We start from the raw sequence: 72,089 nt of genomic DNA, 5'->3' as shown, positions 1-72,089 counted from the left end.
ACCATGTACTACAATATAGAGAAAATTTTCCCATTGAGATGTATTTTACATCCTATTTTTCCTTCCTTTTAAATCAAGAGGAGTAGAAGCCATGGCCTTGCTTCCCTGAATATAAGTAGATTTAGTGTTGTTCAGGAGCTTCTCCATTTCATACACCGAAACTTGTATTCCTTTAGTGAGAAACTCTTCAATGGGGCTTTTGTATTTCTTACAATCATAATGTTCTTCATATCTTCACCTCCTTGAAATTATTTCTTGAGAGCCGATCCAACATTCTGTCCTATTTTCGTGCCAGATTAACCAGACTATTTTCCCTTTTGTTTGAAAACCAAACTAAAATGATTGAGTAAAACTAGTTGTCAAACTTTCATTGTTAAGAGTAAAGAATAGAGTAGGTGTAAACCTTAATAACAAACTATAGCATGTATTGTGGAATAGTGTCAAAAATTGATTCCTTTCCTCTGGTAATGGGAGATACACAATCAATAGCTAATGAATGCTACTTATTAGGGGATCCACCTTTTCCCACGCCTCATAACCCTACAATCCTATCAAATTTATTTCCTTTTCCCTTCATTTCTTTCAGATCATTAAAAACAAAAGGACATTCTTCATAAATTATAGAGAGAACACAAATTAATGGCCTTAAGAGGCAGCAAGCAGACCACTTGCGAGGTTTTTAAGAATTAAAGCTAACAAATGCAATGAAAGATGTATCTTATTTGGAATCTTTTAAAAAATAGTCTGGAGCAAATAAAAAATCAGATTACATTAAATTATATAAATATGGCCAACTCTTTATATATTCACTTCATATGAACTAAGAAACTGAGCGATGTAAATTCTAGCATTAAAAGTATCTAGCATGATACAGTGCTATATCTCCAAAGCATGAAAATATTGAGGGTTTTAATGAACGATGCAGCCTATCACTTTAAAAAAAAAGTATATGCTACCAGATCAGGTAACGACATGGACTTACCTCACCTCAAAGAGCTCCCGCACGTGGTGCACATGTAGACAAACCCTCCTTCGGCCGACGGCAAAATGACGACTTGTTTTTCCCTTTTTTTCTTATGATGAACCTGAGTTGGTCAAAATTTCAACCAACTCGGGCATAAATGAGTTATGTGAACCCAAGTTGGTCAAAATTTTGACCAACTCAGGCATAAAAACAAAAAAAAAATTATTCATCAAGCATTTTAAGAGCATTGGTCGAAAATAAAGGTCAAAATTTGATCTAAAATGTACTAGTGAAATCAGTGAAAGAATGATGAAATCCAAGTAGACATGAATCAATTGAATGAGTAAAATCTCTATAGAAAAAAAAGGAAAAAGAGTAATTGAATATACAGAAGAAGGAGAATCATCCAAGCAAGGAGCTCAAAAGAATCAAAGACCTACTTGCAATCACTATGGTAAGATAGGTCATACATCAAAAAAATGTTGGAGCAATAGAAAAAGAAAAATTCAATGGAAAATGCTACAATTGCAATCAGCATGATCATAAGGCTAATGAATGCAAAGAGAAACCTAGATTTGAAGGCAAATGTCACAAATGTAAGAAACATGGACACAAGTCATCAAAATGAAAAACCAACATATTGAATCTAGTAGAGCAAATTGTGAAAGAAATATTTGGTTGGGACTACAACACCTAGTGTAGATATCATTACTGTGGAGAATTTGGACACATTGGAATAAATTGTGTAAAACATCATATGAGGAAAAGAGATACCGCTAAAAGATGTTTCACTTGTATAGAACTTGGTCATCTTGCCAAGAACTCTATGGATACTGGTAGAATAGAATATGAGAAGAAGGCAAAGCCTAATAACATTCAAAAATAGATGAGACAACAATGGGTTCCAAAGTCTACTGAGAATACAAGTCCAAGCAATGGTTATCAAGTCACTCAAGAATTGGTTGACTCTACCATTTCTACTTAAAGTTATCAAGAGAGATGTGGAACTAGGCTATCAAAGAAGGTGTCCAAATTAGTTCCAATTGAAAATTCAAAAGATCCATATCTATATTCAAGATACAAAGGGATCACCAAGAAAAAAAAAAGGGGGTACCAACTACTACCGAGTTACTTTCCTTACCGAGTGAGGTTAGGTCACAAACTCTACCAAGCGAGGTTGGGAGTAACTAAATTTTATATGATTACTGAATAATGGAAGACTCTACCAATTGATCAATGCAAGTGAAGTGGATGTCAGTCTATCAACATGATGTCAATCAATCTACCTCTTGTACTGAGCATTTATGGAAAAAATTGATAAAATGAATGGAATCAAAGTCATTTTTCCCATGAAATTTTTGAGAGCTATTGTGAAGTGCAATCTTCAGAGCATGCAAGTGATTTGAACAAATTGTTAGCAAAAAATTTCAAATTCTCTCAAACCCTACTGAGTGAAGATGGCATCCAGTAGCAACAAGGCAAGGCAAGGTTCAAAAATGCTTGTTCGTGGTGAATGGAAGGCACCAAACTTCAAGCTCACCCCTGTAATCGTAGAAGACATAGATCCAAGTGGAGCATAGTCACAAATCCCTCCCAAGGTACTATTGATCAATGATATCCAAACTCACTTTAAATGTGTTATTACAGAAATTGGCACTTTAGAAATCAATGATGCCCTAGAAAAACTATGTGTAAATGGAGTTCTGAAACCCGAACATGAACACCTGGAAACTAAAGGATTAACTCACATCCCTCACATGCCCCATGAATTTGAAGTAAAATGGATTAGTTTTATCCTTAGTCAAGTGCATAATGGGCAGCTGTGGTTGGAACAACCAGTATTGATCACAAAGAAGATGATTCATCAAATTACTAGTCTCCCAATGTTTCCCAAAGCTAAGATGACCAAAACCCTAGGTTAGGTAGAACTTGAAAAGAAAACCCTAGCAGAATGGGATGGTAGAGGCATGAAAATAAGTAGTGCCACTAATGTGGAATTGAAATTTGGCATCCATATCATTGCACACAAGATTTAGAACTCGAGCAAGTTAAATAGTGTGTTGTGTGAACCTATTGACCTTGCATACAAGGTAGTGAAGAACAATCTATCTTTTGACCTTGTCGAGCTACTGTTGAAATAGTTCAAAAAGAACATGGAAAGCATCAAGAGATCAAAGAATAACCTGTGTATGTTTCACTCCTTATTAACATGCTTATTATTTTATGTTCAGAAATTTTTCCCTTCAAAAGGCTCTATTGTGTGGAGAAAAGATGTGCTAATGTTGTATCAGATCAATGAGTTTATTGCTAACATGGGTGAAAACTATAATAGTATTATGGCTAACTATTTTGATGCATTTAAGGAGAAAATGAATAATAGATACCAAATTCCCAAGAAACTTGTTGAAGATTATAAGGATGATGTGTGTTTCATGGTGGATAGTGACAAAGTATACATTCATGCAATTAGGCCTAGAATAGCATGGGTGAAACCTCTTGGATATGAGGTCAATATTGATGAAACTAAAGACATCATTGAGGCATTTGTTAATGAACCAGTTGAACCTAAGGTTTCATATTTTGGCACCTATGATGAAGCTAAAGCTAGGATAGAACTGGACATCAAGCTCCCTTAGGCAGTTAACAAAGAAAAGAAAAGAATTGCTAAATTGAAAACAAATTCTACACTCTTGTTGATCAAGGGAAAAGGTGAGAATGAAGGGGTAGAGTATGAAGAAGAATAAAAGGAAGAGGAACCACTAAATAAAAAGGGCAAGGTAATTATTACCAAGCCAACCAAGCCATCCACTGTTGTGTTTACCTGGAGATCAAGGAAGAAAGATGACAAGGAAGGAGGAGAAATTATATTTAGGAAACCTCCACCCACCTTCCAAGATAAACTAAAAGAACTATAGGAAGGAGCAGGAATAACAAATTTTAAGGCATTAAAGTATGAAACTAGGACTAAGGAAGAAAAGAAGCAAATTGAAGACCTGGTGATGGACAAAATGGGTAAGTGGAAATACTCACCAAACCAACTTACTTCTCAACTCCCTAACATTTTATTGGATAAGATCAAGCCAAGATGAGAATTTTCCATACAAACAATGAAAAAAATCTATGGGCAAACCCTGAGACAATTTTTACCAAGCTTAATAGACAAAGAGATTGTGGAATCCCTAAAGAAAAATGAAGAAAAATTAACTCTTAAATTCAATACTTTTCTAGTTCTCATGAAAGACATTGAGCATGTTGTAAGGAATGTAACAAATACATGGAAAAATGTTTATCTTTTACATAAACTGAGTGATTTTCCTATTGATGTAAAAAATGATGATGATGACAATAATAAAGAAGAGAAAGATGGAGAAGAAAATGTAGAAGAAGCAACTCATTTTGATAACATTGATGATAAAAAGGAATAGGAGCAAGAGGCTCCTGAGGAAGAAAAGAAAGAAGATGAGGAAACTGATCTAGTCAAGATTGCTATAGTAGTTATTGCCTCACTTGCTCACTCTCCAAGAAAGTTATTAAAAACATCAAGCACGAAGACAACCTCAACAAGATTGATTGTGACTACCAGTGTGAATACAAACATCCAATCACTCCTTGCTCTAATTCATCTACTAAGTTGCAGACTCTTCCCTCTACTACTGAGTTGGCTACAACAATTTTGAATACATCAGTTTTGAGCACAATAGTTTTGGACACATCTGTGATTGCCACATCAATTTTGGATTCTTTAGGTATTTTTATTAGTATTCCTTTAATAAGTACATTATTAGTTTTTATAGCTAGTCCTAGCATGTCTATAATTATTTCTATTCTAAACACACAAGCAATAAGTGCAATGACAGTTGAGACCAAGCCTCAACCGAGCACAAATTATTTGAGCAAAGGAAAAGAGATGGAGGAAGAAATAGATCTAGATGAGGAAATTATAATCCCTAATTAGAATGTCTCCAAGCTTAATCCAGACCAAATGTAGACATTTGGTGAACTCCTCCAGAAGAAAGACAAACAGTAGAGATTAAGAGAGGAAAGGAACAAAGAATTTAAAATTATTGAGGATGAAAAGAATATTTTGGTAGATGCTATAGGTGTAGACATTAATCCTTCATAGCCAATTTTGTATCAATTAGCAGAGGTAGTTCTAAAGTTCAATGAAGATAGTAGTGGGTAGGATAAGTTATTACAGAAGGCAAAGAAGAAATTTGAAAATAAAGTGTTGCAGCACATTGCTCAACAAAAAGCTGTCTATCAAGTAGAACTTTCTACAATTTTGGGCTCTCTGGAAACATCTTGTATAAATGTATCATCACTTTTTGGTAATCTATGTGATGTTTCTAATTTTACCAAGGAAATAAAGGAAATTTTTTCCAAGATAGATGAAGACCTTAAGGCAAGCACTCAACATGCATAGCTTGACCCTAGTTCAAGATTTGTACACTTCAAGAAGATAAGGTTTTTGATAGATATGCAAGCTGAACTACTTAGAGAAGAAGCAAGGATCAAATCTACATTAGTAGATATATAGAATATGATTCTTCCCAACATGGATGCACTACAGAAACACATTGTACATTCTAAAATTCTCATCCATGACAAAAAATTCTCCATAGCAAGGTCTTGCTAGAGGACTGGGACAAGACCTTGGCAATCATACTCAAGGTACATTTAGAATTTTTATCTCATCTTGGCATTAACATTTAAATAAATAGAATAAATCTTTGGCATTAATGTCAAAAAGGGGGAGAAAGATATATGTATAGGGGAGCATATATTGTGAATAAGAAGATATAATAAAGACGTATAGGAGGAGACAAATGGATAAATATGTAAAGAGTTATGGGGGAGAAAGATATTTATAGTAAGTATATGTTGCATATAGCAAGAAGATGTGTAGTATACTGTATGAAAGAACCTTACCATATACAAATATATATCTTACAAAATCAATTTTGAAAAATCTCAAAAATAGTATACTCTACTAAGCTAGTATCACAAGGTGATGGATAAAAGGTTTTTAGGAAACTTTTTGAATTTAGTTTTGGATGATAAGTGTTTTTGTCACTAATGCCAAAGGGGGAGATTGTTGACATATTAGTCAAGTTTAATATTAGTGACATACACTTATTCATATCATAAATAGCTACCAAGCTTATTGTATAGATAATAGTGTTTGCCATGTAGTTTAGTTGTTGCCAAGTTCTTTAGTTGAGCTACTGAGTCCTTTGGACAAATTCTAGTGTTTACCAAGTAGTTATAGTTACTGTGAAGATCAACAGTGTAAATCATGCATCTCAGTGTATGCCAAGTTTACTAGTGCAAACTGAGCTATGCAATGTTTACTGAGCTTGCAATTTATGAGATGCAAGTCCATTTTTAACCAAGTTACTCAATGTTAACCAAGTGGCTTAGTTTATACCGAGATTGAGGTGATATTTTTTACTAAGCTATGTAGTGGTAAAAAAGTGATTTAGTTTATATGATGAGTTTTACAGTATTCATTGAGTCACCAGTATAGATTGAGTTCAAGACTACTTGGAAGTGATCAGTACGGACCAAGCTTATACATCTACCAAGTGCATGATGATGCCGAGCATTGACAATGGATGTCAAGTATCAGAACCCCACCGAGTCAATCTTCAAGACCCGAGTGTTTTCATTTGGGCTAACTTTGGAATATCTGTGTAAACTTGTAATATGGTTGCCTTTGTAATTTGTATAATTGGATTGATATATATATCCAATGTGTGTGTGTATCAATGCAATAATCAGAAAAGAGTAGAGAGTATGAATTACAAAGGCTACAATAGTACAAGGAGCAGCAAAGATTCATCTATCACAGCAAGGTAATTTGTACACTTAAAGGAATCTCATCTAGCAAACTAAGTAACAGATCAAAGATCAGCTACTATTTCATCCTTACAGTGGATCAGTCAAATCCTTTTACAAGGTGGACCTAGCAGTCCTTATTTCTCCTAACAGGGCAGATCATCAAAAGTGATCAATGTAAGCCTTAACAAGCCAACTTTATACTGCAGTACTAAAGCTTGTGGGTATCATCCCCACCCCAGTTTTACTTTATATTTGGAAGGTTTCTGGGTTACCAAATCTTTTTGTCACAATGTTATGAATGCTTTCATGTTTTCAGTTTCTTATGCATACAATTAGATCAAATTATATGTGATGGATTAAATGCTAATTGGACTATTGGATTAAGAGTTGAGATTGTAGAAATTTTAGAAGTTATTGATTCACCCCTCCTCTCTCAGTAACTTAGCCTAGTTAAGAATATTTCCAACATAAAGGTGGCAAAATCATGAGCTCTACTCATGTAAGCAACTGATCTATTACTATGACCAAATGGTACTTTAGTTGAGATCTAACAATAGGAGGAGTGGAGATAGATCTTGCAGGTGTATGGATTTTTTATGTACTCCTAATTGGTGATAGAAACAATCTAGTCTTCTTTTTTCTAGGATTGGAAAATAAAAGCTCTTGGTATTGTAAATTACCTCTAGAAGATGCCCTTGTTTTAGCTTTGGGCATGAATCATAACAACTTTGGTTTGGAAACTAGATGTGAATGATGTAGAGTTGCCAAGTGCTTTGTGGAAAAGAGCCTCTTGGAGGCCTAGAATACTAAGAGCAACATTATCCTCTCAGAATCAACTTGAAATTATTCCCTTTTGACACCAGTAGACTTAAAATATTCTGATATGAGAGTCCCATGGGGCATACCAAAAACTATTGTGACAAAAGCTTGCTCCCTAGTCTAAGGGAATACTTCTTAGCCAGCCTCGTGTAACATGGAAACAATCTTGAAATTTTGGAACTTTACAACTTGAGATTGAGTCTCTGGAGAAAGTTGGCTTCCTTTACTATCAAGATGCACCTAACTAGTTCTTGAGAGGAAAAGGGAGAAGAGACACATAAAAAATAAATTCTACCTAATCAAATCTAGAGGGTGATGGACCAAATAGTATATGGGTCTACTTCTTTTCCAATGAATGCACTAGAACTTAATAGATTTCTCAATCTATACCATTATCTACACTTTTTCAATCTTTGTATCATAGATAAGCCAAAGATAACACAATCAGAGAAGGAATATAATGGATTCACTTAATCTAATCAGTCACCAAATATGAACATGATCATATGATATTTCAACTATCAAAATACATTTGAAAATTGAGGCCACAAGAATGCGCACACACTTAGTTGGCAGAGAATGGATATAGTAGAGAAAATCTCTATTGAGCATAGGAAAAATTATAGAAAAGCTCTAAAAATTAGAAAAGAGAGAGCCCTTGAGAAAACAAACAAACTTGCTTTTATAGTTCAAGCATAACTCTAGATTGCTTCACAATTTCATTCATGCATTTAAGACTGTCAGAGAGTGCTTGGGTAGGGTCTAGATGATAGATTTGATCTGGTATGCCTTTAGAGTCATGGAAAACATCAACCCTAAATGGAAGAACCCTGATCCTAACATGAAATGATGCCATTGATGCAAAAATTCCCTCAAATGGATAACCAAGTGATGTGAAGCATGTCCCTCATGTCTTTCCATCATAGCCATGATTCAGGAGTGGTTGGGATTGATTGAGAAGATTCTCTCTTGTAGAGGAAACCCTATTTCCTTGATCTAGGCTCGACAAATTCTTAGAATTAGTAGGTCAACTGGGTCAATCAATAGGAAAGAACACGTGGACCAATAGCCTTCTTTCCTTTCGCCACCTCATGAAGTCTTTGAGTGTTGATCATTTTTTGTCTTCCTGAGCTCATCACCTTCCAACGTAATTGTCTAAACCTTTATGATCTTATGATCACCAATTATGTCATAGCATTACTAGTTGGAATTCTAGCCCCTTACGATTTCATGGCACCTAGTTTATCTTATGGTCATGAGCACCCCTTGTAACCCCTATGACTTTACGATCATGGTTAATAGACCATCTTGTAACATTGGCAGTTACCCCAGCAGCTATTGTTGATGAGCCACATGACAGCAGCTATCTTTCCTTATCATAGCCTTAAAAGCTTCAAATTTTACCATTATGATCTCACAATGACCATCACTTCGTAACATTAGGTAGGTATCATTTTTGGTTGACAATCTTATGATCCCCTCAATGCTATGACCATATGATGCTACGAACCTATGATGTTACGATGAATTGTTGGTATCATGGTATCAGAACCTCCATTGCTTGCCTCCATGATCTTATAATCAATTGCTATTGTAAGATTAGGAGACCATTTGCATCATGCAAAAACCCTTATGCTTTCCTCTGGCCCTACTATACCATGTGTGATATGTCGTTATCTCGCCATTGCTATCTTTCATGCAACTTTTGTTAGTGACAAAGTGACAACTACTTGATTATAATTCATCTGATGGTCTTGAAGATGTATCAACTTTGTCAGCACATAGACGAATAGAAAAATCTCCCTTTTGCCTACTCACCTAATAACTTGTCCACCTCGCCTACAGCCCACATTGAGAACTAGACCCACTTGCCAAATGAAAATCACTCACTTTCTAGCATAATTTAGAGTCCTTGCATCTTGAGAAAGTGAGAAAGTGACAACACTCAATCCTTTTCGATCTGGCAATCGATGAAACACGATCTTGCAAAGGAATATTTAAAATGCAAAATACTTAGAAAAATATATAACCTAAGGTCTTGAGAGATTTATTTGTATTCCCAAATATATTTGAATATTTAAAATATATGAATGTTACTGAGCTCAAATTCAAATATCTACATTTTGGTGGGAGGGTGAAATCAACCAATAGAAATTAACCTATTAAGTAACTAAGTTTGTTGAAAATAATTTTTTAAAGATTAAAACAAATAGAGATACCATAGCAAAAGCATTAACACACACACACACACACACACACACACACACACACACACACACACACACACACACACACACACACACACACACACACACACACACACACACACACACACACACACACACACACATAAGCAATGCATTGACAGATACATCTCCTAATAGTTTCATAATGTTGAATCACACACATAAGTTTTAATAAGATTAAATTTGATAAGTAAACAAAGTCCATGTCATAGAATAACCACATGTACAAAAACATGCCTGAAATAATATACAAATACATAAGATGCCACACGGCATAACCAAAATGCATAATCATCCTCTGTACAAGTCACATGGTATGAAATGCTAAAAGAATATACAACATGATAAGGTACAACATTTGATAAGATCTCAAATAATTAAAGTACAATAAATCAGCATATGACCATAGAACAAAATAACAAGATCAACAGAATGAAACAAATGCACAAGTACATCTAGCAATGACATCTAGCTATTGGAACTCAATGGTATAAGAAACACTAGCACCTGAACTCATGGAACCTAAATGGCCCACTCCCACTGTGCTAAGGAGATAAGTCCCAAATAGATAATAATCCAAAAGTCATAACAAGAATCTAGGTCAAGGAATCCTAATATCAATCTATCTAAAGGTACAAAGTATATAGGTAACTTCTAATCCTAGAGGCAACAAAGACACATAGGAAACCTAATCTGCATGTGGGCAAGTGTCATCATGTGAGTCAACTCTAAGGTTACCCTGGAAGCCTCTCTGGACTGCAACCCCCTAGTGACTCTATGTGGCATAAGTATCCTTTCTTATGGACAAGGCATAGTAACGAGGCAAGGTTGCAACAAACATCGTCTCTACTCCCATCCTAGCATGTACTAGCACTCGAGGCATGGGTGAGGTAAAACATTGACTCTTGTTAATTCATTTTAACCCATTTAATGAAATGTTATCACTTATTAATACACCTTCCAATGGGTTACCCAGGTAGCCTCTTTAGGGCTCTAGCCTCCATTGAAAGTCACTTCCTAGCATACACATAGATAACCTACCCTAAGCTCATAAAAGTATATCACATCAAATCACAATATTTACCCCAATCATATACAAGAAATTGTTGGTTAGATGTTTGTTTTTGAAGTTATTGCATTTTACATTTTATGTGTTTTACTCCAACTTTTTAGGGGTGTAGATGATGTTTCCTTTGGAAACACTGAGTTAGGTTTTTAGTAGATGGTGATTTTGTTAAGTTGACTTCTTTTCCATTTCTTTTTGCTAAATGTTCAACATTTTTTTGCTAACATGGTTAATGAGTTCTTTGCTAATGTAATGAGCTTTAGTAATTTTGATTTTTACTATTCATTCTTTGTCTCTATTTAGGTAGAGAATTATATGGGCATTCTTGGTTATGACATTCAAAGATCTTATTGAGAATGGTTTCATTGTGGTAGCCTCTATCCACTTGCTCCTATTCTTTCTATAGTAGATCATGTGTCCTTTTTGATGCCTAGAAAAATTTTCTTTGTGGATTAGGGACTAGATTTCAATAGGGTTTTTCATCTTTGCAATCACTGGAGTTATTTTTAGAGGGTCACTAGTTTTATTTGGTATAGATCTTATAGTGGTTGTTATTAAGAGGCATCTATCCATGATATTTTTTATCAAGATAACTTCTCTTTGGTTGGCTTCAATAGGTGTCCATTTTCTTTGGGTTTTTTCCCTCTTGGCTTGTACTATCTCTTCAGATTATGAACAAATTTGGGATTCTCATCTTTTTGTTGACTATTTTGACCTCATGAACCTTAGGGGTTATTTTGGCAATGGTGAGAAGATTAGTGTTGATCAATTTTTTTTAATACAGTTCTGATGGGTGTGAAAAAATTGTTGTTTATTTTTCATGCTTTTTCTTTTTCTATTTATCTTGTATTTAAACTTGACTACCTTGATCCTATTAAGCCCAATTTTAGTTTATATCTTTTGGTTAAACATCTCATGTGTTGTATCTATTGGGGTTATTTTCATGATGAATGTCCTTAGGAACCTAGAATGTATATAGGATAATATCATAACTAATTTTTTTTATTATTATTCATTTTTTGTTGTTTCACAAGTATTCTAAAGAGGTGAAAATTGTAAAGATTTGTTTTATCTTGTTATCATTCTACTTTTTCTCTATCATGTTTTATTTAGGTCTTTTATAGGGGTTGAAATGGTTTTCTTATGAGAAGTGGCATGTTGGTGGATGCTTCTCCTATAGAGGTGAAGGGTTGTAGGGGAGAAGGAATTTTTTGTTATACAAGCTTGTTTGTTACTCTTGCTTGTTTGGACTTTGGTTATCTTATGACACATATATTTTTTCCCTAGCTATTGAATCCATGCAAAACCCTTGTTTTAGGTTATAGGAACCTATCAAAACCCTTCTAAGGTTGAGGGATCCTTTCGAAAACTATGCGAAATATTGTGGGGATTTTTCTTATTATTGGTATGCCTAAAGCATGTTCTTATTACTCGCTTTAGGCTACTAATTTTTTGTTTTTCATAGGGATGTTATTGGGTGATGCATATTTTCTTTCTAACCATCTATTGGTGGGTTTGGAATCTTGATCTGTAAGAATGGATTTCAAGTCCTTTCAAAATCCATTTAATCTTAATTAAAAAAATCACATGGTAGTATTGAGATTAAAATCCCTTATAACAATACAAATCATCTAATACAACAAGATCAATCAAAAATAAATAAATAAATCTGCATGCAAATTTTAGAAAACTATTTAATTACATTAATCAATCAAATTACACTTCAATATGGGAGAAATAAAAATGTATATACTTATGATTTATTTCATGCTTTTGAAATGATTAAATTGCATTAATTTACAAACTTACACTTTATTTTGAAGGAAAATAAAAATATGTATACTTTTAAATTATTTCATACATCTATATAATTCATTTAGTTTTAGAAATCATCTTGACTCTAAAAGTCCATGCTAACGTACCCAAGGCACTTAACAAATCAAACAAAATAAGGACAAAACCAAAACACAAGTGTAACAAACAAGGCATTATCTTTTTTCTATCTTGCCATCATCTACATGTGTCCTTCGATCAAAGAAAATAAGTTGCATCTTAAATGAACTAGAAACCACTCAACCAAATCATGAAACCTTCAACATAGAACAAAAGAGCAAATTGCTAACTTGCAACATATGCAAGAGGAAATAACAAGAAAAATGTAAGAGGGCTAGCTCTCATATAAGAATTATTTGAGATTATAAAAACCATTTCAACGCTTTTATTGGTAGCACTTAACAAAATTGAAAATTAATTAGAGCCAACAACATAGTTATAGAAAAGTTTCACCTCTTTAAATATTTATTCTAGTCATCCCTCAAAACAATTGTCCACACCACACAATCGTTCCTCGTTAAGTAAGAAACTAAGTTGGGTTGACACCTACTAAACATTTAAATATATTTGAAACTTGCTAGGCTATCCTTCTTTATGCTTTTAAAGACTTCCCTAGCTCATTAGCTTTTTCCACATGAAGAAGAATGGTTTGAATCCTTAAGGGCTTGTTTGGCAATAGGAATACAAGTAGAATAGGCATATGTAAATTCTTAAAAATTTTAATTCTTTGTTTAAATTGAACAAATTGGAATTGGAATACGAAGTAAGATAGGAATACGTATTCCAATTTTGGCCCAAAAATGAGGTTTTGCAGTTCCACCCAAATAGGTGGAATTGGAATACTTATTCCTATTCCAGTATTATTTATTTTAGAAAACATAAATTTTTGGGTCCATGAATTCCCCATCAAATTCTTGCTGGCTGAACCAAACAGAGAATAGGAATACATACCCCCATTTTCTATTCCAAAATAGCTATTCATATTCCCACAGCCAAACAGACCCTAAGAGTTGAACGATTGTAATCCTTAGAATAGCCCAAATCCAACTTTCACACATTTATGATAGATAATTTTGACAGTTAGCTAAAACCTTTTTTCATATGTCATAAAGCATTGGAATACAATCATGCAACTACCTACATGGTGTAGTATTTCCAAATGATTGACACTAACAACTACTTATTTATATCTCATGATTTCATGGTACCGATTTCCAAGATCTTATCATTAAATATGGCACCCTTTATGTTGAGCTCAAACACTTCCAAGCCAAAACGGAACTATTAAAATAAGACTGTTAACAAGTGGAGAGAAAAACAAAGTATGCAATCTTTTTCCTCAAATCTAATGTATTCCATCCTTACCGCAAGAGTCGTGATTTAGTTGACTTGTTCAAACGACATGAAATATTTGAGGGAGATGATGTAGCTATGCAACGTAAAATGTGAGCAATTATTTCATGCATTAATGCCCCTTGGCAGCAGATTTTTGGAGTGTGGTTCTTAACGTGGGAATCCATTTTCACGCTTAAGAATGAGAACGACCGTGCAGCTGCATTGCACAAACCTTGACCAAAACTTTTCATGTTATTCTTACGTCAACACGGCAATGAATCAAATATCACTTGTTCTCTAAAACTATTCTCTTATATCCCATATTTCTTTCAATGTAGATAGGCATGGCTTTTATCATCGTCAGCTTTTTGTTTTATTATGTTAAAGCAGTCAAGATTAGGGGTTGGTTCTTAAGTACATATCAATGTAAAATTCATTATCAATGGGCAATCAGAGAAAAAAAAAACTAGTATATTTACACTTTTAATAAATAATATCAAATATTTATCCTCATAAAACTTATATAACCAGATAAAGTACATATCAAACAAAAATATAGTATTGTCTATAGAATTATCCAACATCATATATGAAATGAAAATACCCTTAAAGCTTGTAGTAAAGTTTTAATAAATATAAAAGACAATGCAAGGCTAGTACAAAAGATTAGTAGGCGGGTCATCCAAGCATATCCACAACACCTAAAACAAAGCACATTAAACAAAAAGGATATGTTTTCCCCACATCCTTTTGCAGCCTCTAAAGGAGGATCCTCGTGTAGTCATATACCAAAAATTCATAGATTTTATTCATCCCCCAACCTCAAGAGACACATCCTCTTTCTCCTACTACAAGAGTTGAAGTGTAGTTGTTACCACATGCATAACCTTCACAACAAATTTGGTGAGCATGTTGAAACTCTCATCCAAAGAGGCAAATTTGAACTGTAGGGACTCAATAGCATTTGTGACTTTATCCATCATGTTTTCCAACTTTTGGAAACTAGCATTGCCCTTACGCTTTTCAGCTTCTTAGACCTACATCATAGTAGGGTTAGCTAAAACCTTTTCTTTTCTTTTTTTTCATAGCAACCTCCAAGGAACATAGCTATCATAGGGAAGCTATCTTTCATGACATTGGCAACATGTGAGGTAGGGGAGGTGAAGTCCACATTGTCAATGGTGAAACTGGAAGACACATGGATGGAGTCCAGACTAGGATCTTTCTCCATCTGCACCTTCTCTTCATCTAACTCTGAAGTTTTCTCATCCTCCTCGACATACTTATCCCTGACAACTTTCTCTTTTTTCTTGGGTTTATTTTTCTTAGCACTCATATAGAGTCCAAATCCTCTTCCCCTGTATCCAGTATCCTATTAGTCATATGTTTACACCCTACCTTACTCTTTGCTAATCTATCCATACTCTTATGACCACTCTCATGTTGCTCTTTAGACTACATGAGTTCAACATAATTAGGGGCCTCAATTTTAGGTTTATTAACATTAACCTAGGCTCTAACAATGTTTTTTTTCTAGTTCTTGGAGGCCCTAGAGGGGATCGATGATGGGGATGGTTGGGGGGTGGTGGCTACAGAATAATTTCCTCCAACAACTCTAGGTGGATTAGGCGGACCCTAGGCATCGTACATGGCAACACAACATGAAGGGCACAAAGATAAATTGAAATAATAAAAGCAAAGAATGAGCCCCTAGAGAAAACTAACAAACTTTTTCTCTTTTCCTCTCCCTAATCTATCACATTGGCCTCTAAATCATGCAATAAAAAGAATGAGATGGAGATAAATTTTCACGGTGCATGCAGTGATTTAGAAAGGGGAAGTGATAATAAAAAAAGACACCAAAACTACCTTCAAGAGTGATATAATTCAATATTAAGGGGCATACCTCTGCCCATGGCTATGGAAGAAACTCCCAATTGAACCCACCTCTACATCTAATAGGGGCTTCATATTCTATAAAAACTCTATTAAGAATCATTTCATCTAAGATCTTTATCACTTTCTACCACTTCCTTCCTTCAATAGATAAACCAATAGCCATGGTGATTACCTCCTTGTTGACTTGAAAAGTTATTCCATTTATTGCAACCTTCCTATCATTCTATGAATCGACGAACTAGGTAGAGAAATTCTCATCATGCCCTTCCATCAACTCCATGAAAAGGATCATCTCTCTCTTTGTTATTTTCATCCATACACCCCCTCCTCAAATGGTTACTTAATAGGCTTGGATATTTATATATTTTTCTTAGGTTTGAAATAATTATTAAGAAAGTTAAAAAGTGAATTATTTTTGTTTGGGGGACTTTATAATATTTTTTGTTATCAATAGGGAATTTTAGTGGAGAGTACAATATCTATCACATTTCTATCTATTACATTTTTAGAGGTTTGGATTTTGAGAGAATGTGTCATTAAGGGATGTCTCTTCACCTTTATAAAGTTTCATTTATTTGATTATAAAAACATAATTTATGATATGGGAATGTAAACTTGTTGAGAACACAATCACAGTCACATTTCTTATCTATATCATATTTTTAGAGGTCTTGATTTTTGGGGATGGCATGATAAAGGAACATCTCATCACTCATACCAACAATCAATTGAACTTCACCTCTTTGATTATCTAATAACATAACAATTTACTATAAGGATGTCATTTGAGAACACAATCTCGGCCATATCTATTATATATAATATTTCTAAGGTTTCAATTTTGTGGGATGGTGCAATTAAGAAGCATCTCATCACCCTTTTCAAATTTTCTCCATTCATTGAACTTCAAAGCTTTAATTATTAAAACAAAATTTTGATATGGGAATATTGGTTGAGAAAACAATCTTAGGCACATCTCTCATCTATCAGATTTCTAAAGATTTGGATTTTGGTGGATGACATATATTTAAGCATCGTATTTTCACCCTTATCATTTTTTCTCACCATTGAAGTTGGCCCCTTTGCTTATAAAAACATAAGTTTTGGTCAAATCTACTAATATCATATTTTGAGAGGTTTGGGTTTTGGTGTGTAGTGTAATATTTAAGGAATGTCTCAAGACCTTACCAGTTTTGATCAAGAATTTGAACTTTATTCAATTGGTTATAAAAATAGTTTTTGATATAGGAGTGTCAATTGACATTAAAATCTTAGCCATGTCTTTAGTATATCATATTTAGGGAAGATATCATTATCATTTCCAATTTTCTGCAATAAATTGAACTTCACCATTTTGATCTTATAAAACATTTTTCTAATTCATGCATTTAAAATAAAAATTAAGTGTCTAAAATAAAAATCATGTTGAAAATATAGTTTACTATGTCATTTCTATCACATTATAGTTTAAGTTTAAAAAAATAAAAAATATTATGTAATTAAATTTATATTATATTAAGATCTAAGAGTTATAGATTGAAAATATTTAAACATAAAACAAAATTTAGCTATATCGTTTGAGTTGAATCAATGCAACATTTAAGAATCATTATTTTCTGTTATTAATATTAAATTATTCAATCAAATTATGTTTTATTTTTATAATTATTTTAAGATAATTTTACATAGACATAATTTACTTTTGACAAACTACAAGATAGTTATGCTTAGATGTAATTATAGTAATCCGTGAATCTCTAAATTTATCTAGAAGTGGACATAAAATTGTTCACTTGTATGTTTCTAATATTTTAAATAGTATTATAATATATTTTTTAGAATAATATTATCATATAAATTAGGATGGACCTCTTATCAAGTTATTATGATTAAAATTAGACATAATATCAATAAATTCACTATGTTGTTTTAATTTATAATACACAAATTTATTTGCAAAGTAACTATCATCAACTACTCACATAAATACACATATTTAGCACATTCTCATTACTAACAGTTTTGTTAATATTGCATAGTTTAAATAATACAACTCAAACAAAATAAATTTTCATAATTTTGTATAGAATTAAAGAACAATAAAATATTTGCAATAAGATATCATCTTATTGAATTTATGCTCAAACATCCAACAATTCAATATATTAAGGAAAACTTAAAAAATATAATATACCAATATACCAAATCTATTCAAAATGGTCGACTACTATAAAAAAAAATGTTTGCACAAATAAATTGAAACTTCTCTCTCTACACACATGTACAAATGGATATTCCCTCAATGTAGCTTAGTGTTTATAGACGTCTTGTCTTGGATTTACTATCATGTCTGGTCAAGAAGGGTTGAGCTAAGGTGAGACTAATCCTCTAATGCACATAATCAATTGTAAATCATTTGCATCAAGGAAAGCTATATCTTGGAATAGAAAAAAAAAACAATGCATAACCTAACCATGACATAAGACAACTTCAATACTTGTGTGAACTAAATTAATACATAGACGACCATTTTTTTATTTATATTTTATAAATGATAAATTATTTATTTAACTTATGATTATTTATTAAAAATAAATAGTCAAGTATGATGCAATAAATTAATTTAGAAAACATAATTATAAACCTTATGATAATTTATTAAAAATATAAATATTTAATATTTAAAAGATTAAAATGGTATAAAATTGTTAGACAAAATAAGTAATTTTTTTTAAATGATTAAAATTTACTTTAGAATAATATATGGAATAAAATAGGAAAATAAAAAATATATAAAATAAAGAGGCAAGAGCGTACACTACAACAATAAATTTTGAGTCTCTTATTTGGGAGGTCCTGGGTTTGAGTTGATTCACCCTTAATAGATAATAATAATTAATCACAGCAAATAATAATAATTAATCGCAGCTTTGTTCTATCACCTATCAAAAAAGTAGAGAAAATTATAAAATTTATTTAAAAAATAAATAAGAAAATGCAATGAATAAATTAAGTTGCCCGTTTACAACTTTTCCTAGATAAAAGGTCTTACTCCAAAAAATTAATATCTTTTATTGGATCTTGCTTTAGAATAAAATTCTTACTCAAGACAACCTACAAAAGAGAGGTATTAATGTGGTTAATCAGTGCAACCTATATAAAGAAGGTTAGGAAGATAGAGATCACTTGTTCTTATACTATACTTATAGTCAAAAAGTATGGAGTTCTATTCTCAACTTCTAGAATATTACTTGGGTACACCAAAACAATATTGAACATTGTTTTCAAAGCTAGAATTGCCCATCTAAGGATAATGATATTGGTTTCCTATGGAAAATTACTCTTCCCCATCTCAGTTGGGGAATCTGGAAAGAAAGAAATAACAAAATCTTTAGAAACAAAGAAATGCCTAAGTGGGTGCTTGGTCAAAACATTCTTAGAGCAATAAAGGAAAAATTCAATTCCCAGAGAAAGTGTAATGAAGATTTCCAAATTAACAATCCAATGAATACTAATGGTTCTAAAATGAAGAAAGAAGATCAAAGACTGAATACTAAGTGGAAGGCTCCTCCTATGAGATGGATTAAAGGGAAATTTGATGGTGTTGCTAAAGGAAACCCTAACAAAGCAAGCTGTGGAGGGGTTTTGAGGGATCACATTTGTAATATTATAGATGCTATTGCTATACCTATTGGTACTTCTACTAGTCATAAAGTTGAGGCTATTGCAACTCTTTATGCGATGAGGTTAGCAGTGGAAACTAGTTTTCGATACCTCTGGATGGAACGAGACTCCTTGAATATCATAAATATGCTTAATGGAAAAAGTTTGATCACATAGTCTATTGAAGCTAGTGTAATGGAAATTAAATCCTTAATGGATAGATTTGATAAAGTCATTTTCTCTCATTCCTTTCGTGAAGGAAATGTTGTGATTGACTGGATTGCTAACCAGGCTATCCAACGGGAATGTAAGATGACTTGGCATGGTGACCTAAGCAGGAGCGTGGATTTGAAAGCTCCAATTAATAATGACAGAACTCATGCAACAGAAGGCAAGATCTTCTAAGGTTATCAATTTAATGATAAATGGAAGTGGGGTTATGGAGGATAGCGTTATATCCCTGAGAAAGTACTTAAATGTGATTATTATCCTGGCTTGGCATGTAAGTGTTTTAATGAGTGCCTTGGTTGTTTTAATGAACATCTTGGCTTTTCTCAAATCTTTATGTCTACTTGTCTGCTCAACTTTGGCCTCTCACAAAGAAACAAAGTTTTCAAAAATGGGCAGCGAACCGAAAAAATAGAAACCAAAGAACTATAAAGCATGGAAGGCCAAAGCCTCTATTTGGTAGATTCTAGAGAAGGGTAATGTCACTACTTACCTGGAGTGCCTTCATGGCTACAAACCACATTTCATGGAGGCATTCTTCAAAAATTGGATCGAGGTTAGGGTTTCCATGCATGGGGTAATGATTCATTTGTCTGAAGATTTCATTGCCAAAGTCACATGGCTACCTAAGGAGGGCATAAAATTTAGAAAGGAAACCAACATCTCCAATGCTACATTTAAGAATTTTTTGAAGACAAAAGAGGACGAAAACAATCTAGAGAAGACTGGCGACTTTTACGACCTGAGTCAAATAAAAGTTATTTGGCAAGACATCCTCTCTTGCATCCATGAGTTCTTCATTTTAGATGGTAGGGAGAAAAGAGTTCATAAATTTCATTTTGTGTTCCTAAATAATTATTGGTATAAGGATAGGATCTCATTTCCTTTTTATCTGAGGTTCTCTTTGCTTCAAAGTCTTCAAGCCCATAAGAAAAAATATTCCCGTTCGATTTTACATGAAGGGCTAATCCTTTTAATTGAGAATTATTGTAAGAGTAAGGCTATTATTTTTTCCCTACCCTCTAAGAAAAAAAGGGGCTCTATTAGTGAAACTTATTCTAGGAAGAGTAAGGGAGAGGAAGGGGTTAGTGTGAGAAAGAGGAGTCAGAAACAAGACACACCTCAAAAAAATGTAGAGGAAATTACTATATCTAAGAATTCAAACAAAACTGATGAAATGAATATGGAGAACGAGGAGAATATAGATATGGGAGATTTTAGTTCAAATCTGGAGGGTTACCCTAGCAGCAAAGGTGAGACTGGTAAGGATGAGGCTGAGGAAAGTTATGATAAAAATATAGGGTTGAAAAATGTTAGAGAAGAGGATAAAAACCAGAGTGAGAAAACCTAGAAAGCTAGGGAGGAAAATTTGGAGGAAGAAATGGGGAAGGAGAAGGATGACCTCATTGGTAAGGGTGCTATGAATGTGGAGGAAGATATAGGGAAGGAGAAGGATGATTCTACTGGTAAGGATGCAATTTTTTCTTTCCTCCACACTGCCAAGCTCAAGGCAGACTCCTCTCTCCAAGGTGATTCCTAGATGTACAATGAGTTAATGAATCTAAAAAGAAAACTGGGAAAGATGTAGTAGGACCAAGAAGCTGACCAAGCTAAGATCATTTAGTTGGAAGTTCAAGTTGGCAATATCTCAGAGAAGCTAAAGGAATATGAACATAAGCTCCATCTTTTGATCAAAGAGAGTAGCAACAAGATGGAACAGGTCACTTCAAGCATCTATGCAGCTGTTGCTAGCTTAGGGAAGAGAAATAATGAGGAAATCATGTCTCCTGGTAGGCCAAACAAAAGAACAAGATAGAGTTCAAGGAAGAAGGTAGCTGAGGCAACTGGGACATCTACTGCTGACACTATCCAAAACACTGCGGAGGCAGACAAGGAGGTGGTGAAAATGATCAAGGAGTTGCAATAGTTGTTGATGGTGGTTCTAGTAACTGGTCTCTGGCCTAGGTTTTTTATCTAGTTTTTGTTCCTTTTGTTCAAAATCTAGGTTCCAAGTTCTTGTAAAAGCTAGTTTTTTATTTGGTCTTATTTTGTGGTTTTAGGTCCCTGTAAAACCTAAATTTGTAACTTTTATACTGTAGTTTTTAGGTCCTTGTAAAACCTGGTTGTGCTTACTTGAATATCTTTTTCTTTTTTGTTAAGGGTTTTGGGTCCCTTGAAAACCTATTTTTACTTTAATCTAAAACTTTTCCTCCCTTCATTTGTAATTAAATAAAAATATAGGGGAATTGGTTGATTCTATAATCTCTAGCTTATTTTGGTTTTTAAGAGGTCAAGTTTCTTTATGCTACACCTTCACTCATCCCAACTTTACATGAAACTTCATAGTAACATATCTAAAGTATGTATTCAATATTCATCTCATCACTTCATTTATTCCTTCATCTTAGGAAAATCCTTTTTATATTCCTACATCATTGGTTGAGTCCTCAAAGCCTATGCATTCATTCATTTATCCTTCCAAAAATATATAAATTTGATTATTCATATCCATTGTCACATCTCTAAATATATGATGTAAAGTTAAATAGTATTGAAAAAAAGCATCTACATATCAAAATTATATTTCTAAGTATATGATGTAATATTATATTACATAATCTTGGTGGTAAGCTTAATAGCTTGAGGTAAAGACTTGAATGATGAAGAAGGAAGGTCCAAGATTTTTTGAGGACAACTACTCCATATGGTGTGACTGGATGAAGATCTATATAAATAGAATGGGCCCAGAGTACTAGACAAATGTTTAGGAAAAATATGTTACACCTATTGGGACACTAGTAAAAACATTTGAAGGTAAAATTAGAGAGCATTAAAGAATTGCACCCCATTATATGTACTTTATTTTTTGATGAGTTTATTGGTATTCGTGGACTTGACATTGTTCTTGAGGTTTGGGAAAAACTTAGGGTACTTTTTTATGGAGATGTACATGTGCAAATAGATAAGCTAGATATTTTAGAAGGAAAGTATGATGACATAAAAATGGTAGAGGGAGAAAATATTGCTCGGTGTGGTAATAGGATAAAAGAAGTTGTTTCTTCTATCAAAAGTTCCATTGGTACCATTGATCATGAAGATGTGGTAAGAATAATATTGGGAACCTTGCTACATACTTATGTCATTAGATTTTTGTCTATTGATGTGTTAAGAACTTTTGACAAAGTCTTCATTGAAGGATTAATTGGAAAGCTTGCTATATTTGAGTTGATAAATTATGATAATAGCATTCCCAAAGTTGAAGCAACTTTCAAGGCCTTTGTGCCTATGGATATGAGGAATAAAAGAAAAGAAACAAGAGAGAATGATTTAGTGTTTGATGAGAAATAAATGCAAGAAGAATTTAAATCTTTACTTGAAAGAATATTTCCTATAAGTACTACTAAATACAAAGGAAATTTTCCATTAAAATATTTTTCATGTAAGAAGATAATTCTTGTTGCTACAAGATGTCCTAATGGTGATCAAAAGGATGTGATTATAAGATCTAGTGACAAAGGTAAGAAGAAATGGTATCTTGCAATAGATGAAGGTATCACAAATTAAAGGAATTAGAGGATAAAGACGAGGAATAGATGGTGTTTGATGTTGTCAAGAAAGAATAAAAAAAGGTGAGAAGATATTAGTTTAAAATCTAGATCACAGGGATGAATGAGTTATTTATTGTGGATTCTCACATCATGTGAGCACTGGTAGAAGTAAGTTTATCAAGCTTGAAGAATTTGATGGTGATGTAGTCAAATTTGGTAGCAATCCACCTTCCTTTGTAAAACGTAAATGTTATATCTCTTTAAATGGTAATATTCTAATTAAAATGATGTCTATCTTGTGAAAGATCTAAAGCATAAATTGATTACTGTTGGAAATTAAATGACAAAGGATATAATCTAGAGTTTAAACAAAGTATGTATAGGATTCTAGGAAGCATAGTAGAAATGATTTCTATTGGGAGACAAACCAAAGACCTAACTTACTCAACTTGAATACTATTATTAACAGATATTTTCTTACAAATTTTGAAGATATCTAGCTTTGGAATATAAGGCATTATCATGAACTTTTATATCTTGGTCAAAGTAAGTAAGACAAACACAATCAGAGGATTACCTCCATTAGTAAAACCAACAATGTTATGTGAAAAAAATGTAAATTGGGTAAGTTACATTGTAGTAAGTTATATTCATATGAGAATGTGTTGGACTCAATGCATATTGACTTGATTGGTCCTATCAAGACAAGGAGTTACCATGGTGATAAATATTTCATTCTTTTTATGATGATTACTCTAGATTAAGGCTTGTAACCTTCTTGAGGGATAAAAATAAATTATTTCATAAGTTTTATGTGTTCTCGTAATGGACAAACTTCATTTTGAGACCCATTTAGCTCTTCTTGTTGTGGTTTTGCACTCTCTCTCTCTCTCTCTCTCTCTCTCTCTCTCTCTCTCTCTCTCTCTCTCTCTCTCTCTCTCTCTCTCTCTCTCTCTCTCTCTCTCTCTCTCTCTCTCTCACACACACACACACACACACACATTTATAAGTCATCTCTCATTTTCTCACATGACCATATCTTCCACTAACGTCATTAGTTTCTAGATACTTTTGCACTTTCTTTAAGACCTTTTTTGGACTTCCTTAGGAATAGGCCAACCTATTCAAGAAAATTTTGAACTAGGTTGACCTATCCAATAGAGTTCAACTTAGGTCAACCTCTTTCTCCAGGATTTTGAATTTTAGATCTTGAAGTGTCTTAAGTTTCTAAATTGTTTAATATTGCTCCTAAGCCTAATTTGTTATTTATTCCAAAAACTTGTATATAAGGAGGAATTGGCATTTGATTTTCATCCATCAATCCATCAAGCTACATAATTATTTGATAGGAAAATAAAAGAAAGAATACACTTTTCCATAAGACTTCATCAAGAAGGAATTTTCAACTATTCATCAAGATCAATCATTTCCTTCTTGCATCAAGATTCTAGCTTCAAGGTGGTGGTGGATTTTGGCTTTTAAGAAGGATATCTAGCATTCAAATCATTCAAGTTATTTCATTCTTTGTCAAGGTATGTCACACACATTCCTATTCATGAGGTTTTTATATTCTATGCTTTCCTTTTGGTTTCTTTGAGTCAAGGCTATTATAATTTCATATTTGATCACTTATCAAATTCAATTGCATCTACAAAGGTAATTATATCTTTTATTGATATATTAAATCATGCTAATATTTCCTTTATTAGTACTTTTACATCTAAATTTACAAGGTCGATTCCTTAATATAAGGCTTAACCAAGGAAAGGCCTCATCAAAAAAAGTTTACTATGTACAAGTGTAGGATATAAGAGTTGTTACCACATATCCAAAACCTACTCATCAAAATATTTCTAAAGAGTTGGGTCGAATTTGCTATTGTGTCCTAGGAACATGCTTATCTTCCTACAAAGTTTACAAACACATTACCACCAACTCAACCTATTCCTAGAGGTATGAGAAAAACAAAAAAAAATAGGGACTTTTTGTTGTGATCATAGATTTGTAGTTGGAAGTTCAGCCATAGGTTCAAATCCCAAAAAAAAAGAATTAAAAGGTATTATCCCTTGCATAATTTGAGGTAAGTAATTTATCATTTATTTCATATTTTAGAAAACACCTATTTGCATATCTTATTTGGTTTGATTGTGTGCATTTAGCATGTGGATCTATCGTACTCTTCTCATTCAGTCAATCGGTTCAATTTCACATTACAATTAAACATCTTTAGTCTGGAACGTACATTGCATGAACTTAATTGTGTACTTCCTTGATATAATTTGGGTTTAGTATTGGTATAACTTCATCAATTTGGGCGTTTCTAATCTAACTTGGACTGTGTTCATAGTTATGTTTGGAAGCCCCTATTTCTCTTATTGAATGTTAGTGTGAAGTGGAAGTCTTATATTTACAAACCTTATTTAAACATTTCCATTTCATCATTAAATAAGTTCAATTTTGATATTGGGGATTTATTCATGGCTCACTTGAACAAAGCTAGGCTTCAAAAAGGTGTACCAAGCAAGATGAAAATGAGAAGAATATGCCCTTGCAAAATACTGGCCAAATATAGGATGAATACCTATAAGATATACTTACCTATGGACTTAGCCATCTCCCTTATTCTAATTGTTTTAGATCTGGTTAAATACAAATATCCCTTTGTAGAAAAGGATGGAACAAGTTCCTAAAGTTGTGGGAGTCACTCCTTGTCCCTCTCCTAACATGGTTAAACATATATATTTTAATAATGAAACTAACCATAGCATAGTTAATCAATAGTTCTCTAGGAATCGTGCTGAAGATAACGTGTTAATTCCTATATTTGGCTAAGTCTAAATTTTCCTGAAAACTCTCAAAATCAAAAAAATTTATCTTAACTACTATGAAGTTAAACCCAGTCTCAAATGTCTTGAAAGTATATACATAAAATGTAACTTATGTATAAGAAAGAAAGAGTATGTAACTTAATTATAAGAAAGGAAGAGTATGTAGGTTATACTTCAATGTGACATTTTATGTTGGGTATCGGTGTTGAAATTGACTTGCCAAGGTGTTCCTCCTTTAATCTATTTCGTATTCTCACTATAGCGTGTACTCACAGTAGTACACGTGTGCTATTTTATGTACATGCTATGTAAAATATTTTTCAAATGAAACTTGGGAAAACATTTGTATGTTAATAACTTCCATGCCCTATAGTTTATGTGAGCTACTCTATTTACATACTTTACAAGCATTGAAATCCATAAATCCCAAGTATTGGACTTACATTGGAGATCCAACCCAAAGGCTTGGAAGGTTCAAATAGGTTTGAAATGTGTTTTCCAACAAGTTTGCACTCTTTTTTGTGTGCCCCTTGTAAAGCATTTTTCAAATGAGACTTGGGAAAACATTTGCATGTAAATAGCATCCACACACTATAGTTTTTGTGAGCTACTCTACTTATATACTTTGTTTAAGCATTGAAGTCCATAAGTCCCAAGTATTGGACTTACATTGGAGATTCAACCCAAAGGCTTGGAAGATTCAAATAGGTTTGAAATGTATTTTCCAACAAGTATGCACTCTTTTTTGTGTGCCCCTTGTCAGGTTTACTAATGCATCAATAAATGTAAGATTAGATGACATGATATTGTACATCTATTTATTATCTATCTAGCCAAATAAATTATTCTAAATTTGCATTATATTAAGCCTCTAATCTCTAATTTCTTTTGAATGATGCCATTTTTTGTCAAAAACCAACATGAAGTATTTTGGGTTTATATTTTGGCTCATTTGATAAATTTGTCAACGAGTCAGTTTTTGAGAAACTAGATTTCATGGTGGCTATGGAGGTTATGATAGTACTTTTAATTGTAGAATCAATTAGACAAAATAGAGCAAAGCATAGATAGGACAAAGGAGATATATCATATTAGAAGGATCAAGGATTTATCAACAAAGAGAAGATCTGACATCTAACAACAGTGTGTTAACTAAAGGATCATGGTGTTGAATCATTTTAACAAGTGATACAAAGAAAATCTCCTAATAGAGTAGTCTTAATAGGCTTTTGTAAATCTCTTAACTAAGTGCTTACTTTATTGTAAGTTTAAATCTTCTAATAAGGTGAGACCTAATAGTCTATGTAAGCCTTTAACAGGGCAAACCCCTCACAAGGTAGATCATAGTTTATGGTCAAACTCATTGCAACCATAGTTGGCTACACTTTACAACTACAGTAGTGAAGATTTGTGGGTGTCATCCTCACCCCAATTTTACATTCTCATTGGAGGGTTTCTAGGTAACCAAATTTATTGTGTCATGTGTTATTTGCTTCATGCTATGGATGCAAATGTGTAGTTCTCTATTTTAGTTTACATGCTAAATTATGACATGGATGTGTGGTGAATGATTTATGGTTAAAGATTTTAAGTGTTGATTCATCCCACCCCCCCCCCCCCCCTTCTCAAAGTTTAGTTTCCCATTGTTATTTCCAACATGTAACTTATCACTAGACACAAGTATGGGTAGTGATATCACTTCCCCTATGAAGAATACTGAGAAGGGAAAGGGGAACACAAAAGCACCCCCGCCCCCCCAACCACCCCCACCCCCCCCCCCCCCCACCCTTAGGAAAAAGAGAATGGTGATAAAAGGATGGATAGGATAGTGAAATCTATGCATGAGCTTGTGGATGACCAAGAGGTGTTGTAAAAGAAATTTGAGATCCTTTCTAAGTATATCGCTAAGGTAATGCATTTAGTTACCACTACATTGTATCTTCTACATGCTAGTAATGAGGAGAAGGACGTGGGAAAGGAAAGTGAAGCTACTCACTTGCTCTACAACTTCCTAGTGGATGACTGGTCCAAGAATATACTAGACAAACCCATAAAGGAGGAGGATGATGGGGTTGTTAAGAAGGACCTGAGAGATAAAGAGGGGAACTAGGCCGTGTGCTAGTATACTATTGTTTTTTGATGTTTTGGTATTTTATAAACTTTGTGCCTAGTGGGGCTAATTTGAATAAGTTGAAACATTGACATAACCATAGCAGCACCTGTAATATGGGTTACTAGTATGTTTTTTGTTTTAATTGGTTAGATTTTAGGTACATTTCTATGAATACTAGTAGTAGTAAGAATCTTGATTGTTATTATGAAGATACGTTGTTTTTTATGTTTGAAAAAGGTATAAGATGAACTTTTGATGAATGATTGCCGACAGGCCTCTAATTTGTTGTACATTGGGATCAACCCCCCTTTTTTGGCCGCCATTTAATACAACAAAAACATTGTTGATAAAAATTATTCAATTTTATATTGTCATTGATGTTACACAAATGTTATACTAAGTTTAGAAGACTATTGCATTCACTAATAAAAAAGTTTAGAAGAGGAGAAGTTCATGGATTCCTGTGTAAACTAAGTCAGGTCATTTACCAAGGAACTCAATGGTAACTAAGTGACCTAGTTTTAGTCAACCTTTAGAAAATTAGTTTTATCCTTTTGTTGGTTTATGTAAGACAACTTAGCAGATGTTGTTTGTTTGTTTGAAAGGCTGTTCAAGCCAATTTGACATTGGGTTTCATATAAATGAAAGGTCAAGTTGTAAATTATGTATGAGCAAGTGGTGAAGAAGATAAGGTGCAACAAGAGAAGGATATTTGATTCAGAGCAGAGTATCCAAGGAGCTGCAAAGAATATTCTAATTAAGGAGGATCCAAAGGATAAACTAGAACAATGATCTAATTGTGTAGTTCAGTTGCTTCATAAATTAGGTCAATCATTGTTACTCTCTAACAATTGTAGCAGTAAAGAAATCTCTTAAAAGAGTTGACATAACAATCATTTTGTAAATCCTCTAACCAAGTGTCATTTCTAGATTGAAGTGCCTTAAGACCTCTAACAAGGCCACTCCTAATAGGGTGATTTAAGTCCTTTAACATGGTCACACCTAACAATGTATTTTGTAACCTTGAACAGGGTTGGCTCCTAATAGGGCTCACTTTAGAAGAGTGAAAAATTGTAACAAGTTGCATTGGTGGTTTTCCCAAGTTGGGTTTCCACATTAAATCTTGGTGTCTCATGTGTTAATGATACTTTCTTATTTCTTTATCTTTCTACAACTAAGTTACTAAAGGTTAATACACATTAACATATGAGATTTCTTTTTTAACCAAGTTATAGTGAATATCTAGTTCTAACCGAGCTATGAGTTTAAAGAAAGTTTGTATTGGCATCTAAGGGATTTGGAATTATTTTAGTGGTAACTGATTCAATCCTCTCATCTTAGTCACTCCTCTTATATTTCCAACAAGCATAAAAATAACCAAAAATTTAACATAGTACATTAGAACTATCCACATACAATAATGACAATATTAACATACATTTTTTCCCTCTTTAAAGTAATTACAATATGTGTAATTAATTATGATTGATGTCATATACTCCAAAAAGTGTTATGTAAAGATATTAAAATAATTACTCGTACACCTTATTCAAATATGGAAATGACAGGTTTTAACATCACCTGTTGACATATTTCCACATTTTATAGTCATTTAAATTGACTGCTAGTTGTTCTACTATTTTGATTGGAATGTACTTGTTTATTTTATTAATTAAATATTACTATTTTATAAATAGGAGAATATGAAACTTCTATGACTAAGAACACTAACCTTCTAATTTTAATAATGTATTTATCAGGCAACTTGGAAATTTATTAATTGAAGTGGTGGAAAATTATTTTTTCTCCTTATCAAAAATAGTGGGAACCAATCAGAAGATGAATAAATATGATTATTTTAAAATTTTAAATATATAAAAATTAAAGAACTATAGTATACACTAATAAATTCTAAAATTACTTGAATTTCATTGGTCAATTGATTAATTTCTTTGCATCTAATGGATTCAACAATATTTTTCCAATGGTAGGAACTAATAATTGGTTGTTATAGGAAAAAATTGAATGGGATGATTCTATCATAAACTTTTCACTATCAAGTCCATCACTATATTTTCATCTTTATTAGAGCATTACAAATTAAAATAATAATAGGTCTTTCTCAACTTTCTAAAATATGGGATATGTTGGTTTGATACAAAATTTGAAGTTTTTAAGTATATTTCAAAAGATGAGATTTTAGAGGAGTTTGGGAATGAATGTTTCCTAAGCCTTTATTCTTTAGTAAAATAATTAAATAAATTTATATTTTTGATATAAATGATATGAAATTAAGTTTATTTTATGAGATGAAGATAGGGTCTCAAATATTTTGTGCAATACATATATCTCAATCTTTGATTCTATATATAAGAAGCTTCAACCTAAAATTCAAATTCTTTAACTATATTCTAAGATGTGAAGACTAGTTTGTGGTAAATTTTCCATATATGTGAACTTGACATAGAATCTATCTAGAAAGTTCAACAAGGTTGGATTTTTATTATTTAGAGATCATAGCTCAAGAGTGAAATGACTTAGAAGTTGTGCTTTCTAGGTCACTTTTATTTTCAACACAAGTTGAATTCTAATTAAGTTAAAAGATTGCAATTTATAGTCATGACTAAAGAAATAATTATATACAACAATTTGAAGTCTAAACTTTATTTTTTAATTTTTTGAATGTGCACAAAAAAAAAGAAAAAGAAAAAAAACTATTATTCATTAGTTTCTTTTTTAAAATTTAAGATTATATTTGATTATAATAAATCCATTGAATTCATTTCAAAAACAATATATAATTTTAATGTTCTATTGAATGAAAAATAAATTAACCATTTTCTATGTGTTTTCTTCAATTTTCTTGAGTTTTTAATAGCTTGTGTAAAATAATGTAGGAAATGTTAATTGCTAGTTGTTGTATGTAATTGAAGAATCAATTTCTTCTTTTTCTCTTGGAGTTTGGTTTATGGTGAATTCAAATAAGAAATGATTCACTATTTACTTTTACGATGCTAAATAATATTTCTATTGTTTCTCCATTTAAGGAGTGTGATAATAATGAAAACTTTGGAAAATAAAATAATATTTAATTGAAAAAGTTAAAGTAAACTATATTACATGTTACTCCCAAAAGGATATCTTGATCTTTTTGCCTTGTTATCTTTATATTTAATTTTTATTACTCTTGCATCCTAGTCTCACACAATGAACCCCATTAGCATTGGAGTTAACTTTTGAATCTCTAGTAAAACTGATTTTGAATTATCTTGCTTCTAGATCTCCCACTTCACTCCTACCATCAAGTTAAAGTCAAGATCAACCTTCCTTAATCCATTAATAAGATGATTTTTCTTTACTTTTAAAGCTTATTTCCAATTTAATAGACTTTTTTTTATAATGCACTAAAATAGACAAAAATAAATCTTAGTGTGCACTCTCTTTTTCAAATGTATAATGGGCAGACATTATAACATACACATGTTTTTAAGTCGATAGGCTTTTTCCCTAGCAGACTTGCATTAGAATTTTATGAGTTTTCAACATTGTCGAACACCTGAGAAGAGATATCTAATGCCACAAATGATATCTGGTAATGGCTTAACAATGTTGATATCCAGAAAATGGCTTAAAACACTAGCAACATGTCTCTCCCAAATCCCAACTTTAAACTACACCCCATTGTTTTTAAAAATCCTCAGCATTAACATAATCATATAAAAATTTGATCAATGCTAATACGAAAAATAATTCATTTTCTTTGTTGAGTGGAAGGGGTCTTCTATCATGTACATGACTCTGCCTCTATTTTACTTTTGTTTCTATAGCGTGAGCCTAGAGTTTTGGGTACTCATTGTATGATAGTTGCAGCTTAGGTTTTGATAATTTCTTGAAACATTAAAAAATTAGAAACAAAGTAAATAATTCAATAGTATTTATGTTGCGATATTATTATTAGGATTTAACATTATTTTAGTCAAAATTAGAATCTTTTGCATATTTTACTATAGTATTCGTAGAGGTTTCCCCTGATATTTTAAATCATCTATATTTTAAAAATTCTAAAAAGTGTGACCAAATTACTCTATTGGCCTTATATATTACAATATAATTTGGGTAGAATGCATGTAGAAAATGGGCAAAAGTTTAAACAAGAAATCCAATAGAAAAAAAATAAAGTTGAATTAAGAAAATGTTTGACTGCTCTTAAAGTTACTAATGAAAGGTATATGCCTATAGAGAGTACATTCTTCCCATTTCAATATAAATACAAGATGAGGAAAGCACACCTCTTAGAAACTTTTGTTGTGTGAAAAGATTGAAGATTATATGTTGCATCAAGGACAATAAAGTTTTTGCATCACGGAAACTTTATTACATAGTAAAAATATTTTATTAATAATTTTAAAACTACACATCACATCATAGTTGATAATTAAATATGATTTTGAATTATCTAAGTCATTTAGATTTTAGGATAGTCTCAATATTTATAGATTGTACTATAAGATACAATCTATAAGAAAAAAAATTTAAAAATTCATATATAATTAAATATGTTTTTAAATTATCTAATTCTTTTAGATTTTAGGATAGCTTCAATATTTATAGATTGTACTATAAGATACAATCTATAAACAAAAAATACCTATTTTTTCATAAATGTGAAAAATATCTATAGTAAAGTAAATCATTTTTATTATTATTTATTATTATTTTATATAATAAATAATTATATTAAAAAAAATTATTCCATTATAATTGAATTAGGTCTACAATTAGGTCCATTACATTATAGTTGGTATTTTAATATTCAAATGAAGGTTAGAGATAACATTCAAGGGATAAGGTTCTATTAATATTAGAGTTAAAATTATTGTCCTAGTTCAATTTGATGATCATTTATATTTTTCTTAGTAATATAAATGAATTATATTTTTATACAAAATGAGTGGATATATAAATCTACAATATATGTTAAATATTTAATATTGGTTACTTAATACACAAATATGTTTTAATAATATAGGATGGGATTCACATTTATATTGTATTATTAACCTTCTTTTTATTATGGTTTAAATATTATTTCTATTATATTAAGTATTAAAATAAGAGGTTTTGTTGAGAATATTATTTATTTATAATAACTAAATTAAAAACTTATGCAATAGAAATATTATCATTTAATATTTAAAAACTAATCATATTGTAGTATATTATTTGTATTATACATTTTAATTAATATAATATTAAAAAAATTACATTTTTAAAAATTTAAATATATATTGATTGAATAATTTTTTTGATGAATAGAATTTCATTTTAAATTTATAGTATTAAAATACATTTCCCAAAAAACAAACTTCCCTATTAGAGAGCAAAATATTATATGTAAAAAAATCTATATATATATATATATATATATATATATATATAATATAAGGCAAGAGCCTACAACACAATGGTAACTTGTGAGCCTCTCATGTAGGAGGTCTTGGGTTCAAACTCCCTTAACACATAAAAATGATTAAGCTAGGGTACTCAATAAGATGAATAGTATGAAGAGAGAAGAGAGATAGAGAGGTGAAAAGATTGATATTGATAAAAATAGGGAAGGGAAATGAGAGAGAGAGAGAGAGAGAGAGAGAGAGAGAGAGAGAGAGAGAGAGAGAGAAATATGAAGGGAAACACAAAAAAGGAGGATGTGGGAGGGAGTGGAATATGCAAGAGGAGAGTGGGTAGATGAAGAGATACAATAAAGATGTTTGAGTTTATAGATAGTATATAGATAGATTTACATAGAGGATCAAATAGAAATAGAGAAAAGAACCCTTTCACATATGAAATAATAGTTAGAGGAAATAGGAAAATACTGGGAGAGACCATGTTTAGATAGATGGATCATAATCAAATATCAAAGTAGGGGGAGAAATAGGAAGATCGGATGAGGAATATAAATAGAGAGAATTATAAAGATATATAAGGTGATACATAGATAATGGATAGATAGATAGACAAAGTATGTATATAGAGTATATCAAAGAAAAATAGGGGAAATAAGATATAAATATATAAGAGAAAACATTAAAGAAGGGTAAGATAAAATAGAGATAAGGAGGGAAAAAGGAGTGTCCGCATGTGTGAATAAGATAGATATAATATTAGGACAGGAAAGTAGATAGGGAGAGTTTTAAGAAGGCATACCAAAAAAAGGTACAATTACTACTACTAGCTCCCACAGGCATTGTTGTATTCAATCTACATTCTACAACAATACATTCAAAGCTCAAGATTACTATTAAGGATATGCAACCGCTACAAGGCCAAGCATTAATAGCATTCCAAGAAGAATTAAAAATATATCAAGTACATTATTATTAATGAAATGAGCTTCTTAGGTCCAAAGCTCCTACTTAAAATTAATAGTTGATTATGAGAGGCCTTTCATCATCGAAAATATGTCCACTTTGGTGGAGTATTAGTTATTTTGTTCAGTAACCTTGTACAGCTATCCCCTGTTATAGACAAACCAATCTATACATCGCATTTAAGTGCTAAGTTGATTTGGGAATAGTTCACTATAGTTGTTACCTTGAGAACTATCTTCCAAAAAAAAATGTGAAACTACCACACAAGCAAAATTTCATCAGCTTTTACACAATATACGAGAAGCAAACCCTACACAACATGATTGGGAGATCCTAATGAGTCGTATAGACATCCACTTAAGCATAGATGAAAATGAAGAACTTAATAGGTCTATACATCTACATGCTACAAATGATGTAGTGAAACTACATATTTAGAAAATGCTAAAATCATTAAATCACCCAATCGCCACAAACACAACAATAAACTAGATGCAAAGATAAGAGCGAGATGTATGACAAACAATTGGGAAAATATGTACTCCTCTATATAGGACATCACCTGATGCTTACAATAAACATTTGGATAGAAGTAGGACTTGTCAATGGAGCAATTGGTGAAATCACAGATATTGTCTACAAAATGGGTACCAAGCCACCTGACATGCCCATGGATGCTATACATTTTGAAAACTACAATGGACCACCATGGAATCAAGATGAGCCAAAATGTGTTTCAATGGTGTTGATCATATTAAGAAGCCGAGGACAACTACCACTCACCATGTTGTGGGCTACCACAATACACAAATCCTAGGGACTCACACTACAAAAAGAAATGGTTAATACTAGTGGAATTGAAAGACAAGGACTCACTTTTATAACTAGATATAGAGTAAAAACAATAGATGGTCTTCATATTCGACCTACTTCCACGTTTGAAAGATACTCAAAATGAAAAGCAATGCATATACAATTATATGCAAAAAAAGAGGAGGACTACCTATATCAGATAGCTCTTCAGACAAAATGACACAACTGAATCAAACATATTACATAAAAAGCATACTCAAGCAAATACTCAAAACTACATAAGAATATCGGCATAACCCCTTGCACCATCAAAAGTGCAAGTGCTAGTAATATGAATTCAATTTAAAATCTCATACTTTGATGGTCATGTGATTAGGTATTCTTGTGTATAAATAAAAATATTAGTGACATTATTATATTATATTCAAGAGAAGACCTAGACATAACATCAAACTTTGAACACATTTCGAAGTTCATAATCAAGGGAGAAAATGATAAGCATATGTAAGATTTAGGTTTTTGAAAAGATTTGTATTTAGATTTTAAAGACGAGTGCTTACTGAACTTGTTCATTAGACAGATATTTCAACTTCCCTACATCCAAACTTACATAGATCAAATTAACACAAAATTAAAAAATAAAAGACAGCAATTATAGACCTACAAATGACCTAAATTTAATTCTCTTATTGCCCTGAAAAAGTGAAGTGTGCTCTACTGATCATGCTTATCAATTAAAAGACAATCACCCAAATACACATTTATTTTGTTTAAATATTTTATTCTTTGTTCTCAAATAGAAAAATAAACAATATAGCTTCCAATTTTCATTATATTTTGTAGATGATTCATTTTGAATCTATTTTGAATGATTGAATAGATTGAAACTCTACCTACCGTTAATCTTATTGAGTAATGCCTATGTATTCTGTAGAATTATTCATATCGCTGTAGATGATTCACTATCATCACAAAACTATCAACGTTGTTCTTTCAAACATAAGTCAAAGTTGCATATGGAATCTATAATTAGCTGTGAAAGCGTAGCAATAAACTTTCAAAACATAACCATCTCACCTGCAATTTGATAAGTGACTATTCTCGACCATTTTTCAACTGAGCTTTTCTTGCATTAAAAGAGTGGTCGCTGTACATGACAAACGTCAGTAACTGAGCAGTGAAAGAAATTCCGAATGGGATGATTCTGTCACAAACTCTTCATAATCAAGGCCACCCATATTATCTTTGATTGTTTATTGGACGCTTGCAAATTAAAATCTATGATTATTTTTATGAATAAGAGGTCGTGATCATTTTCTCAATCATTTTCAAACCATGATTCATATTTCTGAAGCAATTAAAATAGTCTTTGGGTTCCATATAAAATCTAAAAAACTAAGTCTATTTAAAGAAAAATAAATTAAAAATGTTAGGCTCACGTTTTTTACTGTTTTGACAGAATAAGCATCCTTCAGTTAGCGTCAAAGAAAATATTTCAAACTAAGTTTCTAAATTAGTTAAAAGAGTCTTTAGATTTCATATGAAACTTTAAAAAGCAAGTCTAAAAAAAAATGTAGGCTCAAATTTTAGAACATTTCCATAGATTATATATCCTTTAGTTAGAGTCAAGAAATTTAGTTCAAATTAAGTTTCTAAATTAGTTAAAAGAGTCTTTCCATTCCATATAAAATCTTAAAATACTAAGTCTATTTAAAACAATTGTTAGACTCATGTTTTCGACGATTTGATAGAATAAGTATCCTTCGGTTAGGGTAAAAAAAAAATATTTCAAGTAAGCTTTTAAATTAGTTAAATGATTAGTGGTGAAGGAATCTTCAGCCTAGGTTCATATTCTTCAAATAATTGAAACATTTTGTAGCTTTGATATAAAGTCATAAGAAACTATATCTTGTTTAAAAAATGAGATCAGAATCATATATTAAATAATTTTGGAAAAATAGATACTCCTTAATCTTTTAATTTGTAATGGTAAAAAACTTTTGACTTATATCATGCTTTTCAAATAGCCAAGCATTTGTAGGTTTAAGGGACATTCTAAATATAAACAAAACAAAGTCTTACAAACTAAGTATATTCAAGTGATAAGGTCATGAGAGGTCTTTCATTACTTGCTAGAATGGATATTTCTTAATTTCTAATTTTCAATAGAAGAAGTTTCAACTTAAGACTCATGCTTCAAAAATAGGTAAATGATGTTTTGGGTTTGAGAGGTGGTCCTAAGAAACAAACAAGATTAAGTCCATTTCATGTAGTAAAAGAAGTTTGATTCTAATAGCCATACCTTCCAAATAACTAAAATATTTTGTAGATTTGATACAAAAATCCAAAGAAGTTTGTTAACATTATCAAATTTTCACAATCTATTTTAATGCAAATTTTATTTATGAATTCGATTGTATGTGAATTTCTATCATCAACTTTTATTTTTGAATTCAATTGTATGTGAATTTTTATCATCAACATTTCAATCACACTCTATGATCCATCATCACAATAAGAGAGGGATATATAGAAAAAGATAAATGTGAATCTATTACAAAGAATGAGATCAAGATGGTAGCAGAACAATAAGAACTAAACCCATTCCAAATGATTGTAAACTAATCTAAAAAAGGTTGACTAGTATGATTCGACAATAAGATATCATGCAGTCATCTAAGAATGAGATAAACATGTACGTGTGCATGTACAAATGCATGTATGTATGTATATGTGTACATGTGTACATAAACACAACATGATATCCATCTAGAAACTCCCACAAAGTGAGCAAGTCCAAGGAAACACAAGAATCTGAATTCCCTCATAATTTTGTTTAGTACATGTTTGAACAAGAACAGTCCATTTTCAGTAACATCACATAATAAATGAAATGTTTTTGGCTAGACTTGTGAGGTCAACTACCGTTGGTGTTCATGTAAAGATAGATAACAAAGCTGTTGATCTCCATTAGTGCACTGTGTGATGTGCTCTCAATCCATGAAAAAAAACTCACATCATAATGAATTTTGGTTCGACAGGCGCATTGTGAGTCAAAGACTTCTAGAAGTTGTAACATTCCATCAGCATCTCTATGTTCAACACTTCACCCAAATCCTTATATTCCATTCTATGCTTTTCTCTCAAAGGTGACATTTCCTCATCTACTATGAAAGATTCTTCCCAGTACAAACTAAGAGTTTTGATTGACACCCATTTACATCTTCCACGCAATAATTTCTAGTGTTGTTTCTAACTATACATCTCCTCAAAGATTGTTCATTTCTATGAAAAATTAATCATAACCCTAAATATTTGCTCGACAACAACTATTGCTGAGTGCTAGTTTTGCTCGGCACGTGAAGGTGCCGAGTGGCAATTTTTGCTCGGCACCAATGGATGCTGAGTGATAGGCAGTAGGTGCTGAGTGAGCTTGGCACAAGAGGAAGCTAAGTAAGCTCGGCACTCAAAGGGCAACTCGGCAAAAGCGATGCTGAGTAAGCTTAGCAACCACAACAAAACTTATAACCCAGTCAAAGACCAAGCCGAGTGACAATATGATTGACTAGATTTTTCACCATTAAAATTGGAGAGCCAAAGCTTAAAGCATTTAACAATAAACCTTTCAAATGTAATGAATAAGGGAGAATAATGGATTTAAGTACGCCTGCTTGCTTACTATTCAACTTTGATTAAAACTATTACAAAATTTGGGAGCATTTGGCTTCAACCAGAAAATCCTAATATAACCCTAAAAACTTCAACCTCATAAAACTTCAAACTTTAAACTTTAAACTTGTAGCTCTAATGCCTGCATACAATAGTGCCTAGAGCAATCACTACTTCACAAGACAAATCCAACAAATAATAAACTTACAAAATGATCAAAGAAGAAACGCATGCAACTACAAGCACAAAAAAAATTTTGTTCTGTCTTTTGCACAACTAGATTTGTTGATCACTCTCTTTCCTTCTTCCTTTTCTACTCTGCAAAATCTCTTCTCTCTCTGATTTGCTGAACTGAATCAATCAATCAATACATTCCTTTTGTCTCATTTCCAAAAATGTTTCCCCCTCTTTTCCAAATTTGAAACTCACCAATCAAGCATTAAATTTTTTGATCATCCTACAAGATGTCAAGTGGTAAGTGGGTATTTGGCTCAAGGGGCAACCAATAATGTGTGAGATATTTCAACACTCCCCCTTTGTCCCAAGCCAAACAAACAAGGATCACTGCTAATCCAAATCAACTACACCAAGACACTCTCTTAGGTGTACAAAGATTCCAATGCCTAATGGCTTTATGAAAATGTCTACTAGCTACTACTTAGACTTACAAAATTTTATTTTGATATCTCCATTCTCCACCAACTCTCTGATGAAGTGATATCTAATCTCTATATGCTTGCTTCTCCCATGGAAGATTGGATTCCTAGACAATGCAATCAATGAGATGTTGTCACAATAAATTTTGGTTCCATCCTCTTGGCTTTCATTCAATTCTGTCAAGATCCTCCTTAACCAAATAGCTTGGCATGTTGTTGCATTTGCTACTATGTATTCAGCCTCTGCTGTAGATTGACCAACAATAGGTTGCTTCTTGGATGCCCATGAAATTTCACCCAATCCCATATGAAACATCTATTCTGAAGTGCTCTTCCTATCATCTAGACTTCCAGCCTAATCACTATCTATATAACCAACCAACTTGAAATCATTTACTACAATATACAAAATTTCAAATCCCTTGGTACCATTCACATACCTTAGGATCCTCTTTCTCACTTGCCAATGGGAATCCTTTGGTGTTTCTATAAATCTAAAAATCAAACTTACTGCATGTATTAGGTCTGGCTGAGTTGCAATCAAATACATCAAACTTCCAATCATACTCTTGTATAGTGTTGGATTCACACTTTTGTTGCAATCTACCTTGCTCAACTTTAGACCTATGTTGTTGGTGTTGGGGCTACCTTATTATTCTACATTTTGAATCTCTCCAGGATTTGCCTTGCATATTTTTCTTGAGAGATGAAGATGCCATCATGCATTTGTTTTACTTCTATGCCTGAAAAGTACTTCAAGAGAACTAGGTCTGTCATTTCAAATTCATTTTTCATGGCCTCTTTGAACTCACTAATTAGGAAATTATCATTTCCAGTGAAAATTAAATCACCTACATACAAGACAACAATCAACACATTACCATTTGTTGCCTTGATGTAGAGAGTGGGCTCACCATCGCTTTTGCTAAAGCCATTTTCATCAAATATGAGTCAATCCTATTGTACCACGCCCTTGGAGCTTTCTTGAGCCCATAAAGAGCTCTCTTCAATCTATACACCTTATGTTATTCACCTGCAACTTCATAACCAGGTGGCTGCTCCACATAAACTTCTTCCTTCAATACACCATTTAGGAAGGCGGACTTCACATCCATTTGTGTTGGGCTGCAATTGCTATGACAACATGCACAGTTTCCATTCTTGCAATTGGGGCATATGTCTCATTGTAATCTCTGCCATACTGTTACTTATACTCCTTGACCACTAAACATGCCTTATGCCTATCTATTTTTCCTTCAGTATTGCACTTGGTCTTGTATACCCATTTCACTCCAATTACTTGTTTCTTGGGAGGTAAAGTAGTTAACTCCCATGTCTCATTCCTTTCAATAGCATCTATCTCTTCATCCATGGCATTACACCATTTCTCCTCATTTATAGCTTCCTCAAAATAAATTGGATTGCTATAAGAAAATAATGCAAAATTTACACTCTCATCATAATCTTCCTCATACCTTTCATCTTGGTATATCTCCCTTAGACTCTTGGTCCTTCTTGGTAATAGGGAGGCAAGAGTGGGATCTGAATTATCAGTATTGTTGCTGCTAATAATTTGCATACTAGTGTGGGGCTATCTTGATGTGCTAGGAACTATTGCTCAGCATGTTAAGGGTTGCTTCCCTTTTTGCCTTTGTCTGCATTCTATGTTTGCTGCTCCATCTTCTTGCTAATCACTAATGTCATCTTATTCCCCTTCGATAGTAGGCACTTTACTTGAAGTTCTTGAGAATTCATCAACCGAGTCATCCCATGATTGATTTTCAAGAAATTCTACATCTCTTGAAATGATGATCTTCTTATCAATTGGATCATATAGCCTATAGGCCTTTGATTCTAAGTTGTAACCTATGAAGATGCACTTCACACCTTTGTCATCTAGCTTTTGCCTTTGTTCCTTAGGCAAATGTGCATCTACTACACATCTGAACACTCTCAAGTGCTCAACTATCCATCTACCCCTTGACCAAGCCTCAAGAGGAATCTTATCATGAACTAATTTTGTAGGACACTTATTAATCAAATGTATTTCTATTGCTATAGCCTCTCCCCAATATTTATTTAGGAGTCCTTTTGCTTTCATCATGCTTCTTTCCATTTCAAAAATGGTCTTATTTTTCCTCTCAGCCACTCCATTTTGATGTGGAGTATAGCTGGCAGTCAACTCCTTGATGCCATTCTACCTGCAAAAATTTACAAACATATTGGAGGTATACTCCCCTCCTCTATCTGATCTAAGGACCTTAATATAGTGTCCACATTCTTTTTCAGCCAGGGCTTTAAATTCAACAAATTTGTCAAATGCTTTAGATTTATTCTTCAAGCAATACACCCATGTCCTATGACTGAAATCATCTATGAATGTCATAAAATAAGTACTCCCCCCAATAGAAATAGTTTGCATAGGGCCTACCAAATCAGAATGCACCAATTTTAATGGTGCTCTAGTGCTTCTAGAATTTCTAGAATTAAAGGAAAGCCTATGTTGCTTACCCAATATGCAAGCCTCGCACTTGTCATATGAATGTACAATGCTTGGCAAACCTTCTACCATTCTTTTCTTGGACAACAAATTTAAACCAGCAAAGCCTAGATGTCCATACCTGAGATGCCAAAGCTTGGAGGGGTCTTCAATCACACTCCTAAGAGCTGATTTCTAATGTGCTACTATGCATGCATGCTTGGGAGGTGCAGTACTAACTTGAGAAGAGAAACATGTCTCTATTCTTAATGGGAACATTCGGTTCTTTGCCATTTGGACTGTTGTAAGTAATCTATTACTCCCATCCTTCTCATGAATGACACACTTGTCATTTTCCATTAGCACTTTATATCCATTTTGAATGAATTGTCCAACACTCATCAAGTTGTGCTTCATAACAGGGGCAAAATACACATTTTGTATCTCCTTCTTCTCACCTTGCTTGGTGCGGACCATAATAGATCCTTTGCCCACTATGGGAATAGTTCCATTATTTTCCATCTTAATTTCAGACTTAAAAGTCTTATCAATGAAAGAGAATAAACTTTCATTACCACTCATGTGGTTGCTACAACCGTTGTCCAAGTACCATACCTTAGGGCTTCCTTCTTCACCAATATTACACATGATGAAGGTAGTGGGATTGTTTGCATTTCCCATGTTCACATCAGCCACATTAGCATTTTGCTTTGACTGATCACCCTATTTCTTCCAATATTTACTGCACATAATGCCCATACTTATTATAGTAGTAGCATTCAACATTACTCTTATTGGAGTTGTAATTCTTCTTACCTCCTCTAGAGTTGTTTTGAGAGATGCTTGCTCCCTCTTGGTTGCTTGCTCTTTCTGAGCTTTCTGCACCAACATTCCTTTGACCATTCCTTCCATGACCTCTTCTTCTTGAGCCTCTGTCGGAGCCATTTCTACCTCTCCCCCACCTCTTGAATTCTCTTGAGCCTTGAAAGATTGCTCTTGTGAAGTAGTAGCTGACCTGTTTATCCAGTGCTCATGGGTTTGAAGAGTTCCCATCAACTCATCCATGGTCAATGTGGTGAGGTCCTTTGCTTCCTCAATGGTCATGACAAGATTGTCATATTTCTGAGGTAAACTCCGCAAAACCTTTTCTACAATTCTCTGCTCATCATAGTCTTCTCCATTTGATTTAAGCTAGTTTATCAAAGTGGAGATTTGTGAGTTGCACTCTGCAATAGGTTCATTTTCCCTCATCTGAAGGTTCTCAAATTCTCTTATGATCATCTATAGCTTTACTACTCTAACCTTATTAGTTCCCTTGAAGTTCGTCTCAAGGATATCCCATGCTTCCTTTGCATAATTTGTTGCTGCAATTTTTGGAAAAACTGTCTCTATCATTGCTGCCTCAATTAGACTTAATGCCTTAGCATCCTTTCTCCTTAACTCTTTCAACTAAGTACTTTGTGCATTTGTGAGGGTGGCATACTGAGTTGGATTTGTCACATCATTGAACCCACTAATCACAAAATCCCATAAATAATTTGCAACCATTATGGTTTTCATCTTCTTTGCCCATGTATCATAATTTTGTCCATTAAAGGATGGTGGTTGCTGCCATATCTTTCCTACATCTCCTGCCATGTCAAATAACCTAGAAAAACAAATGCCCTAACTCACTGTGGATGTGAGGCCTCAAAGCTCTGATACCGTGTGAAAAATTAATCACAACCCTAAATATTTGCTTGGTAACAACTATTTCCAAGTGCCAATTTTGCTTAGCACGTGAAGGTGCCGAATGGAAATTTTTGCTTGGCACCAATGGATGTCAGGTGACAGTTTTTTCTTGGCACCAATAGATGCCAAGTGACAGGTAGTAGGTGTCAAGTGAGCTCGGCACAAAAGGAAGCTGAGTAAGCTCGACACTCAAAGGGCAACACGGCACAAGCAATGTCGAGTAAGCTCGACAACCACAAAAAAACTTATAACCTAGTCAAAGACCAAGCCGAGTGACAATACGACAGATTGGATTTTTCACCATTAAAACTAAAGAGCCAAAGCTTGAAGCATTCAATAATAAACCTTTCAAATGTAATGAATAAGAGAGAACAATGGATTTAAGTATGCCTACTTGCTTACTATTTAACTTTTATTAAAAATATTACAAAATCTGGGAGCATTTGGCTTCAACCAGAAAACCCTAATATAAACCTAAAAATTTCAAACTCGTAAAACTTCAAACTTTAAACTTTAAACTTGCAGCTCTAATGGATGCATACAATAGTGCCTGGAGAAATCACTACTTCATAGGACAAATCCAACAAACAATAAACTTACAAAATGATCAGAGAAGAAACACATGCAACTATAGACACGAAACAATTTTCCTTCTATCTTTTGCATGACTAGATCTATTGATCACTTTCTTTCCTTCTTCCTTCTCTACTCTACAAAATCTCTGCTCTCTCTGATTTGCTAAACTGAATGAATGAATCAATACATTCCTTTTGTCTCATTTCCAAAAACATTTCCCCATCTTTTCCAAATTTGAAACTCACCTACCTAGCATTAATTTTTTTGATCTTTCTACAAGATGTTAGGTGGTAGGTGGGTGTTTGGCTCAATGGGAAACCAATAAAGTGTGAGATATTTCAATAGTTTCAAGGCCAACGATGTTTAAAATAATAATGTGTTTATAGGATCTTGCCCAAGTTTAGAGTACAATTAGTGAAATTGAGTTCTATTGTATCTATATATGTCGAGGGATATTCTTTTGAAGGTTCTTATTTTTAATCTTATTTATTCGAAGGCTTAATAAGCATCGTAAGAAGAATTTTCTTTTCTATATAACATAATAGCAATTGCAGCATTAATATGTGATGTTTTGTTAAGTGCCATTTCTACTATCTTCAAATTTTGATAGAATTTGAGGATGATATAAATAATGTAACTTGAGCTTAACTATGATGATGCGAGATGAGACTAGGATGAGCTAAAATAGCTATATGGGATAACAATGATAACAAATAATGTGTAGTTTTGAAGGTAATGATGATGTGAAATAACAATGACAAAGGGAAAAAGATAGATTATGATGATGTCTTAAATGAGGGCATTGGGATTTCTTTTATATCTCTCCCAAATATATGTATTTATTTATTGTAAGAAAATAGACATATAAGAAGAATGAATTTTCCAATGCATTTTCATCAGTAGAGGATCTAAAATTGGTTTAGTTTTGACATGTCAATGGTGTCCCAATAGACATTGACCTATGTCAAGGGTGTGACAAGAACCATCAACCATCCAATCAAGGGTGAGTCAAGGGACAAAAACTAATAAGTGGGTAAAATTTACAAATATATGGTGATGCAAGTAGATTCAATAATGATTAGGCATGACATGCCAAAAATTCTAGGATAAGCCTTAGAAAAATGAAATTGTATAAGGGTGTAATTTACAATTCTAATTTTGTCCCCCAGTTTGATGGGACTATGAGACTACATAATTTATACTATTGATAAGCTAGAAATTAGCAAACAAAGACTTTCACAATGTTATTGAAGAGGACATAAATATCAGGCCCCCATGTGACTTAACATCTTATCAATTAAACACCAAGACAAAAGCAGAAATATTTGTATAGAAAAGTTAGTCTAACTATGCTATCATAGTAAGATTATGCTTATTTTTGGAAGTTAGTTTATAAATTGATGATAACCTTCTACTTTCTTCAATCTGAGAACTGATATGTGAAAATTTTGGTATTGACCATTTTTTGTTAATGTTGCCTTTTATGTTGTTGTAGCCATGAGACTATAAAATGTGATGGTGTCATTAATTATTGTGAAATCAACCCTCTATTGATATGTCATTATTAAAATGTAGAGATTTTTTCTCAAGATATATGTATACCGCATGTGTTTCTATTTTAGTATTGGTATTTTTCATAAGGAAGAATATTATGATGGTGACTAACGAAGTTAATGGTAATATCTTTAAATTGTATGTCCACCTACATGATGTTGATGCCCACACCATGTACTGTTTGCATCCATAATAAGGAATGTTGTGTTGAAAATGCAAAAAAATTCCAATGAGATATAGTTGTTATGTTGATGATCACAATTTCTATATAGTACTATTCGATGTCAACCCTCCTTTTTTCTGACAATGGTTTGCATTGTCTATCCAAGCTAGAACTAAAAGATTTTGTAGTGATAACATCATAGTGAGATGAAGCTAAGAAGGGTAGAGAGAGAGAGAGAGAGAGAGAGAGAGAGAGAGAGAGAGAGAGAGAGAGAGAGAGAGAGAGAGAGAGAGAGAGATTCATAAATTATAGGTTTTTCTTCAAATATTTTATGATTTAAATTTAGTTTTGGATCACTTGGTTGATTTGATCTACTATAAAAAAAGAATTTGGAATGTGGAATTCATTACAAATTTAAGTTAGTTTTACAAATTTAGACCATATTTTAACCTAGTACACCAAAATTAATTTCTTACCTCTTCTATGGTATCTAGCAATATAAACCTTTTCAAAATTTTAAACCGTGATTACTTTCTAGAGAGGTGGATGACATAAATGGAAAGTTGGAAGTCATGCGAACAAGCTAGGAAAGTGAACAAATTTGTTTTTTTCCCATTTTCAAAATTAATCTAACATGTAACTTGTATTATGTTGAAAACAATTCATGGACATCTGACACATAAAACACTTGTATTTAATGTACGTGAGAATAGTTTCAGAAAATAATGTCAACTATGTGAGTATCAAGTGAATGTTTTTTCTAAGTTTTTAATTATGTGATTACATTTCTCTCTTTTTTGGTACATTAGTCACATTTTTGTACACTATCTTGGTGCATGTAATCTACCTTCATACCTCAATTTGTATTCATATTTGATTTATTCATGTCTCCCTGTGAGATTTAATATCTCTCTTCATAATAACACACGATTCTCCTATTTCCTCCATCAACTTTCATTAATCTTGACACAAATGTTCAATAATTAATTATATTTTAAAAGATAAGATTTTAGATGACTTTAAGAATGAATATTTCTTAATAAACCATTTTTTAGTAAAATAATTAAACAAATATGTATTTTTGATATAATATTCTATGAAATTAAGTATTTTTTAAGAAATTAAGATAGGGACTTAAATAGTTTTTGGAATAGATACATCTTAATCTTTGATTCTATATATAACAGCTTTCAACCTAAATTTTGAATTCTTTTAAAATATTCTAAGATTTGAAGACTAATTTATAGTCCGTTCTTCATATTTGTGAACTCATCATAGAATCTATTAGAAAGTTAGAGGAAGTTGAATTTTTTTATTATTAAGAGATCATAGCTCAAGAGTAAAAGGACTTAGAAACTCTGCTCCCTAAATCACTTTTATTTTCAACATAAGCTGAATTCTAATGAAGTTAAAAGATTTTGATTTATAGTCATGCTTAAACAAGTAATCACATACAAAAAATTGAAGTCTAAGCTATTCTATAGTAATTTTTCCAATATGCCAAAAACTAAATAAGAATTTAATTATTATTTATTAGTTTCTTTTTAAAATTTAAGATTCTATTTCATTATAATAAATCAAATTGAACATATTTCAAAACTAATATGTAATTTGAATGTTCTATTGAATAAAAACTGAATCAACCATTTTTTCTATGTTTCGTTGACTTTTCAATAGCCTATGCAAAGTAGCGTAGAAAATGTTTGAGACTATGATTCCTATTTCTGAAGCAATTAAATGAGTTTGTGGGTTCCATACAAAACCTTAAAAATCTAACTGTATTTCAAATAGGCAAAGTATTTGTAAGTTTAAGGATATATTAAAAATAAACCAAATAAAGCCCATTCTAAGTGGTGAAAGAAGATCTAACTTGGTACTTCTGAAATATCTTAAATATTTATGTGGGTTTGATATAAAATCCTAATAAATTAAGTCTATTCAAGTGTGATAGAATAGATACTTGTGAATCTCTAATTTTACAGAAAAAGTTTCAACTCAAGACTTATGCTTGAAAAATAGGTAAATGATGTTTCATGTTTGAAAGATAGCTCTAAGAAACAAACAAAACTAAGCCCGTTCCAAATAGTGAAAGGATTTTGAGTCTAAGATCTATACCCTTGAATTAACTAAAACATTCTGTAAATTTGATACAAAACCCTAAAAACTAAGTATATTTCGAAAGATGAAACGGGAATGGAGAATGAATATATACATATAAGATAACTTCAACACAAGATTTATCATTCACATTTTTATTTTTTCTTAAATTTAATACAAAAGATAAATAAATCTAAACCCATCCGAAAAGAAACTCACCAGGTGAGCGAGTCCAAGGAAACACAAGATGTTGAATTCCCTCATAATTTTGTTTAGTACATGTTTGAACGAGAAGAGTCCATTTTCAGTAAACATCACATAATAAATGAAATGTTTTTGGCTAGACTTGTGAGGTCAACTGCCGTTGGTGTTCATGTAAAGACAGATAACAGAGCTGTTTGATCGCCATTGCTGCACTGTGTGATGTGCTCTCAACGCGTGAATAAAGCTCACATCACGACGAATTTTGATTCCACGGCCGCGTTGTGAGTCAAATACTTCTAGAAGTTGCGAGAGTCCATCACTGTCTCTCTGTTAATCTACACTTTGCTCAAATCCTTATATTCCATTTTATGCTTTTCCCTCAAAGGTGACATTTCCTCATCTACTATGAAAGATTCTTCCTAGCATAAACTAAGAGTTTTGATTGACACCCATTTACATCTTCCTCGAACTAATTTTTGTTTCCAAGTATGGATCTCCTCAAAGATTGTTCGTTTCGTAGTCAAAGACGTTTTAAAATATTGAAACGTTTATAGGATATAAATCTAATTTTAGAGAATACAATTAGGGAGTTCTATTGAGTTCTATGGGCACCCACTTCCTTATAAAAACAACTTTAAAAAATTCACTCCTAAATTGGAGGAAGCTTGTGGTGTTATAAATTTTCAAAATAAAAATTTAATTTCTTCATAAATTTTTTGGTGGGATTATGTCATTTTTGTGGGGAAAAGAATAGTAGGTTTTGACGAGCGGTATATTTCTTCCCTAAGCTCGTGGGGTTATTTCCAGCCCCACCGCATTTTCACCTGCTCAAATTGAGGAGGCTAAAAAGTCAGAATTCCTATTTTATAGAAGTAGATTCATAATAAACCTGTAGCCCCCATTAAAAAAATTATCCCGGGGCCACCCACTCCACAAAAATAGAGCCCAAGCCTCTCACATGGGACCCCTGCCTTACAAGGATACACACACACACACACACACACACACACACACACACATATACATATATGTATGTATATGTATGTGTGTGTGTGTGTGTGTATTCTAATAGCAATTGTGGCATCAATACGTGATATTTTGTGAAGTATAAATTTTATTAGTTTGAAATTTTGACAAAGTTTGAGCATGATAGTAATAATGTAACTTGAACTCATCAATGATGATGTGAGATGAGACTAGAGTGAGCTATAATAACTATATGAGATGATAATGACGACATGGGATAATAATAATAATAACATAATGTGTCATTTGTAAGGTAATGATCTAATGTGAGATGAAAATGACAAAGGGAAAAGATGACACTGATGATGTGAGGTGAACACAAACTCTATTATGATACAAAGAAACATTCGTTGGATTATGGGTTATTAAAAATTGATTTCAATTGAGCAAGATCTCAATGGAAAACAATGCTAACCCATAAATTTCACAAATGACAACAATCTCATGAGTTTAAGAGAAAACATAGAGAAAAATAGGATAATAATTAAAACAATACAAAGATAGAAAGCATGTTAGTCCTTTATACATGCTCTAATGGAAACCCTATTAATTTGCAAATGAAACCCATAGAAAAATAGGACAAACACTAAACAAGATATAGATAATGAACATATAATTGCTCAAAATAAACTTATTAGACCCCAGAATGACTAAAAAGTAGTGGTTATCTTCCTTATACACATATTGAACCCTAGTATTATTGTTAGTGTTAGGGTTAGGATTTACATCATAATTATTATTTTGGTAATTAGGGAGAGGATTTTGATTAGGATCAGTGTTTATGGTTGGTGTTAACATTATGATTAGGATGTTGGTTTACATTATGATTCTAGTATTATAATTAGGGTTAGGGTTTGTGTTTTTTCAAGGTATGGTTTAAGATTAAGGAATATAATTACTATTAGGGTTAGAGTTTACATAATAGTTATTATTTGGGTTTAGGATTAAATGTTTGGATTAGATTTTGGCTTTAGGATTTAGGATTATTGTTAGGGTCCAGGATTAAGATTAAGATCATAATTTAGGTTTTAGGATTAGGATTAAGTCTTGAAGACATGATTAGAGTTTAGGGTAACCTTAAAATTTTCTCTCTAATGAATAAATTATTTATACATATAGATGTGAACTGTAGACATGTATACAAATTTTCTATGTTAATTTTTTTTTTTGATAAATAAGAGGCAAATGCTTATTTTATTAATTTTAAATTATTTACAAAACCTCGTTGAAGTGCAGGCACCAAGGGAAAAAATGGATTAAGAAAATTCCTAGTATAGCCTGGGACCAAAGTCCAGTATACGTACAATTGCCCTAAATGGGGCTTAGAAGAGGGCATTCCCTATTTTATAGATTTTTTTCAAGGGGCATACCCCCTATTACATTTTTTTAGAGATTTTTTACATATATGCAAGATTACACCTTTTAGTTGTTAGAGAGGGAAAGGTAAAATTGCAAGTCTTCAAAGTAGGAGAGTCTGATTGAGTAGCCTTTATGCAAAAGAGACTAGCTAAGGAAAATCCACCTTCCAAACAAGAAACAACACCCAACCAAAATATGCTTCGAAAAGAGGATTAATGAGAAAAGAAAAACATAATGAGCTAAAGGGGAAAAACCAAAAAAAAGTCAATGCCAAAAGAATCTGTAGTCAAATACCCTTATAGGTGTTGGAGTTGAGGAAAGCCAACTCCGAAGACGCCAAGATCACCTGCATGCGAACCTGTCAAAGAGAAGCCAAGAAGGGGAAAAGCATGGAGCATGGGCAAAACCCTAAACGGACATGAGAGCCATCATAATGCAAACACAAGAAGGAATGTATTTACAATAAGAAATGATATGATGATCTGTATTACAATGAGAGAGAGCCCGAATATAAAGAGCTCATGGAAGCTTGTAGAACAAGCTGGAAGATAAGTGTGACAACTAGAAGGGAACAAACTCCCGTGTTGTCACAACATGCATTAAATATGAAATATTAAATAAATGCATGACCTAAGTAAACTTAAGCAATAGAATAAATAATTAAATATTAATTATTTACTCTAACAATAGGAGCTTAACAAAGTAGAGGCATCTAATTCCATTCCAGGTCCTATAGATATGAACAAGGCTCTTTCTAATTCATTACTTTACTTTTTTTGGTACACAAATTTCTAATAAATTGGGGTTGAATTACCAACCATCTTGGAAGATCTAGACAATTTGAACAATAAAAGTAAACTAAAGGGAGAAACTGAAAAGTGTAGTTCTAACATTTGTGAATCAAAACTAGAAAAAAAACTAAATGGAAAGCCTATGCCTATGGAATATCTAGTTTAGCCCAAATTTAACTAGGAGGAAACAAGAAGCAACTTTAGATTAAGATAGGCAACTAAGAAAGAAACATTTATACAATCATACTATTTTCTTTAAAAATACCTTCATAATAGAAGTGACCATGAATTATTTATTTGGACATGATCTCTTTAGTGTTTATAGCATCCAGTGAGTTACAAGTCTAAAATTTATCATTTATCTAATAGTTGCCTAATAGAAATAAAGGTTACTCATAATTTTCTATATAATGGCCATATTCACCTGGAAGTAAAATAGAAAAAGTCCCCTGAGATCTAGTTAAGCCCCAATCTACGTTGAGAGGTCTCCAAGGTTCAAAAACTAGAGGCATAATTTACATGCTTTCAAGTCACAAAAAAATGATTTAACTAGAAGTTGCCCATAAGGATTCAAACTTGCAACACAAATTATGAGTACATTTCTTAAAAGAACCACATCATTTGAGAGCTATCACCTTCTCAAACTTAAAATATCATAAATAAGTAGGTAGATTCTAAATTTTAGAAAATTTAGAACAAATTGATAGTTCTAACTCCAATTAACCTTAAGGCCCCAAATGATAAAGACAATTGATCACACTAATATGATGAAAATATAAAAGAGATCATAATGATTGCCAATTTTTTTTACTTAATAGATAAAAGATCATGTTAATTAAGTTTATTTTTAAAACTTTTAAATTAGAAAAGGTAATAGAAAGTTAAAGATTAACCACACATTGAAGCCAAAATTCTTGAAACACACCAAACCACAGAGATGGAGAAGTTCATTACATCAAAAGTGAAAGAAAAAAAAAATAGTCAGCCTTAAAGGCCTCTCATAAATCTCTCTTGCAAAACTTCCTCTTCTTCAAAGTATTTTTCCAACCAATCTTCTTTCAATGGGTCTAGTATAGAACAAAAATGGAGGAAACACATATTTCTCTTATAAATGTCACTCTCAACCCAAAAGCCAGTTGGGTTCTCAGTAAAGATCTAATTAGGTAGGTATTGATAGACTCCCCTCTAACATACAACATATTATAGTTCGTCACCAATGATATTGTCAGGTCATCCCTTATATTTTTAAGAATTCTATCTAAGTTACTAAGCACAATTTATTCGAACAATTCCTTACAAGACTAGTAATAAGATCATTATCAACATAGAAGTGGTAGGATACAACAATAAACATGGAGATTATGTCTCAATTGGATTGGAATGTATTGGGACTATCTATATATTGAGTCCCAAGATATTACAGGACAACTCTCCAAATTACCATGTTCAAGTAACTATAACAATCTACATAATTCTCTCAATTTTGATGGGCATGTCAAATGCTATAAGGCACAAAGGGCATGAGAGCTTGATTAAAATATTGATGGCTACTTATGAAGAAAAACTTAGCAGCTACCATTAATAAAGAAGGATGGGAATGTTTACAACCCTGTCGGAAACTAAATGCATTAAAGGCCCTTGCATTGAGAATTGTAAAACCTATGAAAGAGTGCATGCCACTCTGAATATTTATTAAGTGGAACTGTAACAAGGTACTATATTTTAGGAAATTATGTGCAGGGATCAAATATAACAATTATGAAATGCCACAAGTTGAAGCATGAATTAGAGTCATAGAACTAAAAGTGAAAGTATATAAAAGATAAAATTCAAAAGAGACCATAGCCATCAAGACCAAACCAAAATAAAATTATAAATATAGTTAGAAAGTTAGATAAAGGATAAGATATAATAAATAGGGGATAGGTGACTTAAGGAGGGAAAGGATGAGGGTAAAGGGTAGATTCATTTTTCCCATTTTCTCCCCCATTGGCTAGTTTATTTTCCAAGAAATTTCCTTCTTAGTAGATATGATTAATGGTATAATTTTGGATTTTTTGGCAAAATCTAGAGCCTTACTTAAAAGGGTATTTAATCTCCAATTTGGCATTGATTGACTTCTGAAGGCATTGACTACAATTGCATAATCCCCTTTGATTTCAACTTGGTTTAGATTAAGTTTGTTACAAACCCACAATCCTTCAATAAGGGCTTTAAATTCAGCTTTGTTGTTTGTGGCCTTGCCTATAGGTTTCATGCTTTGAGCCAATAGCTACCCTTTATGATTTCTTATCCAACAAGATATCCCAGCTATTCCTAGGTTACCTCTTGAAGCCTCATCAAAGTTAAGTTTGACCCAATTAACAACTGAAGGTATCCAACTACATAGAGCTATGCTAATTTTACTTTCCCCACCACCTTTTCCATAGAAAGATTGTAGACACCTAACCATTTATTCCTAATTTTTTCATCCCAAACTATCATTGATTTTGACGTTCCATTGAGGCTTACTAATTTTCTATTAAGGATTTCTATGATAAGAGCCTCTATTTTAAGGTAAGTTAATCCCATGAAATATTGGAATTTTTAAAGATCATTCTATTTCCTTCCTTCCTTAACTCATAGAGAATGATGGAAGGGGAAATTATCCACAAACCATGGTAAATACGAACTGAATACAACTTTGGTCAAGAGAGAAAGAGGGACATTATCAAAGTGGGAAAAGTCATTTTGTAGTTCAATTTTCCATAGAGCCAGTACCATGCTTTTGTTTCATAAGGGAAGTTAAGAAGGATTTCATCTACATCTTCCTCAGAGGAGTTACATAGGAGACAACTAGGTGGGCCCTCAAAACCTATCCTTCTTATTCTATTTGTAGTCAAAATTCTTTTTTGAAGGGTCAACCATGAGAAGACCCCAACTTTTGGCAGGCATAGGGGTCCCAGGATAGGGAGTATGGTGTTTTAGAGTAGATATGTAATTGCAACCACCCTTAGAATTATATTACCTAGATTTGGATCCATCCCATATGAGCATGTCTTCTAGTCTCGTAAAGGTAACCTTTCTAGCTTTCTAGATAATTCATAAGAACTATTTCTTCATCTTAAGGGATATGAAAGAAAGAGAATGATGTCCACTTCCATCTGAGTGAGGAATCATTATCAATTTCTACATAATTGACTAGAAAATGTCCTAATCTTTCTTCTACGATAGATCTAATTGAGTGGATTTCTATAAGTCTAGTAATAATTGGATAGGCTCCCCAAAAATCAATCTAGAATCTCTCCTGGTCACCTTTCCCAATTTTCCATGTGATCTTATTTGATATAATTGGCATATATAGGCTAGCATGAACTTCCATAAGTTAGAGCTCCTCAAGGGTTCTTTTTTCTTAGGATGCTTAACATATCATTAGATTGTAAATATATGTTAATAATTTTCTTTGCCATTTTAGGTGAGGACTTTGAATCATTTTCCAAATAAACTTATCTCGTGGAGCCATAGCTTGATCTTTCATGTTTTTTATGCCAAAAACCCCTTCTTTCCTAGGGTGACATACCTTATCCCATGCTAGGAGAGAAATTTTATTTTTATCTTCTAATCCCTACTACAAGTAATCTTTAATTTTATTTTGATATAATCACTTTCCTGAGCTAGTAGCTCTAGTACTGATAACTAGTAAATTGAGACACTAGAGAGAATTGACTTGAACTTAGTGATTCTCCAAGCTAGGAATAAATATTCCCCTTTCCATGACTAAATTCTAGTCTTAATCATACTAGTTAGGGCATCCTAGCTGGAGGACATTTTCTTGGCATGTTCAAGGTGAACACCTAGATACTTGCATGGCAAGGTTCCCTTCTTAATATTAAGGATTTTTCTAATATCATGCTCCTAGGAAGGAAAGGTATTAAAAAAAAAGATCTAGGATTTTGATAGGTTGATTTCTTGGCCAGAGGCAAGCATGTAAGAATGAAGAATACATTTTAAGGATTTTTCTTCTCTAATGCTAGCTTCCCCGTATAACATGTTGTCATTAACAAATTTTTGATGGGTTTTTACCTCTTCCTCTTGGAATATCTAGATGTCTTTGAGGGATTAGTTTCTTTTGAAGTTTCTTAAGGCTCTTCCCAAAGCTTTAGAAATTATAATGAAGAGAGAAGGGGAAATGGGATCTCCTTATCTTAATCCTCAAGAAAGAGAGAAGAAGAGTTCAGGGGAATCATTAACAAAAACTAAAAAATTGGTTGTTGAGATACATTCATAAATCAAATTTACCCATTCTTTAGAAAAATAAAAGGAATGGAGACATCTGCAAAGGAACCTATAGTCAACCTTGTCATAAGCTTTACTAACATCTAGTTTGATCATCATGCTTGGAACCTTGTTGTAGATAAAAGAGTGAATTACTTCTTGTGTGATTAAAATTCCATCATAGATGGATCTGGCTAGGACTATAAAGCCATTTTTTTTTCTCAATAATTAGTGTTGGAAGGAGATTAGTCAAGCGGTTGGTTAGTGTTTTTTACAATAACTTATATAGAGCGTTGTAAAGGGAAATAGGCCAAAAATCCTTAAAATTTTATGTTGAATCCTTTTTTGGAATCAAAGTAATGAAAATATGGTTTACCTCTTTAAGGAGGCCCCTTGAATTTCTAAAAAAATTCAAGGCATCTATAACTTCATCTCCAATAAAATGCCAGCATTTTTGAAAGAAACATGCAAGGAAACCATCAGGCTTGGTGATTTATCTAGGGCCATTTGAAAAAGGGCTTTTATGACCTCTTCCTTTGATATTTTCTAGTAGAAATGCTTTACTCTTCTCCTGTAAAATGATTTTAGGAATATTATTGAGCATACCATTTTGAGAGTTCAAGGGAGAACCTTCTAAGTTGTTTAACATATCTTCAAAGTAAAAAATTGCCTCATTAAGAACATCAAAGGGTAGTTCCACTAAGATGTTATCCTTGTTGTTAATTTTAGTTATTTTATTGATAACTGTTCTTTGTTTGGTGCTATTATGAAAGAAATTGGTATTTTTGTCACCCTTACTTAACCAAGTTTCCCTTGACTTTTGTTTCCAATACACTTCTTCTTTGGCCAAAATGTCTTATAATTTTAGTCCAAGGTCTCTTTCTTTGACGTATTTTTCTACATCCATACCTCTCATCATTAATTTAGAGTTAATACAAGCTATATCATCTTCAATTTCCTTTTTAGTATCAAAGATGTTACCAAGGTTAGTCTTATTCCAATAAATAAGGTTTTTCTTTTATTATTTCAAGTTTTTGAATAACCATATAAAGTATGGAGCCCTCTACTTTTACATTAACCCACCACTATAACAAAATTGGGATTATAGTACCATCCTTAAACCACAATAATTCAAACCTAAATGGATTTCTAGGAGGGGTAACTTCAATATCTAGTATCTACTAATAAGGGGACTAGGTAGCGGTCAGACCCAGAAAAGGGGAGAGTTTCAAATAATGTGATAGCTATCTCTTTAGGCAGGTTACCCGAGATCAAAAATCTATCAAGTTTTTCATCTATCTAGCTGAAACATTGTCTTTTGTTATTCCAAGTAAAGGAGTTATCTTTGAATTTTATTTCTAATAGAGAAAATTGATGCAACCAATTATTAAAGTCAACTGATGCTTACAACAGTTTTGAAAGGTCTCCTATTTTCTTAGAGGAGGAAGTAATTGCATTGAAATCTCCCCACAATATGCAAGAGGATATTGAGGGTTATAAAGATAAGTCTAGCTCCATCCATAAGGATTTTTTATCAGTTGTAGGGCTTAGGTAAAAAATGTTGAATAGAGTAAACTACAAATTTTGAAACCTATCATGGGTTGACATCCATTGTCTTTCACCTCTTAGAGGGATAAGAACAAATGATCAAGGATTTTAAATTATAGCCAACCCACCTAAAGCCCCTAGGGAAGGAATTCCAAATATTCATCTAAAACCTAGTTTCATACCAAAAATATTGAGATCATCCTAAATCATTTTGGTCTCTTGAATCATAATAATCTCAAGTTAATGTTAGGTAAGGAAATACTTCAATAAGCATTGCTTGTTAGGGGAATTTAAGCCCCTAATATTCTATATAGTGATCTTCATTTTCCCATGGGAAGGAACTTCCCCTTCCCTACATCAAATAGACTAGTAAGCTTGGTTTGACCATAGGCCTCTATGTATTGAGACTTAAGTTTGTTCAGAGATTTCCTCCCTCTTTTTTCTAGAATCTTGCGCAAGTTTAGAGAAATCCTAAGTTCCTAGGATTGTTCCAATTTGCGAAGATTGTCTTTAGATTCCATACTAATTAAATAATTTCTCAAGTCTTCATGGGTGTAGCCTTCACCCCCAAGTTCCAAAAGTTGATTACTGGTTCATTCTTTTTTAGTTGTTAAAACTTATAAAACTACCTCCTTTATGCACATATTGATGAGTTTTTTTTTACAATAAGGCTTCTTTTTTCTCCCCTCTCATCCTTGAGTTATAAGAGACTTTACTATAATGGGATAGAGCATCCTCCTCCACTATTTCTAGAGAAGATGTGGCTCCAAGCCTTAAGCTTAGTTTAAGAGGAACATGGGGACTATTTGGAGCAGTTTTAGTAGTAATATTTCTAGTCTAGCCAGTACAAAAAAATTGACTTGCTTAATTCCTCACTAGTTTTTGTTAGTGTGATGGGGGGATCAATTTCCTCTATGTCAAGATTCTTCCTCAAATCCTTCTTTTAAGTATTAACTTGTGTAAGGCTTGTAGCCATGTATTCTATAGGGGAAGATGGTCCATCCAAAATTGTAAAGCCTCATACTATTCGATTGAAGGATATTTTTAGAGTTTAGGTAGGGTAAGGTTATTTCTAATAGTTCGAGTGATAATCTTGAGAGCCTAGAAAGGAGTCCTCCATAGTTTCAAGTTCAAGTTGTCTATTAAGAGGGGAAGAAAGATTAATAATGGTTTACTTCATAGGGGCTGGATGACCAACTCTTTTCCAACAAGTCCTTGACAAATTAATTTTTTGAAACATAGAATTAGGGGTTTCCTTAGAAGGGAATCATAGTATGAAACCCTCCCAAGTGCCCAAGAAAATCTCAGGGTTGAGGTAGTAAATGGATTGATTAGTTATTATTCTCATAGGTCTTAGGATGGATTCCCCAATCTTGAGATCAACAAGTATTTTGACCTCTGCAGAGGTTACATAATCTTCCATCATATAAAAAATCTCCCTAAGGATTTCCCAATTTGTCAAAGAATATATTCATTGATAAATTCCATAGGAAATTTTTCAAGAAGGAGACCCATTTCACAATTATTTAATCAATTAGGGATTGTAACGCCCCATTAGGGAACCCAAAAGAAATTAACCTAAAGTTTTCATGTCATGGCCCTAATAGTTCTACATCTGACACCTTGGATTCTAAAATTTGTATTATTTTTTGGATAGTTCGGTACTTATTGAGGTTATGTTAATTTTGGGCAACATTATGAGAATTCAGACTTTACTAAAATCTGATTCTCAGAACAAATGTTTTAATACTTTCAGTATTGTGTTTTATGCAGAATTTTATTATCTGTATCAATTTTGATTTAGGAATTAAATTCTAAATAATGAATTAATGTTAGTATGGTTTCAATTTTACTTTTTTCTGATTCGTATTTTCAGACTTACATTAAGGTAGCATTAAATTTTATCAGCACCTTGTTTCTGTTACTGTCGGATATATGTGTGTGTGTGTGTGTGTGTGTGTGTGTGTGTGTGTGTGTGTGTGTGTGTGTGTGTGTGTTAATGTTAATATTAATGTTAGCTAGTATTGATGTGAATATTAATACAAAGCTATTACTATCTAAGTTAGTGCCTAAACTTGGAACATGGCCTAAGTTATCAATGCATATTTTGAACATGGCATTTCTTGGACTGGGTATTGGCAGCCGATTTAGTGGGTTTTAAATGCTAGCAAGTTTATCGAGCAGCGAGCTCGTACTCCTATTGCCAAGTGTTGAAGGAAGCTCAGGAAGTGGAGTTTTGGGATAAGCTTGCAGTAATGAGCATCACTTTGCATGCCTAAATTGGTTTTGTTGGGAGATAGTTGTGATTTGATCACTCCGCCATTGTTGGATTCCAGTCGAGGCAACATGAAACTTTTGTTGAACTGGTTTTTCGGTGCAAATTTTTGGAAACTGTTAGTCATGAAAGAGATTTTTACTCTCTCTAGCTCTATAAACTTTCACAATTTTGTGTTCCTCATTCTTCTATCATTTCACAATTGTATTTCTCTGTTGTTGCTATTTGGAGAATCATGTGGTATCTCTGGAAAATGGCATCGAAAGTTTGGGATCGTGGGCTGCGAGTTTGAGTTAGAGGGCTCTTTTGACAACGTTTCTTGAGCATCATTCTACACTTTCACAGGCAAGGGGCTTCTCTTTGACCCTATCTTTTACTTATTGTAATGAATCATTTAGATATGTGAATTTTTGAATATCAAACTTTGTTATGTGAGGTATTTGGTGTGTTTATCGCTAAGCTCTATACTTGTGTTTACAAATGGGTTTAAATGAGTATGTAGGTTTTTTATCAAACATATTGTTGAGCATGTCTTAAGAATAAATATACATCATGGTGTATTTAGGGTCTGTGGTTATAGGCACATTATTATTTCATTTGGCTGCTATTGTGGGTTTCAATTAATTCAGTGTGTTTCATGCCTTTGAGTTCATTATCCTTTAAGTCGAATGCGACTCAGATTTCAGTCATGGGTTCACAGTGATCATGAGTTGGGGTTGGTATTTGTTAATTGACTTGCATGATTTTGTATCACAGACATAATACTATATTGTTTGAATTGTTGTTGGTTTGGTTTCTTCTCGGTTATAGTCGAGGGTTTTGTCATTTTGATTAATAGTTATTTTGTATTTAAACGGTAGTTATAATGTGAATTGAGACATAATCATTATGTCAAACAAATTAAGGTAACCTGAAACAAGGTTGGGTTTTCATTTGGTTAGCAAAGTTTTGTTTTATTGTGATTATTGACAAGCTGGAAGTTACATGTAGTACCAGACGATACTTTATTGACTGAGCATGATATTTTGAATACATATATATGAATGCATAAAGATTTATACGATATTTGTAACAGCAAGTCATTAAATTTTACAGTAGAAAGATTATTCATCTATTTTAATTCCAACTTTAAATTTATGAGGTTTAATGTATATATTGGTATATGTAAGTGAGTACGTGTATGTATATGTATAGATGTTGTGTGTGTGTGTGTGTGTGTGTGTGTGTGTGTGTGTGTGTGTGTGTGTGTGTGTGTGTGTAGGTATTTATTTATATGTATTAACATGTATGTTTATCCTTATGTATTGCATTGTTAGAATTGCCATAGATTTGTAATCTTGAAATTCTATGATTACTAATTTTGGAAATGGAAATTGTCTAATTTATATATATATATATATATATATATATATCTATATATATATATATATATATATATATATATATATATATATATATATATATATATATATATATATATATTCTGAGGTTAGTAAGTATTAGGGATTGTGGATAATTTTTATATCGGTATTATTAAAATGAAAAGTAAATTTAGTGAATTTGGAAAAGAAAAATGATCAATTCTTTATTATTTAATTAGAATAAGGTTGATTACTTTTGAAGAGTAAAAGGAACAAGGTTGTTTTGGAAATACGAAATGTGAATTGTATGAAAGGTTACAAATATGATTTCAGTTGGAACTTTTAAACAAGGTTATTTTGAAAGATTGGAAGTTGGTTTCATATAGTATTTATGTTTTACTGATTCAATTGTTATATTGAAGCAAATGAGACAAGTGTATTAGCTGGAATTGGAAAATTAATTTATGTTTTCTTCCAATTAGTATAACTAATTATAATGTGTGTTAGATTATGCAAGTGTGATCCTTTAGATTGGGTGGCTGTCATAAAGTGAGTAACTTGTGGTGATAGAATTATGTTGCCGGATGCCCTCCGACACTAGTCTAGATCCTTATGGGAAAGTTTATGATAGTTATTTAATCAAGTGGTAATATTTAAAATTTCATGGGTTGGGAATCATATAATAAGATAAGAACATTATGGTTTCATCTAACATATTTAGTTCTACGAGCGGCTAAACGTAGAGACTTATGTTGACACCCATGGACTACTGGATCATTACCTTGTCATATTCTGTGCAAGTTTATTTCTGCATATCTACGTGTAAGAAATTATGTACTTGCTTTATATTTTGAATGTGAAAAGAGAAAGGTATTTTCAGTACATCTGTTATTTAGATTAAATGAATATATTTCTATTTAAAAATATAACATGTAGGTTTACTGGAGATCTTATCAAATTAATTTGTGTTCTAAGCCCTGTTTGGTGCGTTGTGGTTTTGTTGTTTTGGTTTTTAGGTTCGAGATATGTTTGAATATGGACTTAGAAGGAATTGGCTTCTTAACATTTAGATTCAGTAATTAATTTGAATGTATTTCAAAGATGGTGTACTTCTAATAAGAGAGTATAAATATATTATATACTCTGATGTAATATATAGAAATGTTACATTGCTGATTATGAGTACTTTATTGTACCTGTTGTTTAAAGGATAATTTTGTAATGGATTTTTATTATTAAAAAAAAAATTCGAGCTTTTAATCTCTTATTATGTATGGCTATAGCTATATGGTTATTATTCGGTTTTATGATGGTTAGGGTACTACATTTCACTAAGTTTGTCAAAAAACAAAATTATAAAGATAATAACATCAACAGATAATATAGTGGAAGCAATAACTCACATACATACAACCATCATAAATAGATTACATCCGCTAAGGGTCCCATGACATTGAATCACATGTATAAGTTTATTAATATTAAATCTAACACATAACCAAAATCTACATCATGGAATAACAAAAAGTATGAATTCAATTAAATAATTTACAATTACATAAGATGTCACTTGGCATAACTAGAATGCATAATCATCCACTGTATAAGTCATAGGGTATGAAAAGCTCAAAGAATATGCATCATCATTAAAAAACACCATCTCATAAGATCTCTAATAAATCAAGTACAATACAATAGAATGTAACCATCCAATAGAAATACAAGATTAGAAATAAAGGTACAGCTACACAAGCACATCCAACAATCGCATCCAAGTGTCAGATCTCAATGGTATAAGTAAAAAGCACTACCACTCAACCTCATTGAACCTAAATGTCCCACTCCCACCATGCTAAGGAGATAACCTCAAATCCCATACATATATCAATCTCAAAAGTCAAATCCAGCATATAGGTCAAGGAAAAAAAACCTGAAAGTAATCTATCTCAAAGGTACCAAGATAGAAATGACATCTAAAGCTAGAGTTAATAATGACACATAGGAAATCTACTATGTAAGTGGACAAGTTTCATCACATGAGTCAAATCTAAGGTTACCTTGGCAGCCTCTCTAGACTCTGGCCCCCTAGTTTTTCTATGTGGCATCAATATCCTTTTATACAGACAAGGTATACTAACAAGGAAAGGTCACAACCAAGCATCCTCTCTACTCCTATCCTAGCATGTACTAGCACTTGAGGCATGGGCGAAGAAAACCAATGACTCTTATTAATTAATTTCTCTCATTTAATGAAATGTTATCACTTATTAGAAAAACTCACAATGGGTTACTCAGGAAACGTCTTTAGGGCTCTAGCCTCCATTGCAAGCCACTTTCCAATGCACACATAGATTACCTACCCTGGGCTCATAAAAAGTACAACTCATAAAATCACAATTTTCACCTTAGTCCTTTACAAGAAATTGGAAAGCACCTATAGATAAAAATGCATTATTCACCTTAGTCCTTTACAAGAAACTAGAAAGCACCTAAAAACCAAAAGCAATAATCACCTCAGTCCTATACAAGAAACTGAAAAGCATCACAATATAACTGATCGAAATTCAAAGGTTACATGAGGAAAGTCATACGATTGACCTCAGTTCTATCCAATCAACTAGAAAGAATTAACAAAGAATAGATCAAACTCATCATAGAAGACATTTGACTACATCACAATAGTCTAGTATAAAAGATCATATACATAACATCATTACAGAACAAAACCCTCAAGCCTTTGGAAAACATCCTAATTGGTCAAAGTACTAAGTCAAACCCGAACCCAACATCAATAAACCACACATCACATAAAGTACAAAACAATATAACTTTCATAACTTGTTAGGTTTTGAAAACACTATAGTTTAATTTTCACTAAAGGTTTTCAAGTTTTCATTTTCTCTCTAAAGACAATCTATTTGATATACAATCAAGGTTTTAATTTTCATTCATCCAAAGCATCAAATTTACTAAGGTCTTTGAATTATCAAAAGATGTAATAAAGATCCCCTAGTATTAAAAATCATTTTCATATATTTGAACCATATAAACACATCCAAGCTTTTAAAAAAACATCAATTCTCCCTATTTGAATAATAAAGTAATAAATCAAATTTTCAAATAAATAGATTTAAAATTTTAACAATTCTTATTAAAATTATTAATACTAATTATCAATTTTACCAAAATAATTTATATTTATTAAAAATACAATTATTAAAACTATTGATAAAAATAATCTTAATATTAATAACATTTATATTAAATAATATATATAATAAATATTAATAAAAATAAATAAAAAATAAAGACTAAAAAATGATTTACCTCAATCCCCATGTGGCATGCATCAAAGCAGTTGCAATCTACCTTTGGCAGCCGCAGTCTACTATTGGCAATTGTGGTTTGCTTGAGTAGTCGCACACTATGATGGAGCCATGGGAGGAAGGAAAGAGGAAGGGGGTGGTGGCCCCTACCCATCCAATAAATTATTTTTAAAATATATATATATATATATATATGTTTCAAATAAACATAACACAATCAAATAACCCCCCACATGAAATTTCAAAAATTCTAAGTTATATTATGCAATAAAAATTATCACAGTAAAATTTATTTTACTATGGTAATTTTTATTAACATATATTTTTTTAATAAATTTATGAAGACTTGATAGGAAGAATATGAGTAGCCAATCGAATTTATAAATTAAATTTTGATTTCTTTTCCAAACCCTACCCGAAACAAAATATGAATCTCTAACTTACTGAAACAAGGGTTTCAAATCTTCAATTTATTTATAGAGGTTTTCGAAAATGAAGAACAATTAAATTCACACACAAGGGTTTCAACCCGAATATAATCTGAAACAATTCCAATCAGATACAGAGAAGACAAATATTTTCAATGAAAGAACTACTGCACAAAACCCACAAGATCCTACCTAGAAATGATGCTAAACAATGGATGCATGGAGTTCATAGGGGAATTCCTTTTCTTTCGAAAACCCTCTTCTCCGAAATTGGCTCCTCCAAACCTATGTGTGGAGAAATGAGCTCTGATTTCTTAATAAAGGGCTTTCCCTAAATTAGGTTTTCAATTTTGCAATCATGCCAAACCCTTTTTCCTTTGTTATTTTATTATATTTTAATTTCATATGCAACATTTTTGCAATTTAATTAAAATAAACTCTATTAAATCAACTCATTTCTCTCTTTTATTATTTCATAAGATGCCTTTAATAAAATATTTATTAATTTAACTAATAATATTTTTTAGAGTTTATTATTAAAATGAAACTCCTAAATAAATTATTATTAAAGTAAATAAATACAAATACGCCAAAATTAGACTTAATTAAATCTTTTAAATTTAATTCTTTTATTTAATTAATTTCTTAATTAATTAAATATAATTAAATATTGTTTTTTCTTTTTAAAATTTTCATTAAATTAAATCATTACATACTCTTTTAATTTGATTTAATTATAACTAAAAATAACAATAGACCCATAAGGCTAAATAAGAAAAATTGCTATAAAGAACAAAGTACTAGATCAAACTCAAGGGTCAAAATCATGAATTCACGTCATTTGACAAATTTGGAAGGGTAAAACTCAGATACTTGTCCTGCTTTCTAGAACAAATGGCTTAAGGTTAGGATTTGGACTCAAGAATTATCTCCCCTCTTTTACCATTGAGATACTCCAATAGGGCACACTCATCCTGGCAATTCAGGGAAGTTGATGCCTAGTACCTACAATCTACATAAAATTTGAGCATGTACATGTACACATAAATCTAAACTAAACATGCAATGGCAAGAAGTGGTGCATCATGCAGATCTCGACTAGTAGGTGACTATGACTCCCTCCCACAACCACATCTGGAACATCAAACATAAAGTAGAACATACAAGTACACCATACTCATGCAAGTATGGGGTAAGTATCCATAGAAACCACATTTAAATTGCACATCTAACTTTCATCACAAGATAACTGAAAATCAACTAATTGAACATATGTATATCATCATCAAAATAATCATGAACACATGAAATAACTAAGTAACTCATCGAATATATCAATTGAATATGAAATAACATCCAAACAAATTGGGTAACCAAGTACCACTAATCATAAAACATACTCATAAAACTAGCCTAAAAGAATCTAGCAATCCAATATGAAAAGTCACGTAGGGGTAGGCATTACAAGGGTTGAGGGTTAAAATTTGGTTTCCATTCAAATAACTTGACATATTGGGCTTCTAAGAAGAACATAGCACTATATAATAGACTATTTCTTAGCTCCACATTTTTACTATCAATAAAAAGTATTTTATTGAGTAAGTTAGTGATACTTACAAGCACTAAAATCATCTTTAAAAATAATTTGGTCAAAAGTGGGCAATCTCCACACCATTTTTCTAATATTTCTTAAGAATTACAGAGTTCCCACATCCCATCCGAATGAGAGTTGGTGAGAATAAGATCTTGGAGACCACTTGAGGGAGTCCTAGTAGATTCGTGTTGGGAATCTATGATGAGATCCGAGGTGGTAACTTTTCCAAGATGGAGACCTTGGGGCTTTGATCACTTTCTTAAGATGAAAGGTTGGAGGTGTGTTTTTACTCAGCTCTTGACCAAGCAGAATAGAATTAGCTCCTATAGCCATGGAGGGGATATGTGTAGAAATCACCCAGAGATTCCCATTCTTTGTTATCTCTTGCCCTAACTTTGAGGGGTTAATCTGGGTAGAGTTTATTATAAAAGAATAGTTATTCCCTAATTTGCTTCATTTAGACGAATGTTGCTCAAGGATTTGGTTAGCATGACATTTGGCCATGGCAATGGTAAAAACCCTCTCCCCTTTTGTTGAAGTAGGATGATCCGATCCCAAGGCAAAAAAGGAATTTTGAGTGGAGATGGTTGCTTTGACTACTCCATATTTATCCCTAGGAAATTGAGGGGAAGAAAAATCATCCTAAGGAGCCAAATGGTTGCAAGGGTTCATGTAGTTATTCACCTTCCCTGACTGTCGCTTTGAGGCAAACAATTTTCCTACCCTACTTTGCATGTTCAAATAACATTCTATTTGCAAGATTATTTTATGTTCTATATGAGCATGAATTTTAAGTTAATTTTCTAGGCTAATTATCATAATAAGGATTTATAAATAAATGTATACTACAAGAGTTAAGATCAACAAGTTTCATATATTGGTAAAAATTATCCCTATATAGCATTATACTAATAGAAATGATAGTATTATAGTTAAAATCAAAATATAAGACCATGAATATAACATCATATTATAATAATATTAATGATTTCAATTATTAATATTATATTCTAAACATAATATGAATAAGAATATAATTAAATATATGGATACTTATATGAAATAAAAAAATTTATAACTATGATCATTTCAATAAACATAAATAAATAAGAATAATCCCTAGCAATTAGGAAATATCAAACTTAAGAGGTTAACTATGCAATAATTACTCTCTCTCTCTCTCTCTCTCTCTCTCTCTCTCTCTCTCTCTCTCTCTCTCTCTCTCTCTCTCTCTCTCTCTCTCTCTCTCTCTCTCTCTCTCACACACACACACACGCACTCACTCACTCACACATACACACACACACACCCATGTGCATGCATACACACATGCACGCATGCGGGTGCTCACGCACACACACACACACACACACACACACACATACACACACACACACACACACACACATTACATTAATAATATTTTGTAAACATTACATGATAAATTAGGTAAATATTTTAATTTGATCCATCATGCTAGCATGAAACATGTGTGTACTAGTTAGGTTGGGAGGAGACTAGACCTTGTTCTTTACCACATGAATCTTTCACCTATCAAGCTGATGACCTATCATATTAAATTAATTACCTTAAATATTATTAAAATAAAAGAAATTCATGAGCTTTTAAAGGCTTTCGCAATGCAAATAGATTTTAATTATCTCTAATGTTTTTTAATAAAAAAGTATAAACTCTTTAGCCATATTATTACTTATATTTTGGTGTTCCAAAATAATATAACTCATGGCAATAATTTTCAACATAATTCATTCTAATAATTAGCATAGTAATATTTTCAAAATAAATGGTTTTATGCTCAACTTTCCAATAAATCTATTACTTTAACCTATTTTTCCTTTGACAAGTTATATCAAGGAAAAATAATTTAAAATGGATTCTTGGTCTTGTTAAGTGGAATGACTCCAAATGAGCCTACTAAGGTCGACTAGGCCTTGGTGAGTGTTGGATCAAACATCACAATGGAGGAGGTTAAGATCATGCCCCATTAGAAAAATGGATACCTTCTTAGTCCTTGGCTCTTACTTCCAATGATATTAACCTGTAGGCTTAAGTTATCATATGGATAGCTAAAAGTACTTTATGAAGGTCATCTTTCAACTAGTGTGCTCACAAGATTTCTTACACTTATTGCGCTACCACACTTTCAATCTAAAATTCCATAAGTAAAATTAGAAAAATATTTTATGAAATAAAAAATCTACCATGTTAACTTTTTTAAAACTAAGAACTATATTACACATACCCAAGTATAGAGCATTAATAGAAGAACTAATTTGATCATTTGAACCTATTTATCATTTTTTTGGCTCATTTGTCATTCACCCAATAATTGAGAACTTTCAGAGTGATATTAAGGCGATTGCAAAGCAATTTGTGTGAAGTTTGTAAAGATCTAAGTGTGTGTAGTCAACAAGGTAAATTGAAGTGTAGAAGATTGTAGTTGTCAAGTTTTATAGAAGCTTGTGATAAAACCCTAAAATGATGAAATGATAACCAATTCATTTGAAAGAAAAAATAAGTAACAAATTAAGGTTAGTAATCTTGAATTAGTTAAGAATGATGCTTGTCGACCTCCAAAGTATAAAGTTGTACCTAAAATTGTGATGAAGGGAGACTCTATGGGTGCCCTATCATCGATTCTACCCAAGGTTATAATGATACATGATGTGTGATCATGTTACACATGCAAAATTGGTAAAGTAGGAGATTATGAGTTAAAAATAGCTTATGAGAAGTTGTACGTAGAAGGAATCTTGAAGGATGAATTCAAAATCATTGCCACGAAAGGATTAATGTTTTCCTTGGATTTCCTAAAGAGCTTCAAAGTTGAATGGATCAAAGTTGTGCTCAACCAAATTTATGATATGTAGTTGTGGTTAGAATCTATACCAATCAAGATTACAAAGAAAATAATTGATGCAATGACTGGATACCATGTATGTGATTGAATGAAGATAATGTGATGTCAAAGCAAAGAGGTAATAGAAGAAAACAAAAAAGTAGTTTGGAATGGAAGAGGATTGACAATCACAACCATTGAGGACCCTCTTATTGAGTTTTTTGTGTGAGTGCTCATGCACACATTTTATTAGTCAAGCTAGAAATGAATAGTGTGCCCTACATAGTAGTTGACCAAGCATGGAAATTTGTTAAAAAGGATCATGAATACGATCTTGTTGAGTTGCAATGGACACAATTAGCTGAAAATTTGGTTTCTATTTTCAAGGAAAAGAACTCCATGTGTAATTTTGGATCATTCAAAAGTATTACCCTACAATTGGTGATGTGATATGCGAACAAGGTAAACTTGTGACAAGTCAAATTGGTGATTTCATTCAGCAAATTGGTGAGAATTTTGAGAGTGTGATGGATAGTTATTTTGAATATTTCAAATAGAAGATGAAAAAGATGAAAAGGATCCATAAGTCACTTGTTGATAGGTATTATGATGATGTATGATTCTTAGTTGATATAGGTAATACTTATGTTTAGGTAGTTATGCATAGGGTAGCATGGTTGAGAACATTTCGATACAAGATCAATATAGATGAAGTAACTATAGTCATCACTACATTGTTAGAAAATAAAGTTGATTCAAAGGCTAACTGATTCAAAAAATATGAGGTTGCAAAGGCCAAGATTACATTGGAAGTGAGGATGTCTTGACCTAGTGCAAGGTAGGAGAATCCTCAAAGAAGATGTCCTAATCCCCAGCAAATAACCACACAATGGAATATACATAATAACATAGAGATTTAGATCTAGAATAAAACCAATTCTCATAATAGAATCATGAGGTTTACATCCAACATGCCCATCTATAAGGTCTTCTGGGTTACAGCTAAATACATCAACAATTACAATACAAGTTCAGCAAGATCTTGCAAGCCACCAATCAACCTTGTTTTTCCCAAGCAACACTTAGCTACTACCTCTTCTCAAAATTTAATAACTTGGCTACTCCTCCTTCTCCATGTTGAATGACTATGACTCTAGACTCCACAAGAGATATTTTTCTACTCATGTTGGATGATATTTGAGATGACCTATCTCAAGGAACAAAGAATTACAATTACTACATACACTATGACATGTTGGAGTCTACATGTGGAGTCTACATGAAGAGATATTTTTCTACTATGAGTCGAGAAATATTTTGATAATCATGTTGGATGATATTCAAGATGACCTGATGGTCAAATACTCTATTTGATTGCTAATATCATAGATGATAGATACTATGTTGTTCAGTTTGATCATATCTACATGATGATGCTTATTGATGTGACATGATGCTTTATGATGATATCTTGTTATTTTGTATTCGGACATATGTTCTATTTATGAATATATGATCGACTTATTGGATTTTGAATACTATGATATGATGCTATGTATATTTACTTCATTCTTGCTTTAAGAGGTTTTATTATGCACTAAGTGATGTAAATAGATTATGTTAATGTAATAAAATAAATAGTTAATTATTTCATTCAATACATTTTATCACTTCAGCAATACTATTATATGCAATTGTACTTAATTGTGTTGTTTAGTGTGTGGGATTTATATCCCTGGCAGTGGCATATGGAGTTAGTGATTTGGTTGTTTACACCTAGAAAATATCATCCCTGTATGGACAATGTATCTTGTTTAATTGTTAATTAAACCCTTTAGTAATTTAATAACTTTGGATTCATTTACATTTGTGACTAGACTAGTATTATGTCTATGCATTTAGATATCTACATTTGTCAGGGAAATTATTAAGGCATATTGTGATTTAATGTTTTAAGAGTATTTTGTTATTTGGTATTTGGTTTTATTAATTTAATTATCAGTAGCTTTGTTGTATTTGAATTCCATTTATTTGGAATTACCTGATTTTGTCTAAGTTGAGAAGTGGTTTAATCTAGTAAGTCGGTTATTTTCCTAATTTTATATTGCACTTTTAGAGTGAATATATATCCCAAAAAGTGAGTTATTTCTCACTTCTCACTTTCAAATTAGAAATTGAGAGAAAAATCCCAAAACCCTCTTAAGGAGGTCTTGTTGTTTTACTCATTGTGGGAGCTATGGGCATGGGATCAACATAGAATTGATCTCGTTAGATCTAGCTCAAGGAGACCTTGGTTTTTCAAGACTTCTGGCACTTTTAGATGAGAAATTATTTTATCATGAGCATTCTTTTTTTTTCCCTTTTGGTTACCAAGTAGGGCTCTTCCATTTTTATGTCTCAGCTCTACTTCTGAGTTTATTTTTGGTACTAGTTTGTTAGGATGCAAAGAACGAGTTTTCCCCTCCATTCTTGTTTGTTGGCACTACCTAGTTGGGTGGGTATAAGTATTTGTTTTCCTTTTGAAGTGGGGTTTGGGGGTTTTAGACCATTATGATGGCCATTTTTGCATAC

The sequence above is a fragment of the Cupressus sempervirens genome, chromosome 7 (genome assembly GCF_028749045.1).
Source record: "Cupressus sempervirens isolate cs-2001-9-10 chromosome 7, ASM2874904v1, whole genome shotgun sequence".
In the NCBI taxonomy this organism is placed as follows: Eukaryota; Viridiplantae; Streptophyta; class Pinopsida; order Cupressales; family Cupressaceae; genus Cupressus; species Cupressus sempervirens.
Note: the sequence above shows the minus strand (reverse complement) of the source record.